The sequence below is a fragment of the Pinus tabuliformis genome, chromosome 3_2, assembly GCF_031772625.1.
Source record: "Pinus tabuliformis cultivar Carrire ecotype Pingquan chromosome 3_2, CPIR1, whole genome shotgun sequence".
Lineage (NCBI taxonomy): Eukaryota > Viridiplantae > Streptophyta > Pinopsida > Pinales > Pinaceae > Pinus > Pinus tabuliformis.
Window position 1 is genome coordinate 984,159,869 of NC_142302.1, and position 72,089 is coordinate 984,231,957.

The 72,089-nt window shown below is 37.0% G+C and overlaps 1 protein-coding gene and 1 pseudogene across 1 annotated transcript; both read right to left on the reverse strand.

Annotated features, from left to right (window-relative positions):
• Positions 1-512: 512 nt before the first annotated feature.
• LOC149183909 (DNA-directed RNA polymerase II subunit 4-like) lies at positions 513-28,089 on the reverse strand. The gene is made up of 5 exons (XM_089415140.1): positions 28,081-28,089; positions 27,839-27,964; positions 1,238-1,315; positions 1,066-1,134; positions 513-793 (listed from the first exon to the last, which is right to left on the reverse strand). Exons 1-5 carry the CDS (start codon positions 28,087-28,089, stop codon positions 716-718), a joined length of 360 nt encoding a protein of 119 aa, XP_089271266.1. The 3' UTR covers positions 513-715.
• A 4,230-nt stretch (positions 28,090-32,319) lies between these two features.
• Positions 32,320-60,682, reverse strand: LOC149183910 (uncharacterized; annotated as a pseudogene).
• Positions 60,683-72,089: the final 11,407 nt, after the last annotated feature.

Here is a 72,089-nt window from a genome sequence, read left to right on the forward strand (position 1 = left end):
ACTTCTAAACAACTATCAGGTCATTCTGAATCTCAGCTTCTTTGAGTAGAATGACCATAGCCAAGTCGGATCCTTCCATGTTTTTTTTGTAAGGTTTGTATTCAAGAAAGGGGTAGTTTTCAAGACAGAAAATTTATAATATAAAAAGAAACAATTCACTATCTATAGACATAGTTAGCTATAGAAGTAGAAAGCAAAGTCGCACACTAAAAGTAGCTCTCATTTGAGAGAAATTGTGGGTTTTAAAATGCAAAATCCTTACATATAGAGATACACGATGCATAAAAACTTTGACGATACAATGAAAAGACTCTTTGATCACAAATAATCACATTTTGTCCGGAAGCTAAAGATTTTATTAACAAGAAAAGCTTCCACCAAATTTGTGTTGTAACTAAACTACTTAAAGCCATAACACTAGTCACAAACGCTTTATAAAACTGTCAAAGATATACAGACAAAGAAACATAGGCCATGAGCTATGCATCTCAGTAATGGGAAGCTTTAGTGTGTGAACTAGATCTTGATATGTACCATATTTATATATCTAATTGCAACAGGTATCACAGAATGTTGTTTCACCTTAGAGAGGACAAACACAAAAATTAAAAATTTCTGAACAATGCCTCATTCAAGCATTTTTCACCAAGAGCACATTCAATATTTCCACGAGCCGTATATGCACCATGTAGTAGAGCAGATCAATTAGAATATCCTATTCAAATTTCCTGATCATTGCAAGATCATTAAGCATTTTCTCAGTTCTTTCATCATCACATGCACGTCCCTTTGTCTGTAACATATAAAAAAAATTCATTTCAGAACAATGACCAGTGGCATTAGAACTGTTAAGGCACTACGTATTGGTATAACATACATTCTATGCCTTTAAAGATATAAAAGCCAAAATAAATGAAGTGACTATGCAAATCACAAAACATAGTTACACCAATAAAAATGCAATAGCGTAGTTATGTTAATCAAATTTCATGAGTTAATAGGATTCACAATTCAGAAATAATAAACATCCTTTCGATCATAAAGAACAGGTAACTTTAGGCTTACCTTAAGGGATGGAACCATAGCTTTGGCCTCTTCTACAGTTTCAGGGCAAAGATTTCCAATCACACAGAGCTGTAATGGCAACAGTATTTAGATTCAGTAAGATAGAACCCTTCTAAAAGTATGAATTTGAACCACAATTAGATGGCAATTGCCCAAGTAAAGGATTTCATACCTCGAACTCACCCAATCCATTTCTGCTAAGTACACTGCAAAGCCTTAGTAAAGGATTACATAAATCTTTTCCAAAATTCTATACTACACTACAGATGGGTGAAATTTCATTTACCCCACCCATGAATGGTTGCGGTTGTGTTTGCTTGCGAATGAAGGATATCCATAGTCCTTTTTTGATGACGTTTGACTTGCATTAGAGTACTTTGCTAATTGAGTACGAGCTTCCACAGGTGTGGTTGCTCATTGTCTAGGCCTCATTGACCAACTTTATAAAATTTTACTTAGAAAACACTCAATTATTATTAGTACATTATCTGTTATTTTTAGTTAAGTTTGCTCTATTATAGTGTTATGTACCTTCAGAAGTATATGGGAATGGAGTGTCGAATCTGTTATTTTATTGTAAGAATGAGATGTTGGAACTATCTTTCTAATGGCTTGTTATGTGTTACATTTAATAAGGTTGTTTCCATGTAACAACAGTTGCGAATTATGCTTGCTGAGTCATGAATCAACTCTAACTCAGATCAACATCAAAGCAATTTTATTTTTTTGAAGGAATGTTGCAGATATAGTTGGTCATTGTCAAGGCCTCATTGACCACCTTTATAAGATTTTACTTGGAAAATGGTCATACATGTTATTGGTACATTATTCGTTATTTTGAGTAAAGTTTGCTCTTTTCTAGTGATGTATATCTTTAGAAGTATATGGGAATGGTGTTTTGAATTTGTTATTTTATTGTTATGGCCTGTTATGTGTTGCATTTCATAAGGTTGTGTCCATGACTCCATCTAACAGGAATTGTGAGTGAATCATGAATCAACTCTGATTCAGATCAACATCAAAGCAATTTTCTTTTTTGGAGTGAATGTTGCATATGCAACGCTGTCAAAATTGACCAACAACTTATTTTCCAGTGCTCTATTCCTGCTCTGATTCAAACCTCAATTATTAACATGGAAATTCCATGTCTCAACACTTTAAGCCTTAGAATGAATATCCTAAGGACTGCATCCACCCAGGATTAAGAATAATTTTGAAAGGGGAGGCAATTGACTGACTTGGACATTATTTAGACTGGCAGCCATAGTTTCTTGTTCTTATTTGTTGATGCTTGTCTGGCCTGTTGAAACTGCAAGTTAAGCCTTGTATGTATGTTATGCTGATAGACATGATTATTTTTTCAAAATTTATGATTCATTAGAAGCTGGAAATTACTGCTTAGTTCTGTGAGAAAGAAGCTTATGATGGATATTGTCTCATAGTTGTCTTAAATGGGACGAGATGGGAAAATTAAAGCAGAAATACCAATATTTATTTTATGTTTTCAATACTCATTCTTGTACCGTAAGCACAGATGTTCATGGAAAGGGATCTTGAGGACGATGATAAATTATTTTGGCTTGGCACCATTCAGTTCTTTCACAAATGGGTGAAATTTCATTTGCCCCACCCATGAATGGTTGCAGTTGTGTTTGCTTGCGAATGAAGGATATCCATAGTCCTTTTCTGATGACGTTTGACTTGCATTAGAGTACTTTGGTAATTGAGTACGAGCTTCCACAGGTGTGGTTGCTCATTGTCAAGGCCTCATTGACCAACTTTATAAAATTTTACTTAGAAAACACTCAATTGTTATTAGTACATTATTTGTTATTTTTAGTTAAGTTTGCTCTATTCTAGTGCTATGTACCTTCAGAAGTATATGGGAATGGAGTGTCGAATCTGTTATTTTATTGTAAGAATGAGATGTTGGAACTATCTTTCTAGTGGCTTGTTATGTGTTACATTTAATAAGTTTGTGTCCATGTAACAATAGTTGCGAGTTATGCTTGCTGAGTCATGAATCAACTCTAACTCAAATCAACATCAAAGCAATTTTCTTTTTTTGAAGGAATGCTGCAGATATAGTTGGTCATTGTCAAGGCCTCATTGACAACCTTTATAAGATTTTACTTGGAAAACGGTCATAAATGTTATTGGTACATTATTCGTTATTTTGAGTAAAGTTTGCTCTTTTCTAGTGTTGTATATTGTTAGAAGTATATGGGAATCATGTATTGAATCTGTTACTTTATTGTTATGGCCTGTTATGTGTTGCATTTCATAAGGTTGTGTCCATGACTCCATCTAACAGGAATTGTGAGTGAATCATGAATCAACTCTGATTCAGATCAACATCAAAGCAATTTTCTTTTTTGGAGTGAATGCTGCATATGCAACGCTGTCAAAATTGACCAACAACTTATTTTCCAGTGCTCTATTCCTGCTCTGATTCAAATTAATATTTTACAGAAAGACATATTCCATTGAAAATTTCTTTTCAACACACAGTTAGGTTGCCACAAGAAATCACTACTAGGTTGTAAGCCAAAATGTTTCTGTGACAAGAAAAAGATACAATCTAGTGTTGTAAGCCAAAATGTTTTTGTGACAAGAAAAAGCTACAATCTAGTGTTGTAAGCCAAAATGTTTTTGTGACAAGAAAAAGATACAATCTAGTGTTGTAAGCCAAAATGTTTCTGTGCCAAGAAAAAGATACAATCCATCCAAAATCCACTTCATAATGTGGTTATAACCAAAAACATATGACACCCCTATTCTTTATGGCCCTGAGAATCTTGAGTGCCAAAACTCCCCGAGTTACCTTCTTGAGCCAGGTAAGGTTGGCCTACCAGTCAAGGGCTGACTAGGAAATGGTTGATTGCTACCATACGATTGATTCCAATTTGCAGCTTCCAACCATGGAGGTACTGAGTACCCATACCTCACATTTGCACTATTGATCCCTGCATTATGTGGAGGTGTGTAATGAGCATACAGAGAATTAACACCAACTCTGGTAGGAACAAGTCATTTAGGTAAACCCTCAATTTGATAGTGGGGCACTTGAATGTTTATGAGATCTTGGAATAATGGTGTATTATCTGCAATGGAGTCCAATGAGTTTGAAATAATCTTGGTTTCATCAGCTATTCTTGTATCATTGATCATCCCTTGTTCCTTTTCAAGCATTTGTTGTGCCTTTCATTTTTCCTTTTCTTGTCTTGCCATTTGCTTTTGTTGGTCCTTAACTTGCCTTGCTTTATCTCTTTCAATCCTTTCATCTGCTCGATGTTGTGCTGCAACAATCCTTGCTGCCTTCTTTTCCTTGACTAGATCCTTCTTTTTTTGTTTTAATTCTTGCATTTCAATTTTTTTTTTTTTTTTTTTTTTTTTTTCAGACTCAACTAACAGGTTTATATAGTCCTATGAGGTGAGTAACTGTGAGCTTTGGCCCAGACGAAGACTACCCGGTGCACCTTGCTTTTTTTTCATTGATACTCTCTCTACTGGTAGCTTTAGGAACCATCCAAGTGTCTTCTCCACCCCTCCCACCTGCATGTCATTGCTTGGTACTTCCCTTTCAGTATCTGTTGGAACTTATTGAACTATATCATTATCTTCATTTGATGCCTCATTATGTCCTTCATCTTCTTCCATTGATCTATTGTCCACAAAAAATGAACAATTTCATTGTTCAATTCTGTTGGTTGTGAGGGCATGTTCATGCTTTCTTCATTGGTTGCTGAGACACTATGTGCATTCATATTGATCATTGCTTCTGCTAGCCATGAAGGTGGGGTTACTTGGCTTGGCAATGTCAATTGGTCATTTTCAACTACATGTTCTGTTAGCGCTTGAAATTTCACCTCAGGCTGAGAAAGGTAAACCTCAAGGCAACATCAAACCATTTAGCCTCGTAGCTAGCCCTACGGGGCAGGAGAAGGCTCTCTCCGGTCTATCTCGTAAAATCTTCAATGGATGAGATGACCAATAAGGTAACACTGATATTAGGCTAGTAAACTGATCAAAGAGTTTGATTTGGGGTTTTTTGGGTTTTTTGGTGGCAAATTGAGGAGAGGGCAATTTTGGGTGCGGGGATTGGACACAGTTTCTGCAGGGGGTTCCTTGGGGCGAGGTAGGAGACAGCGTTGATGCCTTTAACTGAGGTGAATGGTCAGGAATGAAAGATGTAGAGCTAAAGAGAGCAAACAATGACTTTGAATTCTCTTTAGACAGAAGAAAACATTGAAATTAAACAAACTTAAAAGCAGAGCATGGCAAGCATGAATTCTTACTTTAACACTTCATTTGATTAATGTGCAGAAGTAAAAGAAAGGAAATGAGTCACATAACAAGCTTACAAGTACATTGAGAAACACACCATCAACACATGAGTCCACAAGAATCCCAAAGAGGACTGCAAAACCCTGGTCTTCCTTAGCCAAAAATTGCAGAGATACAGTGAATAATACAATGATAGCTTCTCCCTCAAGAGTCCAACCATCCAACCTCTGAAAATGATTGAGAAAATACATAATATAGGCAAGCCAACCTCTTCCCTTGCCTCTAGGGGTCAAGCTCATCCTTCTAGGAGCTGTTTCAACCACTTCTAAACTAAGCACTACAAACTAGGCAGTCAAAACAACTTGCCTCTATAAGCTAGGAAACCAATTCATTCATTTAATTTTCACCTTTGTCATGAATGAATCTTCTAGAAGAGGTACATAAGAGTAAAAGTGTCATAAAAGTACATTAATTACATCAAAGAGCCTAATAATCCACCCCAAAAATTCAAACAGGGTCAAACTGCGTTTTTCTGAGCTGTACACTGAAATCTGGAGAAGTTTGCATGACGGGTCGCGCGCCTCTGCCTGATGGGTCGCGCGCCTTTGGGACCACTTTTGGGGCACTTCTCGGTGTCCAAATTGAGCAAGAGTAGGCTTGTTGGAAAGGTCTGTGAGTCTACTTTCCAACCCAACTAGAATTTCGGAATTTGGTGGTCATTTGCCCCTCCAAAATTGCAATCTCCCAAGACTGCTTTCTGCAACTAAAAAATGTGGCAGAAAGTCAATTTTTGCTTGTTTTTTGACTTTCTAGAGGCCCAAAACTTCATAAAATCTCAAGTCCATTGATGAGCATATGTAACTTCTCATGACAAGTCTGGAAATGCTGAGTTTTTGCAAAATGGAGTTGCCGGGATGAAGGGTCGCGCGGGGGGTGAGACCCGTTAATGGAGAAAACCTGTGTTTGGCATAAAAAATTCACAAATGACAAAATTTTCTTCAAATTTCTTGAAATTTGGGCTGGGAGTCCCCAATAAAGTACCATGCTCAGTCAAAGAGGCTTTGGCCAAAATTTGGAGTGGATCGGGCGTTTTCCTTCGTTTTTGTGCTTTGGCCAACCGTCCTTGGAGCACCTTCATTCTCGCCGGTATTTTTGACATTTCTTTAAAACCATGACACCTATGCAAAAAGTGAAGGAGGTTTTTCTTCCTTGGCATGTTGTGGACAAAAACTCTCTCAGTTTTCCAAAATTCATCTTTTATTGCTCTGGAACATCATTTGAGTGCGACTTGTCCCGATGTGTGAAACAAGGAATTTTGTCGAAATGGAGCGAAATGAAGTGAATAGGGGGCTTATAAATTCTTGGGGAAATTTTTGGAAGTAGGGAGGGATGTTAGGAAGCAGGGGAAAGTGGAATCTCAGAGATTGAGTGAGGGGAAGGGGTCCAAAAGGGCAAAACACAGGCCCAACCTAGGAAATTGCCAGGTTGTAGCTAGAAACTAGGGTTTGTGCAAAAATGAGGAATTTGGCGGATCTAAGGGATGGGAAGTGTTTGATAAGGTATTTTAAGGATAGGGGAAGGTGTATGAACATCAGGAAACAAGTTTTGCCGGTGATTTGACCATCCAAAAGAAATTGCCTTCAAAACCCTAGGAGAGGGAAATGACCTTGCTTAGGCACAACTGAAGCATGAATAAGGTGTACAATGACTCATTAGACACTGACAACCCTATGAATGATGATAGACTCAGCTGAATAATGACATGGACCGACATTTTGACAATTTTAGAAGGAGTTAAAGCAAACCCTAGACCTAATGCCTAGTGACCAAATTTTGATTAAAAACTCTTTGAAATGACAAAATTTGACCTTGACACTTCAAAATCACTTTGTAAGAGCATATTTGATCACTGGAGGAAGGCTGGAAAGATTGACACTAACATGTTCAACAATATCAGCAACAGGAATTTCATGTTCTTGAGTTGGTGGAACGATCTCCATGTTACTGCGAATTTGTTCATTGTTATATTGTGTTTCACATACAGTTTCATCATCTTCAGCATATAAGTGTCCTTGAGACAGGGAAATCATATTACCGGCTGCAACAACATCATCTTGGTCATCTACTTCTTGCACTTCAACACCTGGGCATTCCCTTCTTCCTGACCATCCACATGAAACGCTTGGCTACAACCAGTATCATGCATAAGAGCATCATAGTTCAGTGGCCAGATTCCTGTCCTCCTAAAGCCAGCCTTGATATTTGATGGTGTCAAAGCCCTTTTAAAAGCTTTACTTGTAAGCTCTACTAGCTCAAACCTTTTCACCTCAATCCCTGGATTCTTTTCCATCCATGTAGCGCGCTCCGACCTGAAATAGTTCTTGAAAGGGCCAAACACACTAACATCAAGGGGTTGCAGTCTGTGAGTGGTATGAGATGCCAATGTCAACAGGTCGACGCCTAAATTGTTTGCTTCCTCAATTGTTTGTACAACCATGTGGCTCCCATGGCCATATAATATCAAAAGGTGTCTGTTATTAGGCGAGACGCCACCTGGTACCGATGCAGCAAAGTGAAAAAGCCAACTTAGAAACAGTTATTTAGTCATCCATGAATGGGGATGTGCAACCATGCATGCACCTGGTTCACAATTCTGTATATAGTTTTTCAGTTGATTTTTATTTTTGAATAGATAAAATCCTAGGATTGAGGTACCAATTGCATTGACACAACATAAAATAGTTATCCACTCCCTGCTCTTGGGAAAAATCTTTGGCACATTTCAGCTCCCTCTCTTGGCAATTACCCACATGCCACAATTCCTCCCTGCTTGTAAACCTGTTTCATCACAGTTCCATATATGGTCTGCTCCATAAGAATGTTTATCGTAAGCACTAGAAAGTGTGTCATAGAACTTTTGCACAACTGCAGGGTGCAAATTTAATGCTCTGTCTCTGTCAAGGCCCTCAGCAGTACGCAATACAAGTTCTGGATGCCTTTTTTAAAACCCAAACCACCATGATTTACCAGGAAACCCATCTTTGAATGGGTTTGGCCTCCCTTGACAGATTTGAGCAATTGTTGATTTGAGTTGTATCAACTCTAGCCCATGTCCCAGTTGGGCCATCTCTTTACACCACTCAACCACCTTGGCCTCCTCCTCCTCAGTCATAACTGTAAGAGGCCCTCTACGTTTTGTTTGAGTCAGTCCATTTATCCAATAATGTATTGATGAGGGAGGAATACCATGTTTTTTTGTAGATGCCCGAACTGAGTATCCATTAAACTCTATGTCGTCAATTGCAACTAACATTTGTTCTTTTGTCCATCCTATTATAGCACTGATCTTTTTAGTTGAGCTTGCCCCTTGGACTGTTGTTGATGGTGGTTCTGTGGCTAATGGTGTGTTAACATCAGCTGTTGCCACATGCTCATCCTCAACAATGTTCCCTGGTGCATTGTTGGCATTGACTTCAGCTGGCCTGTCATCATTAGACGATGTGCATCACAGCTGTTCACCCATTGTCACTCTCCTGCCACTTCTCCTTGTACGAGCAAAGTAACTTCCTTTTGCCATAGATGCAACAACCTATCAAATTATTGCATGCATTTAGACATTAGAATATTTGTAAATTATGCTTTATTACTTCTGCAAAAATACTTTTCCTTTATTACAGGAAATTATCAACATGTATGTTACAGGAAATCGAATTGCATTACCTCGTAGTCTCTCAATTGCCTGCCTGCCTGTTCTATGATAGTTGTTTCAAATATCAATTTCCATTTTTTTTGCTGTTTGGCATTGCCAAAAATGTCTCAGTACTGCAACTTCTCGTGGATTTTCAAAATTTTGCTTCGTTTTCCTGAAATAAGCAGTCAAAATTCACCTCCTAGGGCCACCTGCAAAAATTAGTTTTCACATTGATGGATTTACATTTTAATATTTTCTCTAGGTTTTGGATAGCACTCACAACCTCAAATGTCTAATATTCCTTATCTCACCAAGATGGGAGAATATTCCCACAAAAAATGAAGGATGTGAGAATGGAATACCATATCAAGGTGTCCATGAAATACATGAATAACCAGGACCCATGATCACACCACAAAAATTTTGTTACTTTTGTGTTCATGGAATATTTTTAATCTTCAATTTTGCGTTCATTGGAGAGACCATAGGTTTGATTTGGAAATAGTAGTTGAAGAGGAAATTTGCAAGCAACAATCTCAAGGAAGAATAAAAAGAAGCAATGCCAAAATCTCAGAAGTGATGAAAACCAGGATAACTGTCAAGTAGTTTATCAATGTTTTGTTTTCCTCCTTTGACCATCTCAAAGCATGATTCCTTTGAGCCCATATCTCACTATAAAACACAACAAAGATAATGGTCCATGCCAATACCACAATGATTTTTGATACCATACTCATTCAAATTAGTGAAGTCTCTTTTGACGCTAAACTGTATTGGGATAATTTCTGATTACTGGAATTGAACTTTGACTCAGAAGCAATTGTTAGAGTCATCTTGGTTTTTGTAAATTTCCATATGCATTGCTGTTCGATTGTTCTGGTTTCTGTAAATTTCCATATGCGTTGTTGTTCGATTGTTCTGATCTTGATCTCAATGCAGCCAATTTAAATTAAAATTCTTTCAGCCGCCAAAATAATTCATGATGAGATCCAAAGGTGACTCTTGGATCAGAGAGAATTTGAACGTTAAAGCCGAACATAGTTTTTCTGTGCACTATCCAGCATCAAGCAGTGACTACCAAAAACATAGGCTTACCTATGTAATGAAGGCACTAAAGAGCCCTGTTGATGTGTCTCTAGTTTATGATAAATTATAATCAAGATTGTTTGCTCTTGTTCTCATCATTGTTGCTGCATGGTTATTAAATAAAATTTTGAATTTATTTTTGCTACAGTAGCATGGAACTATTTTGAACCGCGTCCCTATTATCTTCAATAAAACCAAGAAAAACCTTCCTCGGAATATTTAGTTACTCTGAATATTTAGTATGACCAGACAGATCATGTAAGAACTCTGATAAATGAAAACAATGAAAACAAAACTGTAAAAACAATGACTTTCAATGGCTGTTTGTGGGTTATGGCCAGACAGATCATGTAAGAAATCTGATAAATGAAAACAGAACTGTAAGAAGAATGAGTTGTAATTCATATAACTAACCTGGATATATTGGCAACTGTTTTGTGATGTTGTCTTCAAGTTTGTTGAATGGTTTGAAAGCATAAGATGCAACTTCAACAGTGGGTGGACTTCTTTTATAGTTTTGGGCACTTGAATTTAATTGGTGGACATGGATGCACATGGATTGCAATGGCTTCATTTTGAATGTGTGGTCTGGATTTAATTTGATGTGATCTAATGGTTGGGAATTGGTTATTTGTTGATCCATGTGCTTTGATCTGTTTTAATGAGAAATAGAGTGAGTTGGGTGTCATTTATTGCAGTTATTGGGTCTGGGTGTCATTTATTGCACAAAGTGGGTTTAAATGTTATTGGGTTGGGTGTCATTTATTGAACATAGGGTGTTTAGTTGTTGAACAACACAGCAGTTATGGCTGACATACATTCCCTTTTGTTATGTGCAGGTAGGCATATTCCTTTGGGATGCAAAGCTACAGTTCTTATGAGTGGGGGTTGAAGTGATTTCTGCTTTGTACTTCTGGAATAGGCCATTTTGGAAGCCTATATGGTTTTAGTTGTTTTCTAGTTGGGTCAATATGGTTTGCAGTTTTAACTAGTAAAATACCACTTATGGACAGTTGTGGGCCCAATCAATGTATGGGGAAATTTTGGACATAAATTAATACCTATTTATACTTAATGTTATTTATTTTTGTTTAAATATTGGTTTCAAAAGTCTCAATTTATGGTAGTTTGGTGGGACCAATACTATATCAATCACTGGTCCCTGCATAACATTAGGAATCCCAAGAAAGAAAGAAAAAGAAAGAAGAAGAAAGAAAAGAAAAAAGAAAAAAAGAAAGAAAAAGAAAGAAGAAGAAAGAAAAGAAAAAAGAAAAAAAGAAAGAAAGAGGTCACATCAACTTCAGTGAAAAATTCATGAAATAGTTATCATTTTTGTTCGAGAGATTTTTTTGCTATACTCGTGCTAGCACTGAAATTAATGTTGTGTGTATGGACCCCATACCATGTGACCGATTATGCGTTCTGACTTGGGAAATGTTTATGCGGTCATTATATTAACGACCAAATAATTATTTTTTATGATTTCAAAAAATAATTTCAATTTGTTTTGAAATAATTTAGTAGTATTAAAATTTTATATTAGGTTTGTATTACAATTTTTTTGGAGAGGTGATAATATTATTGAAATTTTATGTTAATTTTTATTACAAAATAATTTAACAATATTAAATTATGATTTTTTATTTATGAGAAAGCTATAAAATCATTGTAATTGTATATTTTTCCTATTACAATTTGTTTTGGGAAGGTGATAAAATTATTGCTAATGAGTATAATCATTGTATATTTCTATTTATAAAAACAGTTAATGATTAATATAATCTAATTTAAAATTATTATTTAAAATCACATATGTATTTTAAAAACAATTTATTAATGGTATGTGAGAGATAAATTTTTATTTTTATATTATATTTTTAAGGGGTAGAGTGGCATCACTTAGGCTTTTATGCAAACTTAACCACATATGGTAGATCTTAGACTATTAATGAATGAATGATGCTCAAAATAATAAGATGTTTGTAATAAGAATAAATACAAAATTTCTCATATTCACAAACCAAGGTATAATATAAATTTATGGTAGGACCTCTGTACCGAGGTCTAATAATAAGATTTTCATAAAACCATATTTACAAACTATAAAAAACCAAAAGTAAACTATTAATAATTATTTCTATATTGCAATACAAATAATGTTAATTTACAAAATTTAATAATACATTTAATTATAATTTAAAATTAATCTAATTATAACATTTTAAAAAATTGAAATCACCTGTAAATTCCGTCCCCTGAAACTCCAAAAAATCTCACTAAAGACAACTCCATAAAATTTGAGTCACAATTTAAATCTAAATTTTAAAAATATTTGTGAAAAATTCAAATTAATTAATTTTATAATATTTTAAAATACAATTCAATCTAACTTTTTACATTTTTAAACTACAAATTGCTTTTATCATCAAAATTTCAATTATAATAAAATTAATTTCATATCTCATTTAATATAAATTAATTTTGTCTGGGTAGTTCAATTGGTAATGGTCACGGAAATGAAGTCTTACTGAACTAGAAGTCTTGGGGTTCAAATCTTGTGCTATCCCCAAATGAACACAATGAAGAAATAATCCTACCAAGCTTATAAAAAAATATAAATTAATTTTATATTTATAAATCTCAACAAATGCTTAAAAATAACTCAAATCCAAAATTTACAATGTCAAATAATAGAATAAAATCCAAAACATGCATTGTTTTTTGTTATTTTGTTTTTTTTTTAAATAAAATGTCAAACAAATTGAAAAAATCTCTCACATATATATATCCAAAACATTTTTAAAATACAAGTCCATCAAGTGAAAAAAAATTAATATTTTATTAATAATATATATAAATTTTATTAAAACAGAAACACTATAAATCTTTTTGAAAAGCAACCCTTTCTTGAAAAAGTTATTTTCCTTACTTTTAATAAAACTTATATAAATCATTAATAAAATATTTATATAAATTTTATTTTAAAAATAAATTATTACAAATAAAAAATCTAAGCTAGGAGGAGTCTCGACATTCTTTTTTCGTGTAGCTAATAAAATTATATTACATTGTATTGCCATTTATTATTTTGACTACAATAATTATCACTTTAGATTTTTGGAACATCTTTATTATATCGGTTTTTCCAAAATGTTAAAGGTTTATGTAAATTGAATTTGTTGGAAGAAATTGATCATCATTGGCCTTTGAAAAATCTAGATCACAATTAACACGTGGAAGGAATTACTTGTCTCATTTTATCAATTGGTTGGCAGTTTGACATGGTGCATTAAAATCATTAAGCAGTTACATTTATGACTCACATTTCTCTCTCACACATAAGTGGGAAGTAGTTTGAGGAGGCTCAAGTTTCTAATTACTGGAAAAAATTTAGACAGTCAACGTTTGACTAGTTGAAATTGTGTTTGTTTAATTAGGACTAGAAAATTAACAGTTTTGATGTTCTTGATTAAATGAAAAAATTACAATTTTGTTAAGTCCAATAAAATTTGAATAGGATATGAAATTCTACTCTCTCTAAATTAAATTGTATTTGAATATGAAATAATTAGTAAAAATGTTAAAATTTTAAGCAAAATACATAAAAGAAAAGACAAAACAAAATGTAACTTTTATATTAAGAAGTTAATATTATAGGTGATATACAAGGTGACAAACTCTTTAGAGCTCAATCATTTTCAATGTTTTTCAAAATAAGGGTTAAAAAACCAAAAATTAGATTGAAAATTGTTATTGCAATTAGGAGAGTGATATTTTCCTTTTGATTCATGGTATTTATCTAAAATATTATGGTATGTTGGAAGTAGAGTTATATTTTACACCAATAATATCAACATGGGAAAATTGCATGAAATTTTACAGTGTTGGCAATATGTCAATGATACATGGAATATTGGAACTTAATTGGTATGCTAATACGCATGACGAGTTCTATTGTTTATAACCAATGTGACATATCTAAATACTAATATCTTGGATTATCACGATAATGTACCATCCAAGCATTCATTATTTGGTGCATACTGGCGATTCATACCATCCAATCCAACATACTAGTTATTATAGAGGCGTCTAGTTTATGGAAGCATTCATATCATCCCAGCCAACATACTAGTTATTATAAAGGTGTCTAGTTTATGAAAACATTCATAATATTAATGAAGAAAGTTGTAATTACAACTTACAAGTAGATTCTTTATCCATTTCTTTTTAGTTTTTAAATGTTTTTAGAGAATTATAATGTTATCTATCAAGTTGTGGTTTATTAGTTATAGGATGGGGTGTTGTCATGCAAATAGAGGAGGTTTGGGTATGGAGCCATTTTATATCTATATGAAGGAAGGTATTGAACCTATATGATCAAATGGTTTTGGATTCATTTCTAACATTCAAATTAGTTAACTCATTACATATTCATTTTCACAATTACCAAACTCGCATGGTAATAATTTATGTTACATGTCCAGTATAGGAGTGATGTGTAGGGGTAAGGTAAGAAATTTTGTAAACATTTTTACATGTTGGCTTAATATGTTGAATTCATATTAATATGTCCAAAATACCTAAACGAATGGCAAACATTTACATGTCGGCTTAATAAGTTGAATTTATATTAATATGTCCAAAATACTTAAATGAATGGTAAACATTTACATGTCAATTAAAATTAATATAGTATAGGGGAGATGTTGTAGTGTCTATAAAAAGTAAAAAGTAATAAAATAAATAAAATTCAATTTGTTACATTGTAATTTTGTTGTTATTAATAAAATTACAAATAATTTTTTAGATAAAAGAAAATCATAATATACATATTACATTAAAATATATAAACAATAAGTTAAGATCTATTTTACTTTATAAAATAAAATAATGATTATGTAACCATATTTAAATTTAATTAACAATATAGCAATAGGTTTAGCAATGGATATTCACATCCACTTTGCCTTAGATATTATTAACTTGTAAATAGGATTTGTTACAATACCATGGCTCATTAATACAAAATGCCCAAAAATTGGATATTCACATCTACTTTGCCTTAGATATTATTAACTTGTGAATAGGATTTGTTACAATACCATGGCTCATTAATACAACATGCCCAAATCGCTCATTTCACATTAATATTTTATTTGACTTTAATTTTATAACATTTTTTTTTGTTAAATCTAAAAAAATAATTATAATTACTTTTGAGATATATCTACACATCTATCACCTTAAAATATATAAGATATAAACAATAGATATAAATTAAGATCTATTTTACCATATAAATTAAAATAATATTTTTGTAGACATTTAAATTTCATTAATAAGCACATAAAAACTTAAGACTTATAATATACCAATATTTTTAACCATGGATATTCACTCCAATTTTACCATCCATATTATTAACCGTACCATACCATGTGCCAATATCATGGCTCATTAATACCACATGCCCAAAAACCATCTCTTGTTTCACAATCAAAATAATACTTACAATATAACAAGATTTTTAACTATGGATACTCACTCCACTTTACTATGGATACTATTAACCATACCATACCATGGGCCAAAATGATGGCTCATCAATACCACATGCCGAAAAAACACCTCTCATTTCACAATCAAAATATTTTATAAAAATATTTTTAAATTTAATTTTATTACCTCTCATTTCATAATCAAAATATTTTTAAATTTAATTTTATTACAGTTTTATGGAAGAGATGTTGTCAAATTACGTAAATATAAAATTATTGATTAAAACATTTTGACTTAGTGAAACTACATTAAAAAAAAATGAAAAAAAAATTAATAATTAAACTAGTCTAGATCCATCTCAACTCCAAATCTATCAAGCTTAGAGAGGAATCAAATCTCTGAGGTGCAAACATTTCTTCAAGTCTTGCACTTAGGAAAGAGGTTTACACCTCAAGAGATTTGATCCCTCTCGACGCTTGATAGGTTCGGAGTTAATAACGTTTCTTCAAGTCTTGCACTTAGGAAAGATGTTTACACCTCGAGAGATTTGATCCCTCTCGGCGCTTGATAGATTCAGAGTTAATATGGATGATTATTAGAATGTTATAGTTTTGTTTTGCCACTCCCTATACACAATATTTGTGACTCAAATGCATTTAACTAAGTTTTATGTTTAAATAAATTCTGAAATAAAGGAAGTTTGTAGGACCTAAGGATGCAACTCTATCACTCATGATGCCTAAAGGAAGCAATAAGACTCTATGAAACAATATGATAGATAAATCTCTTATAGGTTTTCATCTAGTAAAGTTGGAGGTGCTTGAGGTTATTTAAGTTTTTGAAGTAGTTGTAGTAGACAAACACTATAGTTGTTTGTACTAAAAATGTAAAATACACAAATGTATTGTAAATAATATATATGGATAGAATGAAAGGTTGATCTGATACAATTAGGGGCCCAATTATAAATACTAGGTGTGGTGCTCTTTCATATGAAGAGATGTGTCTCTTTGATAAGATACATCTTTACACCTTTTAATTAATTATTAATTATTATTATGTTTGTTACATTACCACCCTCTTAAGGGATGCTTTGTCCTCAAAGCATAATGAAAATAATTCCTTCTAGTTGTGCATATTTCTTCAACATATATAATTCGTCATTTAGTAATTATCTTAGAATTGGGGTTTTCCCATTTCCTTTTTTTTGAAATATGTAACTAGGTTCAGTCTTCATAATGACATGTGTAATCATGATTTTATGTAATTGATGTCAAGAAGAAAAATAAAATTAATTTTTTTATGCTTTAGACATGGGTTTCATGCTCAAGGAATTTTTGTTTTTGTAGATAAAGCTCCCATTGAGAGCTTCTAAGGCTTGTCATGTGGTCTACAAGTTAAAAGAGTCTTTATCATGTATGAGAGTCCCTTTTTGGGCATATTACATATTTATTTAAGTCATTGTAAGAGTCAAAAGACCCTTCAAGACCTTGTCACAAGTGCAAAATCAAGTCAGCCCTCAAAGAAAAAAAATTAATCTATCAAAAGGACAAGTCGGCCTAAAGAAGAAGACAAACCGGTTTATTTGCATGGAGAGTGATGAGCACCAATATTGCAGCAAGAATGTTGCAACTCCTGGGGCTACCAACTTTACTTTATCAACCTGGGGTTCGTACAAACTTGGAGGTGACAGTGTTGTATACACAAGTAAATGTGATAGGTCCGCTTTTTGTCACTGCTAAGCTGGCGATAGACCATTTATAGTTTTTCAAACCAGACTTCTATTGATTCAGAAGAAGCTTGATTACCAATGAGAAAAAAATGGGAATTTGCACTAAAGGAAATCTTGTCTATTGTAGCAAGGAAAATACTGAAATCAAATGCTAAACACACCATTCATCTAACTAAATTCTAAGAGGCTTTGCTTCAAAAGAATGCTAAGTTAACATATGTGCAATCCTACTGTCCCAGGCATGCAATTTGAAACATCCAAGCATTCTACTGTTGTGCATGTAAATGAACAAAATAACTCTTTTCTCCTTTTTGTATTTTTTTGTGTGAAAATGTGAATGCTAACTTCTCTTGGTGGTGTGGCAGGTGAATTAGGAATGATGGTGAATGGTCATATGGCTTGGGAGGCAAGTAGGGGTCTTCTCCTATCTTCCTAAGGGATTTTTCCACAATTCAGCCTCAAAACAAGCCACTACAGGTCAACCTATAGGATGTCCTAATGCGTCCTATAGGATGTCCTAATGCTCCTACAGGATCCCCTGTATTCCTATAGGATACAGCCAAGAGCAAGAGGAGGGATTTGAAAGGTGATGTAAGGCTTAGAGAAGGTGAATGGTGGGTGAAATGAGGCAAGGGAGTGCCTAGGACTCCTTCAGAGCTCAAAACAGAGTTGTGAGATGGTTGGATTTTCTCAACAAGCTTGAAGAAGTATTCTTATGGAATGATGAATTTGGTGAGGGATTTAGTGAAAGAAAGTGATAACCATGGATGGATGAGGTTAGGATGGGGTTGCTGGTCATGAAATCTCTCTGCACTACTGAAACTCCTACACTGCATCAATCACTGACATTTTATCCATGAATCATGTTAAATAAGAAAGATTTTCAATTAACTAAGGAAAAAAAGAATTTTATTATCTAGTTACCTATGCATGGGAAAACTTGTAGAATAATGTGAAACCTTTATGAGATCTAATGCAAGGCTGAAGACATCAGAAATGGCAATTAAATCCTATTCTTGAAAACTAGTAAAATGTTGGCCTAAGTAACAGAAAACCCTAAATTCCATGAGAAATCAGAATTCTGTCTTTTTGGGGCTGCATAGGAGTTCTTTCCTCAAACTATGGTCCCTGAAGGGAGGAGTGAGGCCAGATCCACCCATTAACATCTTTTGGATATTCCTTTACCTTCTTAAGTTATTGCTACAACAATGCACAAATGGAAGCAAACTAATCAAATCCACAACTCTTGCAATGAAATAATGCTAAAGATGATTCAATCATTAATCTATGAAATTAACTAAGCATACAAATACAAGAAGAGGAGCCTTTGCTGCTAGGGTTGGGCCCTAAACCAAGAGCTTCATCCCTCTGAGTCAACTCAGTGTTGGATCAAGGAAATGCTCATTCTCATTATCAAATTAGAAAATTACATAACAATGTTTTGCACAAGTCTTGAACTCGAAAAATGCTTAGTGCTTTTTACATCAAAAATTCGAATCCTAATGAGGCTCTAGGCCTCCTTATTTATACAACTGAAGTCCAACGACTTCCTTAAATCTGGGGAGGCTCGGTTCCCAAACTCAAGATGAACTGGCTCATTAACTGTCATTGGCTCAACTACCTTTGATCTTCATGACTTGGCTGCTTGTAACTCCGAGCTAGTGTGATTTGATGGACGAATATTCGAATGAGTGAGGAGTAAATGAGGAGGATTCATCTCCTACAATCTCTTCTCCTTGTCTCATTCGAGTTTCTACCCTTAATTAGCCAAAATTTCCATGATTTGCTCTCAAAAACCTACAATGAATGCACATTAGTCCACTAGGCATAACATCTCACTTTTACTCATCTCATTAAGCAAAATATAATCAAAATATGTAAAGAATTATGAGAAGAGTTGATTTAAATAAGCTAGGAGGTGTATTAAGGTCCATATAGTTACCTAATGATGGGGCTCATCAGAGAGATCACTATATAAAGGAACACTAAACCTCATTCAAAAAAAATTCACTCACTCATAAGAAGTTCGATCAAGGCAAGGAAAACAAGACTAACAACCAACGAAGGGAGGAGAAGGAAGAGCGAAGTTTTTCTAATTTGTTTTGGGCCACATTATGTTCACACGTGTGAGGATACTAGGGTTTATCTCTCTGCTGCAAGTCCAAATTACAGTCATCATAAGAGGGATGAAACAAGGAAAGGAAGGAACCTATATTGAAGTTTGAAGTCACAAAGAAGCCAACCCTAGACAAGCGAAGGAGATTGAGGGTTGAAGTTTCCCTTTTTTGGTCACACATGGGAAAATTGCAGTCACCTACAGGATGTCAAAAGTTGCAAAAAGAAGGGTCGAGAATTTCATACTTGAGTTGCAGGGCCGAGGGTTAGGGAAGAAGGAAAAATTGCAGTATCTTCAAGAAGAAATTGTCTTTGACTTAAAGAAAGGATTGACTTGGTCTTGGAGGGGTTGTTGTTCAAGGGTCTAGGTCTTGGAATTCATCAATTGAAGATTTTATAAGAAGAAGAATTCTTGTGGGTTTTCCTCTCATTTTGGAGAGGTTTTGGCCCTGGATGATCGCCTACATCTTGTGTCTTTTGTCTCATTATTATTTATATTTGGTAGTTGTTTGATGAGAGAGAATATTGATATAATCAAGAAAAAGAATAAGTTAATCAAGTTAAGTAAAATTACATCACAAGAAGTTATCATGGAATGATAAATCACCTACTCTAATTGCCCTAGGTTTCTCAACATGGGATCAAAGCTAAGGTGAAAATTCAAGGAAGGGTGGCTCAATAAAGGACACTAGAGCACTCAAGGATAAAATTTATAGAAGGGCATCAAGGGCATCAAAGCATCAATAATATCATTTCATCTCCAAGGCATTTAGAAGGAAGTATCAATACCCTAGCTTGCTCAAGGAAAGAAGCTACACTTGAAACATTTTTAGAACCTCGCTAAAATCTTCATCTCAAGAAAGAGGACCTCAATAGATCCTACCTCTAAAAAAATTCAACAAGACCTACAAATGAATAATCTTGAAGTCTACTCATCCAAGGGAAGCTAGAATAAAGGAGCTGTTATCATCATCGAAGGTTCAAGGTGATCTCCCTCTCTTTGGTTCAAGGATCATTTTGAAGGAATACATCTTATTAACGAAGAAATATTCTATAACCACATCATCAAAGACTAAGAAAGCAACAAATTTAAGATATTATAATCATGGAGTATCTTCTCAAGTAAATAATTTTATGTCTACATCTGAATCAGTCAAAATGTCTTTTTGCAAGGAGAGCAACAAGTTGGTTGGGACAATTAACTTTCTAGCATGGAAGAAGAGGATCGATTTGATCCTCATAGAAAATGAAGCTGTGGAACATGTTAAGGGCTCAATAATTAAACATTTAAAGGAATAAGCTAAAGCACTTGCAAAGTACATGAAAGGGTAAGTAACGGCTCAAAGTATCTCATTAAGTCCATCAAGGATCCCCTCATACCCTATGTATCAAAGTTTGAAATGGCTAAAGAGATATATGACAAGTTGGTGGAACTATTCTCCATGAAAATGCTAGAGAAGTAATATCACTAAGACAAGAACTCTACAAAATGAAGATATCCAAGGAAGAAGGAATAACCTCATATTTTATGAGGGTGTCAAAAATAAGAGACCAACTCCAAGAGTTGGGAGAAATAATGTCTGACATGGAAATGACTACCATAGTGTTCAATGCATTTCCATAGGAATGGGGCAACTTCAAATAAAGCATCTATGGAAAGAAGTAAGATACTTCGTTCAAGGAAATATGGTCATTATGAAAAATTGAGGAAACAAGGCTGAAGGAAAAACTTGATGTAGGATCAAGTGAACAAGCAAAAGCATTTTCTATCATGAATAAAATAAAAGGGGAGTCTAGGAAGGTTGGTCCTAAAAAAAAATATGGCCAAGGTTCAATGTTATGGTTGTCATGAGTATGGGCACTATAAAAGAGATTGTCCAAAATTCAAGAAGGACAACAAAAGAGGAAGGGAAGAAGCCCATATCACTGAAGAAGTGGAAGAAGCTGAAAAGAAGAAGTCCAAAAGGAAGAAGTAAGATATCTCTACTATGATTGAGATGATCTTCTTCACCTAGTTCTTTTCAAGTCTTTGTTCTTCAATTCTTGTATAGCTATCATGGTAGGAATCATTAGAGGCACCATAGGATGCATCATGTTAGGAGATGGAATCATAAGAAGCATACAATATGAAGCAAGAGCTTGGGACATCATAAGAATATTGCAAAAGAGTTGAAGTAGAAGTCTATGGTAGTCACCTATACTGAAAAGGAGCTCTTTGTAACCTCATTAAAAGAATAAGTAGTACTTATGGATAGAAGAAAGTCATCTAGTATAGATCTCATCATACATCATTCAAGAGGAGCATTTGCAGGATGAGGATGATCAATATCCTCCATTGAATCTTCAAAGGAAGATTCACCTATTGAAAGAAGAAAGTGTCTCGTCGGGAATTCCACCTTGTGAGGGATTCATGGGATGATGATATGATGACTAAGAAATGAAGTAGGTTAAAATGATTGAAGAACCTTCAATCAACAATTATGCCAAAGGAAGATGACCAAAAGGAATAAATGAGGTATGTATGCATGCAATTAATAAAATTGAGTCATATCATATAGTTGCAGTTAGCATGGATAGATGCTCTACCTCATGAGCATGATCAAGGAAAAGAATCTCCTCCTTTGAAAGGATGCATAAAGGCATGGATCACATAATAAAATCAACATAATAAGTCCTCATATGGAATATGAGGTGGTTAATAAAATAAAGGAACTATGGATGGAAGTTCCTGGGGAGTAATATGTGAAGGAAGAAAAGAGAGGTCATGAAAAGTGCAACTATGGTCACATAGAAAAGGAAATAAGAATATGTTGACTAGAAGGATTGGTCGTGACATCTTCATAGTAAAGGTATGTAGACTCTGATGCAGTATGGAAAAGAAAGAGACCCTTGACATTTAATATATTTTTGGAGATGTGTCAATATGTATGCAGGATGTTGATGATACAAACGATCAGATGTGAAGATGAAATGCCATCACAAAGGTAATGCCAATTTCATGTTAATTTTTTATTTTAGAACAATATTTGGATAGGATAATGCATGTCTACCTAAGTAAGAGTTGTGAATGTCACCCACAACTGGTATTCATGTGGTAGGATTGAAGATCCTGAAAGAAACATGATGAAAAGAAGGTAGTAAGGTATGAAGAAAGGTCATATATGGACTAGTGGATCACTTTCCGATGAATGAAAGGATGACATGATTGACATGATTCATAGTGATCGATGGTCTATTCCTTACGAAGAGGTCCCAAGGATGAATCCTTTATAACAAATAAGATGAAATTCATGACATCAAAAGAGGGAGCTCGATAGACAGTTGATTGTTCCATGATCTCCACTGAAAGAGCTACTGGAAGTAATTCCCTGGTTAAGAGGGAGCTTGGTCAATTCCCTGGTTAAGAGGGAAGCTTGGGTACATTCCTTCATAGGAATGGGTATATCCTCCCTAGTTGAGAGGGAGAGATAAACATGTCATTCTTGTCTTCACTTTGGAAGAAAAAATTGAGGATTGGGTAAGCATCTGGCATTCGATACTCTTTGAGGATGTGGTAGGGCATCCAAGATAAGAGTAGTCATGGAGGAGCGATATTCTTTGAGGACTGGGAATCCAAGATAAGAGTAGTCATGGTAGAACATACTCTGAGAGAACTCAGGTGGAGTATGTTCTGAGAGAGACGGTGATGGTGTCTATAAATCATTGGTCTTGCCAGCGTTGAGCTCTAGTCTTGTGGAGAGATAGAGTAGTTAGTCAAGGCCTTTCTATGTGACAATTGTGGATGATATGATGTTATACATATGGCTTACTAATCAGACTATTCTTATGAGAATTCTTCGTATTGAGAATGTCCAAGTACCTTGTATGGATTATGAATACCTCCCTAGTTAAGAGAGAGGGTTGAAATATGTAACTAGGTTCGGTCTTCATAATGACATGTGTAATCATGATTTTATGCAATTGATGTAAAGAAGAAAAATAAAATTATTTTTTTTTATGCTTGAGACATGGGTTTCATGCTCAGGGAATTTTATTTTTGTAGATAAATCTCCTATTGAGACCTTCTAGATCTTGTCATGTGGTCTACAAGTCAAAATAGTCTTTGTCATGTATGAGAGAACCTTCTTGGGCATGTTACATATTTATTTGAGTCATTGTAAGAGTCAAAAGACTCTACAAAACCTTGTTGCAAGTGCACAATCAAGTCGGTCCTCAAAGAAAGAAAATTAATCTATCAAAAGGACAAGTCGGCCTAAGGAAGAAGACAAGTCAGCTTATTTGCATGGAGAGATTACTATATAAAGGAGCACTTGGCCTCATTCAAAAAAATATTCACTCACTCACAAGAAGTTTGATCAAGGCAAGGAAAAGAAGACTAACAATCAACGAAGTGAGGAGAAGGAAGAGCGAAGTTTTTCTAATATATTTTGGGCCACTTTATGTTCACATGCGAGGAGACAAGGGTTTATCTCTCTGCTGCAATTCAAAATTAAGTCATGACAAGAGGGTTGAATCAAGGTAAGGAAGGAACTTGTATTGAAGGTCGTAGTCACAAAGAATCTACCCCTAGCCAAGTGAAGGAGAAGGAGGTTTGAAGGTTCCCTATTTCAGTCACACATGGGAAAATTGCAGTGACCTACAGGAGGTCGAAAGTTGCAGAAAGAAAGGTCGAAAATTTCAAACTTGAGTTGCAGGGCCAAGGGTTAGGGAAGAAGGAATAATTGCAACATCTTCAAGAATAAATTGAATTTGACTTACAGCAAGCATTGACTTGGTATTGTAGGGGTTGTTGGTCAAGGGTCTAGGTCCTGGATTTCATCAATTGAAGATTCTATAAGAAAAAGAATTCTTGTGGGTTTTCCTCTCATTTTGGAGAGGTTTTAGCCGCAACTAATTGCCTACATATTGTGTCCTTTGTCTCATTGTTATTTATGATTTGGTAGTTGTTTGATGATAGAGAACATTAATATAATCAGGAAAAAGAAAAAGCTAATCAAGTTAAGTGAAATTACATCACGAGCAGTTATCATTGAATGAGAAATCACCTACTCTAGTTGCCTTATATTTCTCAACACTTTTCAGACTCTTTATATATATATATATATATATATCTATATATATATATATATATATATATATATATATATATATATATATATATATATATATATATATATATAATTATTTTGAGAAACTTATTTTAAAAGTCACTTTAAACATTTTTATAAAACACTTTATAATTTATTAAAAAAAATTAAATAATATTTATGAGTGATAGCCACAGAATCGTATAGTCATGTATGTATAGCTCTTCAATAGGGCTTGCTCTCATTTTTCAAATTCCCCTTTAAATCTATATTCTTCCACACGTCCTTTGATAATCATTGCAAACAGATGATGCAGATAGCCATGATAGTGATCAATAATGTGCATGCCTCTAAAAACGATGGCTTTCTCAACCACGTGACAACACACGTAAATAACCTTAGTCATCATTGTCACTTTTTCCATCATCTTCCCTGTGTGTTCTTGTGCTCATTCCGAATGGCAACACAATGTATCAAGAATCTTTAGATCCAATTGGAACACCATTAACTAACTGCCCTCTTCATCACTTACTAATGATAATTTAGTTGTTTCCTTTTAGTGATTATTAGTAAGGTACCATGCCAAAGAAATTCTATAGTTTAAGAAATAATGGTGTTCCAATAATCCGTGTATTAAACATGCCTTAGCGACTTTCCTAGTTCTTCGACAGGCGTCCTAAGGTGTTGTTGATGGTGTTGAATGTTGACAACCGGGGGTCCCCGATATGAAGTCCAAAATATACCTCACACTATTTGGAGTAGTATCCCCATTCGGATAATAGGCTCGACCACCATTAGCCTTCGAGATTTTCCTTGGCTGCAATTATCAGCATAAAATATTATGCACACAACCTTTGAAACAAGCAAGTTGACACTGTGAGACATATAGTTGTAATATATATAAGGTACTTTCACAGAAGGGAAAGAAAGAGTGAGCCTTTAGAAGAAAAGTAGTACTACTATCGTAAAAGAGACACACAATAGCACAAAAAGAATCATTGATTAAAGTGCAAAGTAGTTCACAAGATAAAAACGATCATAAAAGCAAGTAACAACGCACATTCAACAAGATGCATACGAAATCCAACAAAATATTTCATTTTCTATAGGGTGTATGAACATAAACATTACCTCAAACATTAAAAGAGAGTCTTACAACATCCACGATACATGCATGAAAGTGCATTGACTCTGAGAGCTTCATATATTAAGTGAAAGTTCCAAGATACGCATTTACAATTTTGTAGCACTAGCCCTAATAATGGTACCTTAAGTCACCACTTGGTCCTCCAAAGAATGGTATTCTCCCCTATGCCAAGTTAGAGAAGCCAAAGTGAAAAGTCTAAAGTCCCTATGCTTGAGCTATGAGGGTTTATTTATAAAAATGAGGTGATTCTTCACCTCCCTTCTGACTCTTTACCTTCCCTCATGACTCTTAAGCTCTCATGTGATTTTTCAAATTCCTATGTAACCTTTGAGCTTCTACATGACTTTAGAACTATCTAGTGACTTTTCATATTCCATGTAGGACCCTTGGGCTTCCACGCATTTTAAATTTTCTCATTTTTTGGAAATTACATTATTACATTCCACAAATAATGTGGAAAAACCACTTTGACAACATATGACTATTGTGGTGACATTTTGAGAAGCCATGACTTGACTATGGTAACATAAGTCTTCATAGTAATGTATCAATGCCAAGTTCTTCTCTTTGTTGCCATGTCTTTGATTCTTCATGATTGATCTGCAAGGTGCTTCATCCTCACCCTCCAAAGGGTCTGAAGAAATGTTGGAACCGTCTAAGTGAGAATGAGTTGTCATCTCTTTATAGTGGTTCAAGATTCCCTTATTCTTGCATGATAGTATATTTGTGACTTGTCTCCATAGGTGTCCTTCTTGTAACCTTTTCTTGGTAATCTCCTTTATTGTCGTCATGCCATGAAAGGATAATGTCACTTGCAAATGAAATTCACTCATGACAAGACAACATCAGTGCCATAATCACCTATTCTACCTTTGCTCATGTGAGGCTTCCTATGATGGGATAGTGCACAAGAACTGAGAGAGAAGCTCGCGGATTACGCAGGGCATAGAGCTAGGAGATCGAGGGTGAGGATTTTGGCATTGTAACTACATAATGTGCTATGACTAAGGAGAATGGAAGTCGGGGACTATTCAGTGGGAAAGTTTAGTTAGTAATAGTGGTAAGACTATGAACTGTAATTGCGCAATGTGTAGTGGATGAGAGATAGACTCAAGGATTGCGCAGATGAGCATTGCAGTGACCCAAAGATGGCCCCACTATCCACTAGAACTGTGCAATGTACTTTTGCGGCAAGGTTGGCCAAGAAATTATGCAGTTGAGGGATTTAAGCAGACAAGGGAGGCGGGTTAGAGAACTGTAACTATGTAGTGCACAGTGATTGAAGAGGAGGCTTGGAGAATTGTGCAGCTGGGCATTGCAGGAGTCCTGAGATGACCCCATTGTCCACTGCAACTGTGTAATGTGTAATACATGGTATGATGGATCATAAACTACGCAGTGGGTGTTATAGATATAATTTATATAAAAATAATAAAAATGTAAACAATAATAAACATAAATAATGATTAATGAACTAGACTTGGTTAATAATGAAGAGGCAAGTCTCTAAGGACATGATCGTATGTGAAAAGGTACATGCCTAGGGAATATAAGTAGGCCCTCACTCTCATTTGTATTATCATGTTACTTGTTTTCAAATATTCTTATATATAATTATTTATCCTACAATGGATGTCTTTGTCTTCAAAGTGTTTTGAATATTATCGTAGAGTACGAACTTTGTCGATACATTGGTATAAGAGCCATCTCTGATCTCGACCTTTGGCCATTAAGTCCAAAAAAATACAAAACAAAGGTCCAAATAAAGAAAAAATGAATAAAATTTGCATTTAAAAAAAAACACCAGAGTTTAAATATATCTATATATATATATATGAAAAAAAAAATAAAAAAGTTCAAAAAAATAATAAAATTTATATATAAAAAAATATCCAAAGAAAGGGAGAAAAATATTATAAAAGAAGAAGAAGAAGACGACGACGACCGTAGTACCTCCATAGTTTCAGTTGCAGCCTCAAAAAACCACTACAGCTTTGGCAACCAAGTTGGAATTTCAAAACAAACCTACCGGTAGAATTTGATGATTTTCACACTTCCCAACCAATTTTCACAATTTCAACGTAGAAACTTAATCACTCCCATCAAATTCCATCCCTGTTGGCAACCTTTGCTTCACCATTGCCGTAACGCACAGCCACCGTCTGACGACTGTACAGTGAACGTCCTGATTTTCCTTGCAGCTGATTTTGCCAGCCTGCGCTGTCGCTTGCAAGTTGGCCAAACCACTTAGCCTACATCCATTTCGCGTCACATAAATTATATTCTGCCCTACGTCTGACCCTCATTCCGCCTGACCATTCTGCTGCAATTTTCCTCTGTCGCTACGAGCTAGTTTCACAAACCGTACCATCACCATTGTAGCAAATTAATACAACCTGTAGATTACCACGACACTAAAAATCTTCCATTTCAGTCATGGTGATTCAAAATCACGTGGATATCAAATTCAAAGAAGCAGCAACCAAAATTTAGAATAATGCTACCCAACTATCGCCTGCGTTCAGCCATCCCTCTGTTGACATCATCGCAACAATTGTTTAAGCTGATAATTCTACCATTGTACAAAGAATATTAACAAGGTATCAAAACAGTGAATGGAAGTAGAGACTCTCCAACCCTATCCAACTAAATTAATTCAATTAATTAAAGGTTAAAGGCCAAGTTTTAATATGTTCGAGAGATTATATTAATCGTATAAAGAGAATACATAAGATAAAATATAAAAAGGAATATTGTGAAGTCACTAACAAAGTGAAAGCATATTTAGTAAAGTTATTTTGAAAAATCTTTAGGGCATTTATAAATTAAAAAAAAATAATAATAAAGTTATATATTCCTAAAACTTAAGAAAAAATATATCTATATATTAAAAGAAGTTAGGGAGAGGGAAAAAAAGTTACAAAAATTTATATGGAATATTAAAAGGGAATATATAAAAAATAATACCTAAAATTTATAATACCAAGTTTAAAGAGAAATATTATGGTAATTTTGTTGGAAAATAAAATGGAATTTATTTATGACAAAAAAGAACGGATTTTAATTTGGAAATAAAAGAAGGAATATTATCTTATAAAGGTATTCCAATTATAGATTATTTACATTAAATGGATATATCCAAGGGAAAGAGATTAGTATCGTTACTAGTACAAACACAGAGAATAATTACATCAATATTAATTCGACAAATCAACTATTAATTCTAGAGCCAAATATATGTGAAATAAGAGGTATTTTTGGTGAAAAATAGTATGAAATTAATTATTTACAAGTGATAGATTATCATTATGAGTATATATCTCAATTTTGTGTCGTAACTATGCTTGACAAATAGGTTGACATAATTCTTGATCAACCTCGGTTCAAGGAATTAAGTAAGTTCATGTTAAATAAAGAAATTTTTTTATTGATGTTCCCTTACAAGAAGAAGATGGTCACATTCCAAGACATGACAACAAAATCAGAATTGATAATGCCTTCTTCAAAAGACCTTAAGGATATTTCGAAACTAATGTTTCAAGAGAATCCAGAAATTGTATCAAAGAAGCAAAAAGAGCTTGAAGAAGTCATATCCAACAAAAACAAGGAAAATTCATGTTTGAAGGAACATAATCAGAAACTACTTGCACACATTAGAAAATGTAAAGCTAAGAAGTGCTAGTTAAAACAAGAAAATGAAATTTCTAAAAAGAAACTCAACGAAAGTCTATTAGAAAAAGAAGAGGAAAATTTATGCTTAAAGAACCTTAACCAAAGCTTATTAGAACAAATCAAGTGTTTAAAAGATGAGAAGCTTGAATACCAAAATAAAGTTGACTCAAAAAATGAGGAACTCTTACGTCTCATAAACCATAATCAAAGTCTACTCACTCAAATTAAGAAACTTAAGGATGATAAGAAATCATTGAAAAACAAATTAGAATAATTTATCACGAAAGAAGTGTCGAAGTCTTTAGTCCAAGTTGAAGAAAGAGGAACGAATACCGATCCATTCAACATCACAACTCAAGAAGTTAACCAATCAGTTGAAGTAAAAACATATTCAAATGTTGCAGTTCAGACAATGAAAATTCCAAGTGAAGATTCTATAACCAACTCAACTACATCAGTACCTAAAGTAAGTCAAGAAATTACCACACACATGTTAAAGGAAGGTCAAACAAGAAGAACTCCTTATCTACATCTGAATCACAAGAATAGACACTTCAATAAATCTATGAATCTATATCACTTAGAATGTAAAAAACAAAATTGTGTTCCAAAGAACTCTAAAGTTTGCACAATTCATTCTGGCGATAACAATTCATCACAAGTTTCCAGTAATTACAAGATTCCACAGAATATTGATTTAGGATAGTCAGATCCCTTCTTAGTTCGACAATTTTACTTATCGCTCAAAGGATATTATCATCATGTATCAACAAAGATGACAACTAGAAGAACTATGAAGGATACAAATATATTACAAGCAAACGAAGCAAATGACATGCCTTTTCATCCATAACCTTTGAGGACAAAGCTTTTGAAGAGGAAGGCAGTGTTATGGATATAATTTATATGAAAATAATAAAAATGTAAACAATAATAAACATTAATGATTAATGAACTAGTAGTTAATAATGAAGAGGTGTGTCTCTATGGACATGACCATATGTGAAAAGGTACCTGCCTAGGGTATATAAGCAGACCCTCACTCTAATTTGTATTATCATCTTACTTGTATTAAAATATTATTATATATAATAATTTATCCTACAATGGATGTCTTTGTCTTTGAAGTATTCTGAAGATTATTTCTGAGTACGAACTTTGTTCGTTACAGTGGGTAAGGCTAAGAAACAAGATTGATGGTTTGTACTCCAAGGTTGCTCAATGCATAGTTGGAGGAATCTATCCTCAAGATGGGAAAAATTCACAAGTCCAAGAGGTAAGGATTTCATCACTAATACTTCGGAGTGTGTAGAGTACTCATCACTTGCCTAGAAGGTTGAGTGTGCTTATGGGTTGCACAATATGTGAGGATAGGTGTGAACTCCAAAATTGGCTAGGTATGAGATTAATGAGACAAGAGAGTAAGATAATGTAACAAGTCTTAAACATGATCACACACATATTCAACCAAGCACATGACAAGAAGCCACATAGTACCCAAAACTAACAAGCGTACAATGAAACAACACTTGTCTCCAAGTGTGACACTTACTATGTGCCTTTACAACACAAGTGTCGCAACGCAACCAAAAGGTGCACTATGCCTTAAGAATGTGTCCAACACATGTTCTAAAGATATATAACATCAGCTAGTGTAAGAGGGTGCATCGGAGATACCTTTAGGAAGTTTTCTAAGGTGATCATAAGATGCATGAAAACAAGTGAAAGTGACACACAAATAAATCATAAGCAATGCATGCAAGAATGAAAGAGGCAAAAGCAACACTTTTGAGAGTAAGAATAAGTGAAAATGGCACTTGAAAAAGCTAAAGAAACCGAAAGCAACATGTTAGCGCTTGAAATTTCACCTCAGGCTGAGAAAGGTAAACCTCAAGGCAACATCAAACCACTTAGCCTCGTAGCTAGCCCTACGGGGCAGGAGAGGGCTCTCTCCGGTCTATCTCGGTCAAAATATTCAATGGGCGAGATAACCAATAGGGTAACACTGATTTTAGGCTAGTAAACTGATAAAAAAGGATTTTTAATAAATGATGGGGTTTTTCTGGGCTGCATGGGGTAAAGAAACAGCTTGAACAGAGAAATGTAATCAAAACACAAATTATCTCCTGAGGCAAGGTAGGCAAGAAATTTAACACCAAATTTAGATTAAATGAGATGGCAAGACTGCTGAGGAGCTGACAAGGGCATAGAAGATGAATCCTTGTCAAACATAAGAAAACATTAAATATTGAACAAACTTAAAGGCAAAGCATACAAATGATGAATTCTACCTTAACACTTCATTTGTTCAATTAGAAATGATCAGGAAGTGAAATGAAAACATAACAGGTTACATATGAAACAGAAGGAAAACTTATGCTAAATTGTCATACCACATGAATCTCAGGGGTCAGAGCTGCATTTTTTATTAAAATCTCTGTCAAACAGCTGAACAATGGAACTCTCTGTTCTCCTCCACCAGCACTCAGAATTCTCTCTCCCACTCTCTCCCTTTTTTTCTTACACTCAGAATTTACAATAAAAAAAATACTATCTGTAGGAAACATATCGACCCAAAACAGGGGCGCTGTTTCAACTGAAGTTACATAAATAGAACATGTAACAATTTTCTCCTCAAAAATCTCTAACCAAAAAGCCTAACAATTGGAGCGCAGACCCCATCGTATGACTAACTGAGGTCATAGATAAGAACGAATCCTATTCATCTGGTAACAGGTGTCTTTGTTTATTTTTAGCTGAAGTGAAGGCCAGGTGTCAAGGACGTGCGCCAAATTTTTCTAGTTGACAAATCCTTTTTGGATATTTTCCCAAACCTTTCGCTCTCCTCGAGATTTCTCTTCATCATCTGTGGATGTTCCTTTAAAAATCACAGCTTTCCCACGTTGCTCTAGCAACTTAAGAGCCAAAATTAAAACTATGCGATCAATGCCAGCAAGCTCTGTTTGACACATAAGGGCCTTATTCTGTCTAGACGCACAATAATCGCAGAAAAGATTGGCCTGACACATGGGTTTCTATCCCAACATTCCTCAATCAACTCTTTCAGATCACTTGGATAATGCTTTGGCTTGAGTTTGAATGCTGGTCTCTTATCCTCCAAAGCCATCAGTCTGGAGACTTCTTCTGGTGATTTCGGGTGGAAAGGTGGGATACCTTCAATCATCTCATAAAGAATAAGACCAAATGAGAAAACTTCCACACTTCTATCAAATGCTTCATTTTTGTAAACCTCTGGCGCCATATATAACCTTAAGGTATCATCCAAGGGACGTCGATGCCATTCTCGAACATTATCTGATGATAACTTCAACAATTGACCCAATCCAAAATCTGTCACTTTCCAATGCCCCCCACTATCACGCAAAATATTTCTGGCACCTTGGCTTCAAATTACAATGGATGATTGCCTCCGGTTTGGATTCGTGAAGATAATTCATTCCTTTTGCAATCTCAAGAGCAATTCTCACTGCCTTTGCAGGTTGTAAACGTTCTTTCTTTTGGAGGTAACTGCTCAAATCTCCATTTGGAAGATACTTTGCAATGATCATCATAGGAACATTTTGTGTGACAGCACCCACAAACTGAACCACATGAGGATGCCGAACCTTTTGTAGCAGTGTCAATTCATTCTTGAAACGTTTTATGCTTTCTGGGTCAGAATAATAGTCCTTGTTAAGAATCTTTACAGCAACTCTCGTCCCGTTCCACTTAGCTAATTGATAGCTACCCTTTGATGTCTCTGCACCTTGTGGAAATGACAGCTCTGCTGGATTTACTTCATATTCTGGAATCTGGAGAGGATTTGATACACTCATTGGTGTTTTAGGCATTTTTGCTCCTTTTGTTTTTAAGATATTGCATATTTTGGTGTTAAACTGGGAATAAGGTTTTGTCCTTCACGCCAATAAGCATCAAAACCAAATGAAAATATCTTAATTGCAATAACTGCGGTCTCCTGCGTCCCCAAGACCTGGAATAATAAAACCGTTTTCATCCAGACCAAGATCAATAGTTCCAGTATAGACATGAAGCCCAGGAAATTTATCACTTAATTTTTGAAGTGCAAGGGAAGCAGCCACAACCGAAACCACACGTATATCTTTGGGATCAATTCCCCTGTCCTTCAGTAGATTAATTGTGGCAACAATTGTCCCACCGGTCGCAAGCATTGGTCAGCTACAATCACACAAGAACCCTCTGAAATCTTTCTGGCAGTTTGTTCAAATATAAGGTTGGTTGAAATGTATTCTCATCTCTATAATAGCCAACATGATATGTTTTTGTTGCAAGCAAAATAGATGCAGCATGCTCCACCAATACAAGACCAGCTCTCAAAACTGGCACTATCATCACGGGCTCTCTTGGATCAATGAACCCAACACCAAAGTTCCATTCAGCTCTTTTGGAATTGTAGATAGAGGTAAGACAGAACGTATACTTGTCCAAGGCCCTTCCGGGCTAAGCCCAACCATCAAACCAATTTCATCATTGCTATATCTATTCAGAGAGTCCACTGTCAGACTCTTATCTCCTTGAGCAGTGAAGTAGGAAGTAGTAAGGGATATAAATCCACAATTTGAACATTCATTCCCGGCATCATTTGCACACTTTTTCTTTAATGGTTGTAAGCCAAATGTATCAACACTTTTTGCATGATTCTTGGAAGTGATGCTTGTGACGGCCAATAATTTGTATCATTTTTCATAGGAATAGAAACCATTCCCGTCCTAACCCGGATTCCTTTTGAGAAATTTCAAATACAAACTGTTCAATTGATTGGATACCGAATCAATGATATCTTGGCAGTAAATAGGACTCATGTAATATAGAACATCATGAACAGTGGCACTCAACATAGTACGTAATGCTCTTACACACCTGAATTGAATTGTTAGAACCCACATAATACTGGTCAACTGTCTTGAGCCATCCCAGATCATCATGGGTGTGGGAAACGAGATGAACATTGAGCTTTCCCTGCACTGGCCCTTCTGTGTTGTTGTAATCAATTGGCAGAGATTTGCATAGAGGGAGATTGAGCTCAAAGCATATAGTGCCAATGGCAAGCCAATTCCATTGCAAAACTGTGCATGGAGCCACGAATGTTGGTGTAAAATCAGATTCGATTGCCTTGAGGAATCCACCTCCTTATATACATTGCTGAAGGCTAGGCAACAAACCCGCAGGCATATGCTTGTCAAGAGATTAAAGTATGCCTTTCATTCCAGCGATTCCTTGGCTAAGTAACCAGATCTGAGCAACCAAATGTATGGAGAGTTGTATAACCAAATGACAAATGTAATAAGACAACTTCTAGACCAGATCAAACAAATGGACATGATTGCTGATGATGTTTTGTTTTCTTTTGTTTGTGCTTTTGCAGAGATAGGAGCTGAGGAAGCTGCTGCCTTTTGAAGAGCTGGAGAATAAATTACATATTCTAAAAAAAATACATTTAATGATTTCTTCTTCAAAACAGGGTTTTGAAGAAGAATCAATCTCACACTGACATAAGACGGAGTCTAACACAACACATGCAAAATAAAAAGTGACACTTGTAAAAGTGAAAGCAAGCAAAACGACAGTCACAAAGGTTAAAGCAACACTTACGAAAGCAAAAGTACGCAAAAGTGACAATTGAGAAACTCACATGAATGATAATATAGTTACAACTAAGAGTGAGAGAATGCTCCGTATGCCGCAAAGTGCATAGAGCTGGAAAGAAAAAGATGATTGTGAAAAGAGCTCTGAGTTAAACTCTTTATACAAGGAAAGCAGACAAGAGTGAGGTTGTTGCCACTAAGAGGTGTGATAGCACTAACTTGAAACATTGCACTCGCACTGTCAACTAGAATCACACACTAAATTTGCATAAGGATTATGCAGTCATTGTCTCTATCAACTGCACAAGGATTTTCACCAAGGACTACATAATCATTGTTACCAAGGATTGTGCAGGCACTATTTCTAAATAATGTACAAGCATTGTTCTCAAGGACTGCACAATCCTTATGTTCAAGGGTAGACATTGAATGTTAGACTTGCTAGAAATGGGTGCACTTATGAATGCATCAAAGGCTAAGCATGTGTAAAAAAGTCATTTCAACACTTGGAGTCTTTAGAAAAACATCAATCAACTTGAAACAACAGATCATAAGGTCACAAGGAGGCTTCAAAATTCAAGTGTAAGCAAAATTTTGGAGCGTGTTTGTCGCAACGACAACACTTGGCGACACATTATAATAACTCCAACTTCTTTGTTCAGGAATAAATTTAAGCAAAAATTATTAGTATTTTAGGAAGTATTGATTCGTCATTTATATAACTCCAGTTTTTCCACATATCCTGGTTAAATATATAGTCTCTCTTATCCTTTTCTCAGATTTAAACACTTTTATATGACTACTTATACCTCAATTATTTCAATTATGGAAAAGGATAATGAGTATACATGAGATTTTGATGTTCAGAATTAAGCACTTTCCCCGACGTTTCTCACTGCTAGTGAGTCTGTTTAGTACCCTGGCAGAGTCACCATTACAAATCATAAGCATTACCTTGTTTCCAGCAGGCCTATTTGTACCATGGCGAAGTTTCTTGCTTCACCTCTCTGCGCAGAAAGCCTTTCTCTTCTTCATACTTTATTTATTTTCAATATGCTTTGGAATTTATTAGATGTTTATTGCAATAGGGTGGAAGCACGATCCCGACTTATTTAACGAGCAAGAGAAGTTATTTATCATTTGAGGGAATAACAGATATCTGAAATTAATATGATCGTTTTAGGTTTTCTAGCTTCCCTTCTCTACTTTATTGATTTGACAGGTCAAAACACATTCAATTGCAGGGATGATTCAAGAGTGAAGATCCTAAAACAGATACAGGCTTTGTAGTTCCACCAAAGGTTTTTCATCTCGAATGAATCGTATTTTCCATCCAAACGTCATTGACTTTAAAGATATGTAAACCCAAACAAAAAAGGGAATCATAGATTATCCAAGTATCATTTGTCATCACAATTTCCCTTTCAAACCTTTGCCACAATGCCTTTGAGCCAAACTTCAGTAGTTTTCATGCACAGTCTTATTAAACAAACATGAAAAGAAATACATGACACAACAAGAAAAGCAAAAGCAGAAAAATAGAACAAATGTAAGACTGAAATGAAAAAAACATGCAAGACAGAAAGCAAGAAAACAAAGAAAATGCAAAGACTAGATGAGGAACAAAATGCAGGGTCGACATAATGAAAAAGAGAAGCTAAAAGGCAACTAGACTTCTAATCTAACCAGCTAGAAGGTTAGGGTTAAGTGAAGAGAAATTTCCAATGTAACCATTCAAGTTGCTCCTAAAAAATAAATCGAAAGATATGAACGATTAATGACTATGAAGCGAACAAAGTTCCTTCTACAGATTAATTACTCCAAAAGACTTGGAATGTCAAGATATCCATTTAGGATATAAATATTATATTAAATAAAAATGAATAAGAATGAATGATTTACAAATGAGAACGAGAGGCTTGCTTATATACCAAGCAAGTGTCTCTTCATGAAGAGTCATGTCTCATTTAGACATGCCTCTTCAACCTAATTACTAATTAACTAATAATTATTTATGATTATTATCATTTATATTATTTTACATTATTTATATATATTTTATTTGTTACAGACTATATAAAATAATGTACAAAAATAAAGATATTTACCTGAGATACATGTACATAAGAATGAATGCCAAGGTTGTAAGCATAAAGGTGTGATTTAAAAGCTTGCTCTATCCAATCTGCAGGCTTACCACAATAGCAAGGATGATGAAAATGAATGCTTTGAAAACACCTTTCAAACATACATCCATAAGTGTTAAGTCCAAGATAGTGTGGGAACTTACTACTAACAATTGAACTCATCAAATATGATTCCTCCAACCAATCGGCAGTCAGATCATAAAAAGGATCAGATTGAAAATTTTGCAAAGATAAATCCTTAATTATCAGATTTGTCTTATGAGAAAGATTAGACGAAGAAAACATAATTTGATCTCACTCAGACACTTCATCAAGAATGTGAAGACCTGACATAACCATCAACAAATGTTGAAGTGCCCCAACCCCTTAACATGTATCTAATCAATAAAGAGATGAATCAAATATAAACCAACAATAGTTGTCATCATACTCGATGATGGGAAAATAATTAAGGAGATGATAGTTTCTAAGGTTGGTGCATTTATCAAATCTGATGGCTAACACATGAGGTGTTCCATTAATATTATTTTTTTTCCCATGGAAAAAAGTCGTAATTTCTATTGATATAAAGAAATTACATTTTGTAGATGCCGAGTGCATATGCATATGGAGGCAAAGATGCCTAACGAGTTCATAAACTATAAATCGTAAGGAAAAGGTGTTCCATTATTTAAAGATAAGGATGCATCAATTTGAGAGATTTTAGAAGGGCTTCGAATTAGTGAATCTTATTCCTTACATGATAATGCTCAGAAATAATTGGTTCCTCTTTTCCAATATAGAAAATCATTACTTTGTATCCGATTAGATACTAGACTAACGACATAAAATTCATAAGAATTAACAATAATTTTTGGTATAACAAAGTCTGAAAACAAAGAACAATAAGACCAGGTTGACAAAATTTCAGAAGCATGTATCAAATCAGATCCAACATTAATATCAGCTTGAGTAATTGCATCCACCAAATGACTCAAACATTGAATGAGGCTCAAAGGGATTGATTGTGCCAAAATAATGATTAACTTCATAACATACACAAGAAATATAAGAAAATGATAATTCACAAAAGGATTCAATAGGGAAAAGTCTTTCAAATGGTAATGATTTTTGTCTAATAATCATAATGGCATGTTTTAAGATGTGTAATCTTGCGAAAGACATGTTCCCCAACCCTGGGTCTGGTGCAAGAGATTCACATGAAGGAAAATTAACCAAGCGATATTTTATCTGATCAGAAACTCTAACTTGAGGATTAAGAGAATTAACTTGAAAATGCTAAAAATCCTTCAAGAGTGAGCTCACATCCAATTAAACAATGTTGAGGAAAGAATCAAGTAAGAAAATCTGGGTCCAACCTAATTCAAGGATCTCATTAGGATAGCAAGAACCTGACATAACCATCAGCAAGAGCTGAAGTGTCTTAGCTTCCTGACAAGTCATTGAACTTTCAAATGATGGATCATCAAATTTGGGTGGCTTAGAAAGATCTACATGTAGATATGCACCACTATCATCAGATGTATTTTTGAAAATATTGTTAATTCCACTGACTTGATCATATTTAAGATTAAACATATGGAACTCTTCATGGGTAAAGAATCCAAATGAATCAGTCAGAGGGCTTCCTTGAACATATATAACATATTCCTCCTGACCTATGAAATATTTACAAATGAAAAAATCATGAACAACAGATTCAACCTTTTCGTCTTCTAATTGTGAAACCACATCATCCTGTACCTGATTGTGGTCAAAACCAAAAAGGTAAAAATATAAAGAATTGAAATAAACTGTTGGTGTAGTAGGCTCATCAAACACATCCGAGTACAATGAATAGTGTGCTAAAGGTGAAAAAATATGAAAAGTCTCAGGAGGAGGGACCTCAGTCACAATTGCATCTGATTCAAAATCCACAACTTGGGTGCTCATATCAGCTTGCAAAGACAACAAATCAGTATGCATTTTATGCTCCATGAGAGCATTTAAACATCCGCTATCACCTAGGACACTGCCTTGGTAATGGCGGAAAAGTAAATGCAAGAGCATATCATGAGAAGGCTAAAGATTAATTGAATCATCATAACTTTCATCAGCATAATGGTCAAATAATGGCATACCAATGTGCTTTTTGGATTGGCATTGCTCTTCTTTCGCGGGGTATATTAAATATTCAAAAATATGGCAATCGGATTCCTTTGGTTTAGTATCTGACGATGTATGTATCATAGGAATATCAAGAGAATCATGAATTGAAAGATTATCCCACTCCAAAATGGGAGTTTGTGAACTACGAAATGGTTTCTAAGTAATTTGATCAAAGCCTTGCAAATATCATTCTTCTTTAGGAAATAACGATCATCCAATGGACTTGGACACTTACTACTTCTTATGTTAGTAAAAACATGAATGTCAAGGCGAAGGTTGTATAAGGTTTCAACTTAAGGTTTTTTAGATCACTTGACTGGTTATCAAGATCACAAGATGATTGATCATCATTTTGACACTGAGGAATATGAAAGAGGGAAGAAATGTGAAAATCTTCCTCACCCTTTTTCTCCTCTACCTATGAGATATAGCCTCCTTGTACATGATCACCATATGAGCTAGCGAATTGAAAATAAACAGTATCTAGAAAAATTACTAGTGGAGCAGATTGGTCAAGTGAATTAAGGTACAAAGGGTCATGAGTTGTAAATGATAAAGGATGGCATGTATCCCTTGAATAAACACTACTTTCAATTTAATCGGACTCAAGATTAAGTTTGTGCCTGTTAGTGTTATCTTGAAGAATCAAGGGATCAACCTCCACATTAACTTTGATGGAATCATGAGAACCATGAATGCTTCTTTGAATGAAAACAAACTCATGAGAAGAAGATGAATGTGGGAGGAACGGTTCAGCAATTTGGTTTTCAAATTTCACAACTCCAACCTCGACACAGAGAACATACTTTTTTGGTAATGAGAAAGGAGGAGGGAAAGGAATAAAAGGAGTAATAGATTCCTCCTCCAGGGATGGAGGTGTCTCATGCTCAAGCAAAGTTGGAAGAGAAAAATAATCGAGAGAATCTAATCTAAATTGTTTCAAGGAGACTAGAACCAAATGCTAAAACTTCTTACTAAAGAAATCCCAATCCATATCTTCTTTAGGAAACTTATAGCAAAGGTGAAGATACTGATCAAGAAAATCCTCTATTGATTCACCGAGTTTCATTCTAAGTTGATTGATCCTCTTATAAACATCTTTATAATTGTACTTGTCAAAAGCTTCACAAAACTCCTTAACAAGTTTATCAAATGAGTGAATAGAAGCAACCGATAATGTGTGACACCAACGCTTAACACAACCTTCAATCGTGAGGGTGAATAGTTTGGCCATGGAATCCTTGCAATGTATTCTATTAGAAATATAGAAGTGAAAAAATTGAAACCTATGACCAAGCACAATTAGTTCACCCTCTCCATCATATTTAAACTGAGACAACTCATGAATAAGCTTCATGGGGATTGTAAGATCAATTTCTTTGGAAAAATATCTCAGGATTATGATCTGGAAATGACCCATTTCAAGATGAAGATTCAAAATGGACTCAATAGGCTCAATTTGTCATTTGGCCCTCCTTCTAGCGCAAATCTTGTTGACGATGCTAGATGTCGACAACAAGGAGGGGGTCTCCTTAGTATGAAGTCCCAGCTAGACCTCACACCATTTGTAGTAGGAGTCCCATCCGGATAATAGTCCTGAACACCATTAGTCTTCAATATTTTCCTTGACTACAATTATGAACATAAGATATTATGCACACAACCTTTGAAACAAGCAAGTAAGTTGGCATTGTGAGGTATACAATTGTAATGTATATAAGATACTTTCACGAAAGGGAAAGAAAGATTGAGCCTCTAGAAGAAAATTAGTAGTACTATCCTAAAAGAGATACACAAAAGCATAGGAAGAATTGTTGATTAGCCTACAAAGCAGTTCACAAGATAAAAATGATCTTAAAAGAAAGTAGCAACGCACATTCAACAAGATACATACCAAAGCCAATGAAATAGTTCATTTTTTTTAGTATCTATGAATGTAAACATATACCGCAAACATTAAAAGAATAGTCTTACAACATCCATGATGCATGCATGAAAGTGCACCGCCATTGAGAGGTTCATATATTAAGTGAAAGTTCCAAGATACACAATTACAATGTTGCAGCACTAGCCCTAATAGTAGAATATTAAATCAGCACTTGCTCCTAGTCCAAAGAATGATCTTCTCTACTATGCCATGCTAGAGAATCCAAGGTGAAAAGTCTGAAGTTTTTGTCCTTGAGCTATGAGGGTTTATCTATTTCAAATGAGGTGACCCTTCACCTCCCTTGTGACTTTTGACCTTCCCTCATGGATCTTGTGCTCTCATGTGAATTTTCAAATTCCTATGTGACTTTGAGCTTCTACATGACTTTATCACTATCTAGTGACTTTTCATATTCCATGTGGGACCCTTGGGCTTCCACTCATTTTACATTTTCTCATTCTTTTGGAAATTACACAATTACATTCCACAAATAATGTGGCAAAAACACTTTGACAACATATGGCTATTCTGGTGACATTTTGAGAAGCCATGACTTGGTTATGGTAACATAAGTCTTCATAGTAATGTATCAATAGAAAGTTATTTTCTTTGTTGTCATGTCTTTGATTATTCATGATTTATCTACAAGGAGCTTCATCCTCACCCTCCAAAGGGTTTGAAGATTCAATGTTGGAAACTTTTAAGTGAGCATGAGTTGCCATCTATCTGTAGTGGTTCAAGATTCCTCTATTCTTGCATGCTAGTATATTTGTGACTTGTCTCCACAAGTGTCCTTCTAACCTCTTCTTGTTAACCTCCTTGATCGTCATCATTCCATGATAGGGTAATTTCACTTGCAAATGAAATTCACTCATGATAAGATAACATCAGTCCCATAATCACTTATTCTACATTTGCTCACGTGACGCTTCTTATGATGGGACAATGCACAAGAACTGAGAGAGAAGCCTGGGGATTGCGTAGTGCACAAAGCTAGGAGGTTGAGGGTGAGGATCTGGGAATTGTAACTACACAATGCGTAGTGGCTAAGGAGAATGGAAGTCAAGGATTGCGTAGTGGGCAAGTTCATTTATCAAGAGTGGTAAGACTAGGATTGTAACTCTGCAATGCGCAATGGATGAAGGAGAGACTCAAGGATGACATAGTTGAGCACTACGGTGACCTAGAGATGGCGCCACTGTCCACTAGAACTATACAATGTGCATTTGAGTTAAGGTTGGACAACAAATTGCATAGTTGATGAATTTAGGGAGACAAGGGAGTTAGGTTAGGGCATTGTAACTATGTAGTGTGTATTGATTGAAGAGGAGGCTTAGAGAACTTCGTAGTTGGGCATCGAAGGAGTCTTGAGATGAATTCAATGCCTGGTGCAACTATGCAATGTGAAATACATGGTAGGATGGATCATAGACTGCGCAGTGGGCAAGGCTAAGTAGCAAGATTGATTGTTTTTACTCCAAGGTTTCTCAATGCACAATTGGAGGAAGTTGTCCTCAATGTGGGAACAGTGCATAGGTACAAGAGGTAAGAATTCCATCACTAATACTTAGGAGTGTGCAGATTACTTATCACTTCCCTAAAAGGTTGAGTGTGCTCGTGAGTTGTGCAAGATGTGAGGATAGGGGTGAACTCCAAAATTGGCTAGGTGTGAGATCAATTAGACAAGAGCGTAAGAGCATGTAATAGGTATTATACATGACCACAAACACATATTCAACTGATCACGTGACAAGAAGACACATATTACCCAAAACAAACAAGCATAAAGTAAAATGAGAGTAAAATGACACTTGTCTTCAAGTGTGACACTTAATATGTACCTTTATGAAACAAGTGTCGCAACACAACCAAAAGGTGTGTTATTCCATAAGAATGTGTCCAACATATGTTCTAAGGTTAGATAACATGAATTAGTGCAAGAGGGTGCGTTAGAGCTACCTCTAGGAAGTGTGCCAAGGTGCTCTTAAGGTTCATGGAAACAAGTGAAAGCGACACATGCAAGAGTGGAAGCGACACACAAAAAAATCACAAGCGACACATACAAGAATGAAAGCAAGAAAAAGTGACACTTGTGCAAGTAAGAATAAGTGAAAATGACACTTGCAAAATCTAAGTAACGCGAAAGAAACACATGTGAAAGTAAAATAAAGCAAAAGAGACACTTGCGAAAGTGAAAGCAAGCAAAAAAGACATTCACAAAGGTTAAAGCAACACTTACGAAAGAAAAAGTTCGTGAAAGCAAAAGTTGAGAAACTCACCCGAATGATATTACAGTTGCAACTAAGAGTGAGAGAATTATATTTATGATCAAAAGTGTATAGAGCTCGAAAGTGAAAGATGGTTCTGAAAAGAGCTCTGATTTAGTCTCCTTATATAAGGATAACAGACAAGAGTGAGGTCGCTACCACTAAGGGGTGTGATAACACTGACTGGAAGCATTACACTCTCACCGTCAACTAGAATTGTGCACTGACTGTGCATAAGGATTGCACAATCACTATCCCTATCAACTACGCAATCATTGTCATCAGGGACTATGCATTGTCTAGGAGTTGCGCATGCCTATCGCCAAGGACTGCACAATCGTTGTTACCAAGGACTGCACAGACACTACTTCCAAATATTGTGAAAGCACTATTCTCAAGGACTTCGCAATGCCTATCTTCAATGGTAGACATTGCTTGTTAGACATGCTAGAAATGGGTGTTCTTATGAATGCATCAAAGACTAAGCATGTGTAAACAAATGGTTTCAACACTTAGAGTATCTAGAAAAACATCAATCAAATTGAAACGACAAATCATAAGATCACAAGGAGGCTCCGAAATTAAAGTGTAGAAAACATTTTGGAGGGTGTTTGTCACAGCGACAATAGGTGCTCAGTAGATTTTTATAGCACTATTTACAGTGTTCGCTACCGACATTATTTGAACTGGAAATATATGTTATTGTATTTATCCATAATAATTTTTGGGAAACTTGCAGGTTTGTCATTGTGTGGTGAGATTATGGTAGAAGTGAAGGAATTAATTATTGTATGACACCTAAGAATTTGCTTCTTGTTAATGTTCGTCCATATGGAACATATTAGGCTTTCCAACCCCAATCGACAGGCTAGGTGGTCTATAAATTGATGGCATACCTTCTCAATTAGGGTTACCATTTTGGTTTGGATTTCATCGAATTCAATCTGGTGGATGTAATGGACATCGCTTAAAATGCCCATAGAGAGTTTCACCCATTCATCGAGAATTGTAATGCACGTGGGAAATGAGCATCTTGCTATGAGCCTGCATAAGGTAAGAATATTGTCCTTCGAGAGGAATCTTCCCTTTTCACTAACTTCAAATCAGAATATTCTTGCAAATATTTGACAAATTATTCTCTAGTCAAGGGCTTATGATATAGCTTTAACCTATGCCCATTGACAAGGAAGGTAACCTTTTCTTCATCAATAGTCTTGATTCTAACTGCTCCATTATCAAAAACAATATTTATTTCATAGGGACCAAGCTAATGTGTCAGAATCAAACCTAGAATAAAAACGAAGAGCCCAATCACCTATCTTAAACTTCTTGACTTTGATGAATTTGTCATGCCATCTAGTTCTTTGCTGTTGAATTCTATTTGTTCTTTGTATAGAATCTTGTCGGATCTCATATAGCATGTTTAGTTGTGCCAGACTTTTTTTTGATCCTCAGATAAATCTAGCCCCAACTTTGTTGTTGTTCTAAAAGTTTCCTCTTGGAATTCAATTGGAAGCAAGACTTGATTCCCATATAAAAGCTCATAGGGAGTATGTCCAGAAATTTTCGTCCATGTGATGTGGTATGCCCAAAGTGCCTCTCAAAGCCATTTCTGCCCAATCTCTTTGGTGCAAGTGTACAGTCTTGGTCAGGATTACTTCAAGTAATTTATTGGTGGATTGCACTTGCCCATTGGCTTGTGGGCGATATGGAGTATATTTTCAATGTTTGATCTTGTATAGCTCCATAATTTTCTGCACCAACTTGGATGTGAATTGAGCACCTTGATCTATCACAATTTTCCTTGGGACACCAAAACAAGTGAAAATATCCGCAAAAAGAAGTGTAACTACAACATTTTCAACAACGAAAAGAAGTGGCTTAGAGTCTAACCATTTTGTAACATAATTTGTACAAACAATAATATAGCTATTTTCTTTAGATGGAAGGTTAATTGGACCAACGAAGTCTAGAGCCCATTATTCAAAAGGCTCTACCAGTACCTGAGGTTGTAGAGGCATTTCATCTGACTATATGGGCCTTCAAGTTATTTCGCAATTGTCACATCTTTTGACGTATTCCTTGGCATCTCTAAAAAGAGAAGGGCAGTAATATCCAGAAAGATGGGATTTGTATGCAGTTCTTCTATCAGCATAGTGTCCTCCACATGGTTCATCATCTCTGGATGATCAAGTCAGTTCCATTTCAGTATAATTCTCGCTCTATCCATGAGTAACGTGCATTGGCCTTGATAACTTTCTATCTTTCTTTGGCTAATTATTGTGGGAGAAACTTTCTTGTAGCAAAAAAGTTAGCAATATCTGAAAACCAAGGAGTTTTATTAGATGCTGGAAAAATATATTCATCGGGAAAATTATCCTTTACAAGGGTATCAATATTATCATTTTGCATCCTAGAAAAGGAAATCAACAACTGTGTTTTCCTTTTTCGGCCTATCCAAAATGGTAATATTGAATTCCTATAATAATAACAATCATATAGTAATCCTACCATTAGTAATTGGTATATTCATTAAATATATAATAGCACAATGATCTGTATGAATGAAAGCTTCATAACCAATAATATAATGTCAAAATTTATTGATGACATGAACAACGGCTAAAAACTCATTTTCTGTTACTGTATAATTTAACTCTGCAAGAGCCAAATTTTTACTTGTGTAATAAATAACATAAGGATTCAAATCTTTCTATCCCAACACAACTCCTAAGGTTGTATCTGAAGCATCAATTGAAATGTGAAAAGGAAGGGACTAGTTAAGCCCTCTTAAGATTGATGCTTCAGTAATTATCTATTTTAATAATTCAAATTCCTTCTCGTAATCAAAATTCCAAACAAAATCACAATCTTTTGTAAGAAATTTAAAGAGTTGAGAAGTTATTTTTGTGAAGTTTTTGTATGAATCTTCTATAATATCCTGTAAAACCAAGAAAACTTCTAACATATATTTGACAAGTAGGAATTGAAATTTTAGAAATTACCTCTACCTTAGATGCATCCACCTTGATTTCATCACCTAAAATATGGTGACCCAAAACAATTCCCTCATTAAACATCATAAAACATTTTTCATGACTCAATGAAAGATTTGTTTCTTTCCATCTAATGAGAATTTTTTCTAATTTTTCAAGAGCTTCTTCAAAATTGTTTCCATAGATAGTGAAATCATCCATGTAAACTTCTACACAATCATGAATCAAGTCAGAAAAGATACCTAAAACTACTCTTTGAAATGTTGTAGGTGCATTACATAACCCAAAAGGAAGTACTATGTAAGCATGCGTACCCCGTGGACATGTAAAAGTTGTTTTATCTTGATCTTCTTGTGCTATTTGAATTTGGTTATATCTACTGAAACCATCAAGAAATGAAAAATATTTCTTCCTTGCTAAGGTATCTAATACTTGATCAATGAAAGGCAGTGGAAAATGATATTTTAAAGTAGCCTTATTTAGTTCTCTATAATCAATGCACACTCTCCACTTTCCAATCTTCTTAGGAACAATCACTAAAGGTGAAACCCATTGACTATCTAATATTGGATAAATCAAATTCACATTGAGCAATTTTTGTAGTTCCTCCTTAACAATTTCTCTCGGATTAGGATTCATCCTTCTCTGTGGTTTCCTTACTATTTTGGCATTTTCCTCAATGTAAATATGATGCATACATGTACTAGGGTCAATTCCATTCATATCAATGTATTCCCATGCATATGCAAAAGAATGTTTTTGTAGCATCTTTATCAGTTATTTCTTTTGAAATTATTTCAAGTTATTATTAATGTTTAATGTTTTGCCTAGAAAAAATTCTTCTAAAGAATTTCCAAACTTTTCTATAGAATGTAATCTATTTTAGATTGTTGAGATGATAAATATTCAATATTACAATGTCCTTGAAAACTTTGAGCTTGTTCACAACATGAAGAAGAATCATTATTGTTCATTTGCTTGATTAATTCATCCTCCTCATCGATTTGTGAAAGAGTAAATACAGGTTGAATATCCTCAAAGTCTTCATTATCATCATCAATCCAAACTTCACTTTATATTTCAGTTATAGGTTTTACAGGGGGATATAATGTGAATATCTTATTAGAACTGCCATAAAAAATGTACATCTCACCAGATATACAACTTATAAATGCATCAGTTGTAGCTAGCCAAAGTCTACCAAGGATCACTCGATGGCCTCCTAAATTATTCTTGGGAGTTAAAATCATAAAATCAACATGATACTCCCATGAATCTAAAGATACAAACACATCTTCTAATATACCATCAGGTTTAATAACAAATCTATCTACTAATTACAGTAAAGTTGGGGTATATTGAAGATTAGGAAGCTTTAATTGATCTTGTTAGACAATTGGAATTGTTTGAATGGTTGTTGGCACTTTGTTTGTTGGCATTGATGTCAATAGTACTAGCATTAAGGATAGATGCAACAGTTCTTAGCTTTGAGGAGAATGCAGTTTAGGGGGAGTCCCATAGTTGTTGGAGTATTTTGTAGAGAATCATCATAGTAGCAAGCTTAGTGGAGAAGCCATAAAATGATGACTATGTTGGTTGGTGAGTCCGAGAATTTGGAGAGGATTATGTCTCAAGAGATCATCTTTGTTATTCCTGAAAGTCGCATAGTTGGTGAGTGCCTAGAAAGATCTCTCCAATGGTATGTGGAACCCTACAAAATGCCTCAGAAGAGCAAGTTCTAGGCACAAGAAGAAGGGTCAAGGTGCAAAGAATAACAGAGAGTTTGAAGCCATTTTTCAGGTAGAAAATGGGCTCAAAGACTACATCAAACCTACTCAATTGGAAAGTGCTCTGAAATAAATTTCCAATGGTATAAAGAAGTTTGCAAATGGCCTCCTGGATCAAAAGTTTGAGGTAGTCAAAGTAAGGACCTTGAAGTCCTTAGGAGCAGTCCCTAGAAGGTCGGAAACCTGGAACCATGGAAATCCATTTAAAAGAGGCACTGGATGGCATGGAGCCGGGAACATGGGAAAAAATCTCGGAAGGTCATAATCTCGAATCAGCCCTGATATTTCTTTTAAAAGGCTATAGGATTACAATGAAGTAGGGGAGCAGGAAGGACCGGAAACCCAGAACTCTGGAAGGCTGAACCTCGTAACCTCTTATTAAATCAATTCCTTAAAAGCGTCAAGGTTACAGGGAGAAGGGATTTACAAAGGAAATCGCTTGCAAAACCAAGGATCGAGGGACCCTTTCTCTCTACTTCGACAGGACACATGGCAGCATTTGGTTGGCTCTCAAGAGGTGATGGTAGCATATGATGTCAATATGACATGGTTGTATGAGGGATACTGATCAGGTGCTCAAAATTATGCTCAAAAATCAAAGTTGTCATAATGGTGTGGAACCTGAACAACAGTGTAGTGCTCGTCTTCCTAAATCTAGCACAACTCATTTCGCATGAAACAGACACCGTATGCTCCCAGAAACGCGATCTGTTCGTTTTCACAAATAGGAAAATTTGGTGCAGGAGCTGACAGGGATGTTGAATGGGCATCCATATAGCCCAATCAGCAAAAATAATATTCCTTGGAATATTATGTCGAATATCCTCATAATATGCCTTATAGGTGGTGAATCAGAAGGTGACAAATGTCGGGTTTTGCTTGGTCCATGTCTATGGGTACGGGCCAATCAAGAGGAGACACGTGGCTAAGTCGGAGGCCGCCACGTGTCCTCCTAATGGTCAATCAAAATTTGTTGGAAAAGACATGTCAGAGACCAGGGTTGAACACGTGACCTCCCACACAATAGCGCTAAGGTTTATCGTTGTGCTCGCATGATGATACTTAACTATCAATGGTCGTGGGTTGTATTTAAGTTTTGTTGGTTGTCAGGTTGGGGGGAGACCACTAGCGTAACCATCAGCAACCCTCCCATGCCACTACCTCGTCCGTAGCCCGCAAACAGTTACGTTACCACCAGCACTAACCACGAGTCCAAGCATCCATGTGAACCCGCTCCGCTAATCGTGACATTTGTTGTGACCACGCGGGGGTTATAGGACTTTTTAACGATCCTACAATTTTACCCATCGCGCGATGAAATTTTTTCCCAGTTAGCGATTTTTGGGGCGAAATTGTAGGATCATGCCGGATATGGTGCAATTTGTGGAGTGAATAGTGGAGAAACTAGGAGAGGTCATAACTTTCTCATTTTTCGACCAAATTGCATGCAAAAAGAGGTTAGGTAGCCATTTTTGGACATTTTGGACTCATTGGAGTAGGTTTCAGAAGCATTTGAGCATTGTAAACACATATTTTTACATTTTTTAGCATAATAGAGAGGCCCAAGCCATTGGAAGTTGGACCAAGGAGACGTAGCCCAGGAGGGGTGAACTCCTTTATCATGTTCATGTTGTAATTTATTTTTGATGATGTTCTGTACATGTTTATGTTGTTGTTCAGTCTTTTATTTATGTTAAATTTCTCATAAAATTAACATAAAATCTCATTTTTCACTTGCAAAAAATCATGAATCCTTAAGCACAATGAAAGCATTTTGTTTCTAATCTGAGGAGGATCCTAGCACAACAATCTGATATTCTAAATCAGACCATTTTGGTATCAGAGCACTAGGTTTACTTTGTGAAAGAAGGATTTAACTGTTTGCAACTTTATGTCATGCTTACAAGGTTAAAACTCAAAAGAGGATAAGGGGAGCTAGTTGGAAGCCCTGAAGTTGGGTCAAGGGGAAGGAGAGCAAGGTTTCCACAATCTCCAACACCAATTCAACCTCAAGTTGCAGTTGAGACTCCAAAGATCATGTCTCAGGAAGGAAAACCTACAAACATGACAGAAGATGAGAAGACCTTTAGAAAGGCTTTCTTTGATATGACAGGGATGGTGAAGGTCCTCTATGAAGAGAGGAATACCAGATTGCAAGGTGAAAGATCCAAACCTCCCAAAGGAGAAGGTTCTTTAGGAGGAGGTAATGGAAATGGAGACAAACCTCCACCCTCTCCACCATATTCTTCATCTTCTTCTTCACAAGCATCTTCACCCTCTTCCACTAACACAACCCTTACTCATACTCATCATCATACTTCAAAAGGAACTAGTAAATCACCTTTTTTAAAACTTGATGTTAAATTTGAGCTACCCATGTATAATGGTGAAATGAATGTAGAGAAGATTGATAATTGGATTCGTCAGTTGGAGGTCTATTGCAGGATTCAAAACCTTCAAGAGGATGACATAAAGATTCAGTTAGCTTCCTTGAGAATGGAGGGTGCAACACTAGTATGGTGGGAATCAAAGACACAAGAGGAGATTAAAAAACACAGTAAGATCCCAATTTATTGGATTGATTTCATTGTGCAATCAAAAGACAATTCTACCCTCTAGATTATATGCAAAAATCCTTCATGAATTGGCAAAACTTTAGACAGCTTAAAGGTCAAAATGTGCAAGATTACACCCAATAATTCAGAAAAGGTCTTTAATGTTAGGTGTAGATTTTCAATCACATGACACATTGTTGAAGTACATAGGGGGTTTACATAGTTACCTTAGGCATACTATCTTAATGTTTAATCCAAATAATCTAGATGATGTGTGTGTGCAAGCCACTCATCTTGAGGCAAGAAGGAAAAACAGCCCAAAAGAAGGTAGTAAAAATCCATTTAAGAGTAAAGGAAAGGAAAAGGGTTTCAAAGGGAAGGGAAAGAAAAATGCATCTACAAAAAAGGAGATAAATTTACATGCAAACATTGTTCCAAAGAGGGTCACGATGAAGCTCATTGTTGGAAGCTTCATCCCGAAATGAGACCAAAAAGAAACAACAACAAGGGGAAAAAAAGACAACTGCAACCACTCAACAGGATTTGGGATCTGATTCAGGTGATGAAACTAAAATCATAGCCATGGGGTTAAAAGGAAAAGAATCCGTTGCTAGCATTAGTTCTTCAAACTCACAAAATGAAACTCCAAATGAAAAGAAGAGAATAAAACTTTTTTCACATAAGGGTGATCTCAAAACATAACAAGATTGATACACTTTTCGATAGTGGCTCTCAAGCCAATCTTATCTATGAAAACATTGTCAAAAGTTTAAACTTGGAAACCATTCCACATCATAAACCATATCCACTTGGATGGGTGTGTGACAATGCACAATTGCAGGTTACTAGAAAGTGTAAACTGAAATTCGCCATTACTGCAAATTTCATAGATGAAGTGGAGCTTGATGTTGTGCCATTAGATATATGTGGCATAGTTTTGGGAAGCCCATACCTTTATGACAGAAAATATATCTTCCATAGACATGAAAACAAATATCATTTATTCAAAGATGGAGTAGAATATATTGTGAGAGCTCATAGCAAGAAATTAAATCTTTCACTTGTTAATGCGAGGTAGATGAAAAGACTAGTGAATTCAAGCAATAATTTTGTGCTTCTAATGATCAAACCCAAGAATGATGTTGATAATGAATATTTTAAAGGTTTTGATTCAAATTTGAAATATGAATTGGTTGATGTAGTTAACCAATAGGATGAGATGTTTCAATAACCAAAGCGATTACCTCCCAAAAGAGGAATCCAACATGAGATGCAGTTGGAGCAAGATTGTCATCTTCCTAACATTGGCATGTACAGGATGTCAGTGATGGAAAGTGCAGAAATTAAGAAGCAAATTCAAGAGTTGTTGAATAAAGGGATCATCAGACCATCTTCCTTGCCATGTGGTTCACCTATTGTCTTGGTGTCAAAGAAGGATGGAACATGGCACATGTGTGTGGACTTTCGTGCATTGAACAAAATTATGGTAAATAATCATTACACACTGCCTAGAATAGACGATTTACTTGATCAATTGAAAGATGCAAAGTATTTTACTAAGTTGGACTTAATGAGTGGCTATCATCAAATTAGAATAGCTGAAGGAGACATTTGGAAGACAGCATTCAAAACAAAACAAGGTTTGTTTAAATGGCTAGTTATGACTTTTAGTTTATGTAATGCTCCTGCTACATTCATGTGTGTGATGAATGATGTGTTGAGGCCATTTCTTGATGAGTTTGTTATAGTATACTTAGATGACATCTTAATTTTCAATAAATCTCGTGATGAACATGTCATGCATGTAAGAAAATTACTTGATGTCTTAAAAAGGAGCAGTTGTATCTTAAGATGTCAGAGTGTGAGTTTGGAAAAACTTCTTTAGTTTACTTGGGTCATATTGTTGGATGAGGTGAGTTGAAAATAGATCCCTCCAAGATTGACGTCATTGTGAATTGGCCAAGGCCCAAGACAATTACTGAGGTAAGAATTTTTTTGGGAGCACCCAATATTGGAGGAAATTCATTACTAATTTTTCTCTTATAGCAGCTCCTTTGCATGCATTGACAAGTGTGAAAAAGGTTTTTCAGTGGGGAGGAAAACAACAAAAGGCCTTTGATGCATTGAAGGAAAAGATCAATACAACTCCAGTACTTTCACTTCCAGACTTGAGACAGTCATTTGAGATTCAGACTGATGCTAGTGACTACGTCATGGGTGCAGTCCTCATGCAACATGGTAAGCCTATTTGTTTTCATTCAGAAACTTTTAATGGTGCAGTGATTAACTATCCTACTGTTGTGGCCAGCAACAACCCCCCCTTCTTATTTAGTGTTATTCCTAATACTAAATAAGTGGGGACCCTTAGTTAGAAATTTAAAAAAATCAAAGTAGTGCTTAAATTTCCTTTTTTGAATAAGCTTACCATCATAAGCTTAGGAAACCCCCTTGCAAAATCTAAAAAAATCTAAGTTTTATGATAAAGTGAAACAAAATCTTTCCTTAGGAAATATCGCATCGTAAAAAAGATGATAGAAGACCACCTTACAAACCGAATTCCAATATTGTGAGATCGCGATACGCGATAATATCGCATCGCATCCAGCAAATACAATTTACATTGAAAAACTTTAATTTGCCGATATGCGATGACGCCGATCGCAAATCGCATTTCGCAGAAAACAGGTTAACAAAGATTGTCATACATAACGTTCTTGCGATCTGCGATATTGCGATATTGCGATCTCGCGATACAGTGACAATGCGATAATGCGATATCACGAGCGACCAACTTTGCGATGTTACGATTTTGCGATGTTATCATTTCGCGATGTTGCGATCTGCGATATTGCGAAGCAAATCGCAAAATCGCTTCATCGCAGATCTTTCGGGCTCGTTATTCAAGAAAAGTATTTTCCATAAGCTGACACCTGGTTATGCGCTTTAATGCTAATAAATGAGTTAGTTGCCAGTTATTAATGGAATATGGTTTCGTGCTTATCGAAAAATCATCTCACGTAAGGTGGTATATTTGATGTGTCTTTAGCATTTAAAACTTTCCCATCACCCTTCCTTGTCATTATTTTCACTTCACTTGTGAATTGCAGGAACGGAGAACAGAGAATGATACAAAGCAATACGCAGGTTAAAATGGGAAAGAAAAGCAAAGTTTCGAGCTCTAAAGAAAAAGAAATGGCACCCTTATATACAGACACGGCCTGTAATAGAAACACAGGAATTGCTACGTGGGAAGGCATGCATAATCTGCTTGAAGAGGAAAATCCCAGAGTAATGGAAGTTGCTGCTACCGCGGGTTCAAATAGTTCTTCTGAGGCATCTATCACAGAGCTAGCCTGCTCATTATTACACCGGATAGCAGCAAGACACAAAATTCTCCCATACACAGACATGGTTAAGTGGATATTGGACAACGTTGATATTAGAAACAGACAGTTTAAAACTCAGGGTCAAGAGCTTATGGAAATATTATTTTCACAAATTTTGAACTTTATATCTGCTGGAAGGAAAAAGTGCAAAAGGTGAAAAATGCATCAAGGAAACCCGGACCAAGAAACGGAGGCAATTTCCGCCTAGCGCTAATCGCGCATTGCTGAGGAAAATTTCTCGAAAAGGAATGCTGCTAATTTCCCATTCACATGTAAGCCCCGAAAATTGCAAGAAAGTAACAATACAGACAGAATGGAAGCAGAAGAAAAAAGAAAAGGCACAACCAATCCAAGGGTTAACCAAGTTGAACTGGGATTATTACTGGGCATACTTGGTAAAGCCACATAGCCAATGGATGACTCTTGAGTGTATCATCAATTCGGCTGAAAAGATGGCGCCAACTCTTGTCGATTATGTTTTCTCAGCTCAGCTAAAATCGGAAGTCGGCCACCCGACTCTTCTCAAACAGATGCTGCATGCGTGCGATTTCAAGGACCAAATACAGAAGTAGTTTTAATTTTAGATTCAATTTTAGTTTTATTTTCCTTAAATGAGGACGGTCATTTAAACCGCATCCTACATTTTTGTAATAATTTATTTTTAGATTTAGTTAGTAGTATTTAAACCCTTCTCATGCATTTAGAGAAGGGTCCTGAAATTTATCAAAAACTTATCCCCAGAACATGCATTTTTGTACCCTCTGAGGAGGTTTTGATGAATGAATGGAACAGGATTTATTGATGTTTACATTTGATATCTGCTACTGATGTTGCACTTTTGTACTCTTAGTGGATGTTAGATCAAGAAGAGATAAATCATTATCGCTTGAAGCTCATGAGTAGGACTAGTTATAAATGGTATTTCTATCTCTTAACTATTTCTGCCTTGTGTTAGAGTGATTTTCATGTTCAGTTATTTATATATTAATGTATGAATGCCTGAGTTATCATTTGGCACTTTTGTACAGTGATAGCTATTTATTTATGCTTAGTGTATGAGTAGCTTACTATGCGATATGTTTTTCACAACTGTTTCGTCTAACTTTTTATATGAAGTGGTTCATCTTTATTGAATTCTTTTCTCATAGCAGTTGAATGATCTTTATTACCAGTTGTTATTTGAAATCATTTTAGATCGCATAAAGGAAAGATTACACCCCGGGTTAGTGTAGATTTATATATTTCTGTTTATTAGAATACAATTTCCATATTATTAGATTAGAATTAGAGTAGAAGTATTCCATTTAGAAACTGTTAGAAACAGAAATATCAGTCCAACACACACACACACACACACACCTATATTGGGAAACTGGTCCCATATACCCAGTCAGACCCACTATACCAAACGGAAAAGGAGTTGAGGTCCGGACCGGGTGGGTAACCCCCTTGTTATAGACCCGATTTTCGGGGCTTCAAAACCTACATATGACAAGGAATTGTATGCATTGGTGTAAAGTGTGAAAAAATGGAAACACTACTTGATGGGTAAGGAAACAATCATTCACACTGATCATCAACCATTGCAATACTTGCAATCTCAATCAAAGTTGCAACAATCAAGGCACTTTCGATGGATGGGTTTTCTTCAACAATTCCACTTGGTAATCAGGTATAAGAAAGGTATCTACAATAAAGTTGTTGATATGCTTTCTAGGCCTATTGTTAGTGCAACTACTTTACTCAAGCATAATTCTATTTTACATGAAAGTTATATTGAGCAATATGCATTAGATAATGACTTTTAAGATGTTTATGCAAGCTTGAGTCAAGGTAACCAAGTAGAGGAATTGGATTATCATTTGCATGTTAACTTGTTGTACCATCTTTGCAAGCTTTGTATTCCACAGTGATAAAAAGTTAACATCATAAGAGTGGCACATACTTCTCTTATTTCTGGTCATTTCGGTGTAAGCAAGACAGTAGCACATCTACGGAGGTATTGTTATTGGCCTCGTATGCTTGAAACTGTATCTCGTTTTATTAAGTGATGTTCATTATGTGTAATTAGTAAGCCTATCAATGGGAAGTTAGGATTGTACACACCACTTTTGGTTCCTTCACGACCATGGGAGAGTGTTTCTATGGATTTTTTAGGAGGTCTTTCATTGTCAAAAATAGGTCATGATTATTTGTATGTAGTTGTGGATAGCTTCAGAAAAATGTGTATTTTGATGCCATGTGTTGGTGCACTAAGATGTCTTTTTACAGGCAATACTAATCCCTACATTAATTGTCAACCCAAGGTAAGTCTTTTTATCTCAAGAGTGTCAGCACAATATATGCAATGAATTCAAAGGTTATCTAATGGTAAATCGTTGCAATCACTAATAACTATCTCTTCAACTCAATCCACACAATTCTGAAAGAAATAACTTTGAAAGAACTCTTAACACACTCTGCAATTATGTTTAACTTATTCTGAAATCAAATGAATTTGAATGCGAATGCAAAGAATCATGCTTGGCAACCTTCAAATAGAATTAAGACTAACTCACTCAATCAAGAAAGAGAACTATAACAACTGAACAACAATGATAATCTATAGCAAATTCGAATTGAACAACAAATCCAATTGAACGGCAAATCCTAATTGAACGGAAATCTCAATTGAACGGCAAATGATAATTAAACGACAATCTCAATTGAATGGCAATATCATAATTAAATGGAAATCTGAATTGAACGGCAATATGATAATTAAACAACAAGCAAGCATATAACGATAAATGATCTCTAAGCAGCAATTGATCTATGTAAGCAAATCATGGAAATCGATTAATGTTATCTCTAAGATCTATGGTAACATCACTCAGAATGAACAACAATCTACTACTAAAACTAACATAACCAATCCAATCAAAGCGTTACTCAGATATATCACACGGCTAAATCTAAATCTAAATGAACAACAGTATGAATCGGAATCGTCAATCTTCACAATAAGCGAAATGATATCAATTGAACATTAACAATCAATAAAGACTAAGTAAAAATATTATAACACAAGAAAGAAGTAGAACTTCTCTTGACCGGGCCCAGAGTCGCCAGAAGTCTCCGCTAAGAAATACTCAAAATATAAGTATGGATCAAACGCAGTCTTTCTTCATTAATATAAGTAACAAGATTACATCATCACTAAGATAACAATATTATATGTCTCAAAAAGAATAATTACAAATTATGAAAGTTTGAACTCTGAACTCTTTTGCCTTTTGGCCTTATATATAACATTAAAAGAGTAAACTAGATAAAAGTGAATCCTCATGATCAGGGGATCTTGAGGATTTCGCTATACATAATCTAATCTTGTCATGAAATAGCATCAGTCTGCCTGGTCTCTCACTGTCTTGCCTGCCTCAGACACTGTCTTTTCCTTTTATGGCCTGGTGCTGCTCTGTCGATTGAACGACTATTGACCAATCCGCGTCTTCTACACACAAGGATAGTAAAAAGTTAGTTTCTCGTGCTAGATTTATCTAATTTGTTACCAAGTACTTTTATCCAACTTTAGTTGTTATTTCCTTTATTTTGATCCATAAACAGAGATAACCATGTAAGGATAAATGTTGAAATAAGCTATTTACAAAGAGAAAACATACCTTTTTCCTGACCCAACATACTCCCCAGCTTACCTTGTTGCATGTCCTCATGCAATTAAATAATTGATGTGTAGCTGAGTTAGGGAGTAGGCCAGATATACCTCCTCCTTATAATTTCTGAAGCCATTTTTCTTCTTTAGTATAGCGAAAGCCTAGGTAATGTCTTGATCCTTCAAGGTGTAGTCACAACGATACTTATCTGGAGGATACCATATGATTGGAGTCCTATACCGACATCCTATCCATTTAGGCCCCATGGTTAAAACCATGTTACTGTACTTGTAGAAACGAGAGGAGGCAACTTTAAAGTTCCGGTATCCAAATGGTTCTCGATTTCTAACAGTAATGCTAGAGACCTCCCACCTTTGTCTGGCTGCAGACAAGGCTTCCTCCTTAATCTCTTGGAAGTACTCCTTTCCGGCTTGTATAATATTTGTGTGAAATGGGCCCATTTGGCCCACAACACTGACTCACTTCATGAACTGCTTATGTCTGACAGAGAGATGCAAGGGTTTGGTTGGTTCCCCTCTCACCCATAGGTCAATCCCTTCTTCATGCCTCCTAAAAATACTGTGAGCCTTGGCCCACTTGAGTTGATTAGTAGCAAAATAGAGAAATTCTTGGAGTTGTACATCCCCTATAAAGAGCCCAAGGTTGTTGTCCCTGATGCCTTCTAGAAAGATTGTGCATATAAATTTCACAGAGGAGGCATTGTACATGTTCTCTAAAGCATTTGACAAAATCCGGGGTAGTCTTGATTTCCACAGGCTTTCCAGCCTTAGCAGCTTTGATTTTCAGCAGGAGGAACCTTTCCATGAGGAATAGGGCATAATTTGTAGCAGGGTCTCTGCATGACAGAGTGTCTGAATAAAGAGAGAAAATAGTGTCCAACTACTCTTTAGCCTTCTGTAATTTGTCCCGTGATTTCTCAACCTTTTTATGTTTAGCCTTGTACTGAGAAAAGGTCTCATCTTCAGTTACGGTTAGTGCCTCAAATTTCTTCCTCAACTCTTGATGTTCATGCAGGGGCACTACCTTTTATTTGTACTGGGCTAATTCCTACTGAACCTTCAGTAGTTCATTCTGAAGTCTGCTAATAAACGCCTCCCTTACTAGGGGAATATAAGCAGGTGTCTCCTCTGTTTGGGTTTCTCCATCCTGGGTCTCCATGGGATCGGTCTGAACAGTAGCTTCAGCTGCCTCTTGAATCATGCAATGATCAATTTGAATGTCCTCTTCAGCATCTGTTTGAACAACAGTATCCATGGTGGGGTAGTCCAGAAAACACAGGGGTCTTCAATGTGCATTTCAGTGTCTTTTACAAGACATGGCTCTCTATGAGTTCCCTTTGGGCAAGCCAAAAGATCCTCGGTTTGGGTTTCAACATCCTTTCCAAAACAATCTTCTGTCTGCATGCCTGTGGTCTCTTTTTCTACTTTCAAATTCCTGGCTCTAATGGCTTCTTTTAACCACTGCCTTAGCTGCCCAATTATTCTCTTTTGTTTTCTATACTTCTTAAGCATTTTTCTGAGCCTATCCTTGTAGGACTTCTTTATTACAGGACTTCCAACTGGTGGTGGGTTGCATTGTCCTCTGGTTCCTGTACAAGTGGTATTGTGTCAGCATCAGGGAGGGTTCCAACTAGAACTGTATCTCCCGATGGAGCTTCACCTTCTAGCTCCTCTTTGTCATGGATTTATTTTTCAAGAGATCCCAATACAATGGTATCTCCTGAACAATTTTCGTTCTCCTGGTTTTCTTCTAGGTAGGCCTCGTCCTCAGGGGACTTAGAAATAATAGTGTTACCTGGTTGATTTACATCTCCCAGGGTTTCATCTGCAGGATCTTTTTCAGCTGGGGGGTCCACTGGACCGATGTCTACTATCTGATTTTCTTCTCTAATGAATTCCTCTTCATGTACCTCCGCTTCAAGGGGTTTTTCCACAGAAGGGATTGGTTCCCTCTGTTCTTCCACAGAATCAATGAATGGCAAGGTTTTCTCATGACCAGGGCTGTCAGCAGGGGTAGACTGGTTGGGGGTACAATTTATTCTTCAACATTCCCGAATTTTTCTCTACCCTCGCCAAATATTCCCATGTTTTCCAATACCCTGGCCACTTCCTCCTCATAGTCTTGCAAAGGGGAATTTTGCAGACTTGGAGGTGGTGTGCGGGATGGTCCAGCCTCATCTGCTTGACTTAGGATACGTTGTTGGGCTCTCACTCGCACAGAGCGCCTATGTTTTGCTGGGTTCAGGGGCACAGAGGAATTCTTTCTTTTCAGTGTCCTTCTCGGACCTAGGGTTCTTGGCCCTTGTTGCTCTGTTACTGTGTTTTCTGGGGGTGGAGCCAAAGTAGGATTTACAACATTGTCCCAGGTTAACTACTATTGGGCCAGTCCATTCATGATAATCAATTTAATCAATCCATGATGACTGATTACTTTGTGTGGGTCCTTAGTTGTCCTAACTCGACGGGCGACATCATGTAATAGGGAATTCAAATAAAATAGCATATTAACTGAAATTTTCTATTTTAAAATAGCTAGAAGTTTCAGTTGGCGGGGCTTTACCACATCGTGTCAACCATCGCAGGTAATGTACCTTTGCACGATGACAGCCAATTCTTGCCACGACTGCCTTAACGTCGAAGGATGAATCCCTTTTCCTATCCGCACCAGTTGCTCACCTGGATCCTGGAATACTTCAACCGCATTGTGTAGAAGGACATGCTTTTCTGTCCATTTGGTTCCCTCAGCCGGAAGTCCAGTGACTTTGGCTATGACCGCTTCCGAGACCATTATACTTCTTCCTCTTACCATTGTGCTGTCGTTCTACAAATTCTGCAGAAATTCCAACGTCAGCTCCTCATGAAATCCCTGCAATCTATTCAGATATTGCAGCCATCCTGCGCGCTTGAGAATTGCACGGGCTTGATCCAATACCATAAGCACTGGAGGTTCATTCCAGATATCTCTTCCTCCCATGGCTGTTGTACCTGTGACTGGTTCACTTGTATGCAATTGTTTTACACTTCTACAATTTAGAACAACAGCAGAGAACGTTACAACAATTAACAGAGAAATGATGATGTTTTGAGAATTAATATCATATTTAGTTAAGTCATTTGTCCCATCAACCACACTTAATGCAGGATCATGAGTCTGCATGCCAACCATAATGGTTGTCATCCTTTCCCCAATAAAAAATACTTTCTAATTATTACGCATTCATAATCATCATGTAGTCCTTACCCGGAAGTTAATTCAAATGATTATCACACAATTATCCATAATTGTCACACATGTTGTGCATACACAGGCCATCCCCCCTTTGACGAGAAAAGGGCGTCCACGTCCTTTAACCACGTGAAAAGCAATGACAATCCATAAATGCCGACACCCAATCCAAAAAACAGTGTGCTAAACGGTAAGGCAATTAAAGCAATACACGTCATCGGATGTGAAATGGCTGAAAAAAAAATTAAAACAGAGATTTTAATTCATTATGGCAAAATATTTTCACCATAAGCGGTATTAATAACAAAGGCATAATCGGCGGTATGTATTAATGACGGCGGTAAATTGATTGGACTATTAGAATATAATGAGTATATGGAAGAAAATTAAGCAACTCAAATTTGATAATCATATAGTATATGAAAAAAGAAAATGGCTCTGAAGTCGCCGGGTCAGGTTAGCGCACGCGAAGGGTTTGGTTAGGGTTTCAACTGAGCTTGAAGCTGCAGTAACCGCGCTTGGGTCTCCGTTTCGCTCCCGCCGCTACTGCAGACTCCGCGCTCCCTCCTCCGTTACAATGCCGCTGTAGACTTCGAAGCTCCGCGCTGAGGACTCCTTCGCCGTGACCTCCGTGACTTCCGTTTTCTTACCTGTGACGGTTCACTCTTTTAACCTGGCACGGTCCGTTAGCTGTAACTGCAACCTGTCTTTTTCCCCGGGATTCTCTACTCCATAAGGTGTCCGCCGTCCCGAGGTGCAGCTGGCCATGGAGGACTTGGAGGCCGTAGATTATTCCGCCGACCCATTGGAAGGGGTCTCCATCTGGCGCACTCCATATGCCACATCAGAAGGTATGTTTAATCCTGATTTTTCCGGAAATTTCTCACAGTTTTCCCTCGGTGAATCGTCTAGGGCTCAGCCTGTGGTCCTCCCGGATGAACCCCCTACATGGCCTGCCCTCTCCACGCCGCCTCACTCTCCGGAAACCCTCGGTTTTGTCTCCGGTTGCTTAAACCCTAACCCTGGGTTGGTTCCCCCGGAATCTAGCTCTTTTTCTCGACCGCCGTTTAACCCTCCTCTGCCCTCATCCTCCGCCGGACTCGCAGTTTCCCTTGGTCACCACTCTGGCAGTTTCAATGCCGTACCCCCGCTTTCGGGCCCCCCTTTTGCACCCGGTTCTGGCATTCCTATCACTCACCAGTTCGCGGCCCCTCTGAATGTTACCGCCCCGCCTTCGGGACAGCCACTGAACCCTCCACCTGCTCGCGGCCCTAAGCGGAAGTATAAGTGTTTCAAGTCCAAGGAAGACGATATTTTTCTCAGACTCGAAGAGGACATTCGGTGGGGAGAATCGATGGACTTTGCAGATCGAGTCTTGGTCGGCCGCATCAGGGGACGCAGCTACATGGCGGCACAATTGAAAACCTGGGCAACTGATGTATGGGGGCAACATTTGGTGAACATCCCTCATGTGCAGACATTCGTGCGGGGATGGTTCGCACTGAGGTTTGCGCATGCCGACCACACAAACTGGGTCTTGTCCTCCTACTGGCATTTTGAACACGCCCTTGTGCTCCTCAAGAGATGGACACCCTTATTCGACCCTGAGACGGAGCAGATAGGCATTGGACCAGTTTGGATTCGGCTTCCAGGGTTACCTCTTCAATACTGGTCCGAGGATATATTCAAACGTATTGGAAATGCACTTGGCACATTCATGGGCTATGATAAATCTTATCACCAGACTGGCATGATGGCTTATGCTAGAATCTTAGTCAACATGGATACCAGAGGCGGGCTATATGAGCACATTACTATTCAGTGGAGAGACTCTGCTCGCAGACAGATCATCGATTATGAGGGCATTCCCTACCGATGCCGCAGGTGCCACAAAGTAGGGCATCTCTATAAGGACTGCCCTCTCCTCCGAAAAGGGGCTAGGAAAGGCAATGAAGCTGGAGTCGACTCTCCCCTGGACACCTCCCCTATTCAGCAACCCATTCAGCATTCGGGGCCTCAACTGCAAGCACAAGAAGGAGCTGTCCCACAGAACTCTCCTGCGGCCGCTGATACTGTCTCTGCCCCTGAGGCACCTCCATCTTCATCAGCACCTGTTCATACAGCACAGCCGGAGGAAGTTGCGAACTCGGGTATGTCTTCATCTCCCCCTTCTTTGATATCTCATGCATCCTCTTACTTGCGACTCTCTCATTATCTCATCCCGATTCGCGACTCTCTCCCTCTCACTCTCCCCTTACTTGCTCCCTCCCGCTCCCTCTGCCTTTGGCCCCCCCTCTATTGATCACATCGACTCTTGCTTCCCTCTCTATCCGATCAACTCAGTCATCTCCTCGGTACGCTCTGCGATCTTGGATGAGGGACAAGGGCCCTGATGCGGTTGGTCTTGACTCTATGAGCATCCCCTCCTCACTAAAGACCTCCCGAGGTCGACCCTCCCGTATCACAAAAGCTAGGCATACTGCCGACGAAGAGGTTGCCCTTGGGCGACAACAGACTATTTTTGGGGCGCTTAGAGCAAAGGATGGCCCTCTCTCCCTTCCCCCATGAAAGTTTTATCTTTTAATTGCCGAGGTTTTGCTAGTTCACCAAAAAAACTAGCGCTCAAGAGGCTGCTTACATCGACTCAACTTGACATTATTTTCCTGCAAGAGACCCTATGCTTGGCTGAACCCCTCACACTCACCCTCTCCTCTTGGCTCCCTAACTGGACCTTCCACGCCCTGGATGCAGCTGGGCGATCTGGAGGATTGGCTATTGGGGTCTCAAACAGGGTTGTGGATATTCGGAACCTCTGGGGAGGGAGGGGATTCATAGGTCTTGACATATTTGTCCACTCTATTGAAAGAGACATTCACATCTTCAACATCTACGGCCCTTGCACTGATCGTGTCAACTATTGGAGATCATTAATGGCATCTGAACTTCTACAAGCTGATAACATCATATTGGGAGGGGATTTGAATTTTTCCTTGGGTTTCTGTGAATCATGGGGGCATATGGCTCAGGTCGACTCCCTCTCTGAAACCCTCTCCACCTTATTAGAGGATCATAAATGGGTGGACATCCCTTCTGCTCGTTTACAATTCACCTGGTCAAATAATAGGAGTGGGGAGCAGAGTTTAGCCAGGAGACTCGATCGTTTTCTTATCAAGGAAACTCTGTACAACAGCCTCCCCAGAATACGACAATGGGTCGGATCAGGTGGCATGTCCGATCACAGACCTATCTTCCTGGAGGCTGAGGACCTTAATCACAAAATCAAAAGCCCCTTCAAATTTAACGCCTCTTGGCTCCAGGACCCTTCGTATCTTCAGCTGGTCCATAATTTCTGGCAGAACAATCCCATCAGGGAAGAGGAGGAACTAGCAGCAGGTTTTGTCAGAAAGCTCAGGGAACTCAAACAAATCACCAAAACCTGGGCCCACCAGAAGCGAATCCAAGATAACTTCACTCTGAAAGAGGCAGAACAGGTTATTGCGGATTTTGAAAATGCATCCTCTGGGACTTTCCCCTCACAGGAGAGGAAAGAACAGTACGCTTCACTCATTGCTAAGCGCACTCAAATTCTGAAAGAAAGGGAAGAAAGTTGGAGGCTGAGGAGCAGGGCTATCTGGCTCACTGAGGGAGACAATAACTCAAAATTCTATCACAAATTTGCCAATGGACGCAAAGCCATCAATACGATTTGGGAGCTTAAGGATAACCATGGCCATACTGTTACATCTCAACCGAACCTGGCAAGATTGGCCACTGAACACTTTCGAGGTATATACTCTGCTCCTGGGGATATAAATATTTTGGAAATCATGAGAGTTGCGGAACTCTTTCCCAGATATGTTGAACAAGATGAGATGGACGAGCTACAGAAGGAAGTAACCATGGAGGAATTGGAAGCCACACTCAAATGGTTTAAGAAAGATAAGAGCCCGGGCCCAGATGGCTGGACCATTGAATTCTACATTGCTTTTTTAGACATCTTGGGGAATGACCTTCTGAAGATTGTGGAGGATAGTAGGCGACGAGGCAGGATATCCGCAGCCATCAAGACCACCTTCATCGCCCTTATCCCTAAATCCAATGATCCGTCCTCCTTCGATGATTTCCGGCCCATCTCACTCTGTAACTGCCTCTATAAAATCATTGCCAAGATTATCGCTAACCGCCTCAAGCCCATCCTCTCGCAACACATTTCCCCTGAACAATTCGCTTTCTTACATCACAGAAAAATCCATGAAGCCATCGCCACTGCTGAAGAGCTCATGCACACCCTGCAGATCAAAAAACAAAAAGGAATGATCCTTAAAGTGGATCTCTCAAAGGCATTTGACAGAGTAAACTGGCTGTATTTGAGGCTGCTATTAACTCATCTTGGCTTCCCCTATGACTTCATCAAATGGACAATGAGCTGCATCACCGATGTATACTACAGTGTTTTACTCAACGGGCAAGCCACCCCTTTCTTCACTTCTGAGAGAGGACTTAGACAAGGATGTCCCCTCTCGCCTTTACTATTCCTGCTAATCATGGAAGGTTTAAGCAGAATTATCACATCAGCCAGGGATAGACATCAATTAACAGGCATCAAAATGGTGGATAATTTCTTCCTCACACACCTGTTATTCGTTGATGATATCTTGATCTTCCTAAACTGCAGCATTGGCGATTCCACAACGCTTCATAACTCTTTCCTTCTATTTCAGCAAGCTACGGGAATGAAGATTAATGAAAACAAATCCACGATCACCATGGTGGGCTGCTCCATTAAGGAATCTACCTATATCACTCAGCGTTTTCCCTTTGTTCTTTTGAATCTGAAGGATGGGATAAAGTACCTTGGATTCAGACTAAAGCCATCCGGCTACAAGATTGCAGATTGGTTATGGCTAATTGCTAAAGTGGAAAAGAGGCTACAAGTATGGTACCACCGATACCTCTCACGAGCAGGCAGATTAGTACTCATCAAAGCTGTTATTGAAGCCACGCCAGTCTACTGGATGGCCCTAGCCTGGATTCCTAAAGGCATTCTGAATAGGCTTCAAAGCATATGCTGCAGATTCCTTTGGAAAGGAAATCAACAGGGGAGACTATTTGCTTGGGTCAAATGGGATACCATTGCCAAGCCTAAGCGTTGGGGCGGATGGGGCATCAAGAGATTGGATTCCTTCTCCAAAGCTCTAGCTGCAAAGCTTGGCTGGAGGCTACTTACCTCAGATGGCCTCTGGTCACAGGTTGCATACGCTAAATATATCAAGCCCCAGTCCGTATTGGATTGGATCTGTACTCATCACGGCACCAATCATCAAATCTCAAATATCTGGAAAGTTGTCATGGGTACCTTACCTCTTCTGCGTGATGGCATCACCTGGCGCATAAAGGAAGGCAACGCGGTGCGCATTGGGCTGGACCCATGGGTGGGATGTGGAAATGCCCACAGATTACCTGCTGATTTAATTCGACACCTTCAGGGCAGAGGTATTACACACATCAAGCATATTAGAGACAATGCAAATTCTACGTTCCTTCAACAAGCTTGGTTGACCGCTCAAGCTCTGGAAGTACCTGCACAATGGACAAACGAATGGACGGAGTACACATGCGCACTATCTCAAGCACATATTAGGCTCACTGATGGTCCGGATGAGATCATATGGGCTTTTGCCAAGCATGGTGTTTATACACCTAAGCATGGATATCTAAAGCTCATGGAACCTTATAGGCCCCCGGAAATTCAACCCACCTGGAAGGCTCTCTGGAAACTAAAATCAGCCCCCCGGACGAGACTGCTGATGTGGAACATCCTTAACGATAAAATTCCCACTGGCTCCAATCTCATGAAGCGGTCCTTTTATGGACCCTTCCGATGTCACCTCTGTCATAACGCAGAGGAAAGCACCGAGCACTTATTCCTTTCTTGCAGCTCTTCACAGCATTTCTGGAAATCACTCACTTCGCAGATCCCGCTATTAAAAGACTGGAATGGCAACAACCTCATGGAAGCCTGGAATGCATGGTGTCAAAATCACTCTGGGAAGGCTATTAACGTGCCACTTCTGGCATGTTGGGCCATTTGGATCGCTCGGAATCAGTCTATCTTTAAGCTTAAAGCCCCTCTTTGGCCTGCTATCATTCTCCACATGGTAGCAGACTACAATATGCTACCTGAAGAGGATCCCCCAACCCCGCCCCGCATTCTCAGACCTGTACCCATTGATACATCCAAACCTTGGGTGTTCTTTGATGGCTCGGCTCAAGATGCGGGCTATGGGGGAGGAGCTATCCTCCACCTAAATGAGAGGCATTGTTTTAAGCTTCAAATCAACCTTGGAAGAGGCACTAATAATTTTGCTGAGCTATGCACCGCCAAACACATCATCCATTTTGCCCTTCATAAGCAATGCAGACACCTACAGCTATTTGGAGACTCTAAAATTGTTTGTAATTGGCTGAATGATGCATCCCATTGTTATGCATTTTCTTTGAGGCATATACTTGATGAAGCAAAGAGATTAACTGCTGGTTTTGAATCCTTTGTCTGCCAACATGTTTACAGGGAGCATAACACCGTCGCCGACCAGCTCTCCAAAGAGGCCACGCATAGAGATGGAGAAGACTGGTTGATTCAGGAGGAGATCGATGGCACATACTACCAGCATTACCACAGACCTTTTGACGACCACTTCGACGCTGGGCTATGAAGTCCACATTATACCAGAACAGTTTTTGTTTATAGTATGTACATAGATACTGTCTAGATATGTTTACAGCACACTTTAATTTTGCTTATACACAGTATATATATTGCTCTCTGCGAAGAGCACAGTCAAATTTTGATCTCTGATAAACTTAACAGTTTTTATTATTTTGGAAATGCTCCCTGCGTGGAGACATCATGGACTGCTCTACAGTTATTTTTTGAATCTCTGATAGGCAATGCTGCCTTCATATGAATATGCTACGGCATCTGCAAAATGTAATTTCTTAACTCATAATAGAAATTACGACTTTTTCCCAGGGGAAAAAAATAATAATGAGTATATAACATAAGTTACCATGAAGGTCGGCTTGTAAGAGTGTTGTTCAAATGGAAAATTCCCTTTAGAAACAACACATAGATGGTAAGAGCTAGAGAGCATTTGGCAGTGTAAGATGATACTCCAATACCACAAGCAGAGCCGTTGCTTCCAGCAAGCGTTCATAGCCTCGATAGGGTTGCTTTTTAACCCCACAAATGAGCCAGAGTCCTCCTTTTAGTATGTATATGGTTCTTCTTTTCTTGTCATAAAGAGACCACTATGTTGGCATGGTGACTAGATGACCATAGTGCCATTCACCAGGATAGAACAAAGTGATCAGGTTGGCTCATGATGAGACCCCCTGTCCTTCTGACAATTTTAAGCATCAAGAAGGTCATTACCTTGGTTTGGTGGCCAAATTGGAATGTCACCTGTTACATCCTTATGATCATGGTAGGCTAGCTCGAGATGAGACCCCCTATCCTCTTTAAGACAATGTTGGATGCATTTTCATATCTCATTATTTCCATTTTTATTTTTATTGTAAAAAGAGGGAGGCTCATTTTCTCCTTAAGAGTCAGGGATGGTGTAAGAAGTACAAAGATGCCAATGAAATTTTATACTCTTATCCCCATATCATCATGTCAATGAGATTTATCCATTTGAAAGTGTAAACATAAGCCAGCATGGTTTGAAAATAATGAATCATTTTATGATGTGCCCAAAGAAGAGATGTTCAGCCAGTCATTATAAAGATACACCGTATCAGCTTTTGAATAAAGATAACCATCAAAAGGAGAAGAATTTTCTCTCGGAGTGACGGGAGCGGGAGAAGCGTAGCGGATAGGGTTCCACAACGAGCAGAGGACGATTCAAATGGAGAGCGGCAGGGGAGGGAGCTCGGCTCCCTCCTACAAAGATGCAGTGGCTAGCGGAAGTAAATCTCCAACTGGAAATAGTAAAAGTGATATGAACTACAGAAACAGGGACAAGAAAAAGGAAACGGACAGGTCCAAAACAAAAGAAACTAGCAGCACAACAGACAAAGAGGAAGAAGACAAAAGTCTCGGTTCAAGAGACAAAAAACAAAAAGGACCCTGCAAACCAAAAGCAGAAATCACTCCTCGAGTAATATTAAATGATCCTGCTCTACAGGAGCATAGGGAACATATGGGGACCTATGCCATTATCTGTAAATTCATGGGACTATGGCCCACTGAAAAGGCTTTACAAACGTGGATCAATTATCATTGGAAGCCTAAAGGAATAATTGACCTTCATCTTGGGTCAAGAGGATTCTTCACAGTAGTGTTCTCCAACATCGAAGATAAAGACAGAATATTCAAAGGAGGACCCTATTTTTTTGCTGCAGCAGGCCTCTATATGAGACCTTGGAAAATGAAATTTGTCCCAGAGAGGGAGACTTTCTCTTCGGTTCCTATGTGGGTAAGGCTCTACTCTCTACCTCTTGATTATTGGAAAACTGAATCATTGGCTGCTATTGGAAATAAACTAGGATGCTATGTCAAAGCTTCTGAAGCCACAAGAAGGAAAAAATATACCTCCTTTGCTAGAATCTGTGTGGAAATGGATCTATCAGGAGCTCTTCCGGATGAAGTTATCCTAGAAGTTTTGGATGAGGAGTGGGTGCAGGCGGTAGACTACGAGCATATACCCTTCAGATGCCGAAGATGCCACGAACATGGGCATTTGTTAAGAGACTGCCCTCTCAGCAAAGAAGATAACAAAGAAAAACTTAATACAATGAAGGACACCGAAAGCTTTCAGAAAGTGGCGAGTAGAGGAAGGGGGGGAAAGGGATCAAAACAACAACATACTGAAGGGAAAAAGGGAAGTCAGAATAAGTTTAAAGTGCTAGAAGAGCCTGAAGAAATCACAAGAGAAAATCAAGATCAGGAGGAAGATGCTAAAGAAAAAGAAAAGAAAGAGAACATAAATCACTCTCCAGACTTTGACTCTCAAAAATAAGCCACGAGAAGTGAAACCGACATGGAAATGGACCAGGAAATGATTCAAAGTGAAACAGATCTGGAAGAACACGAACTACAAGAAATCCTCGACAAGGAAAATTTGGATCTGGAAGGATTCCTAATGCAAGGAACCAAAGGAGGAATAGATTCTCTGCCTCAAGACGAATGCAACAGAATACAACAGTTGTTTTTATGGAAAACTCAGGAACAAGGACTGGAGAACGGTAAAAACATCCACAAATAGGAGCATAGAGGGGTGAAAATAATGAAATTAAATCCAGGATTAGCCACTAGAAATCCAGGAAAGAAGAGAGGCAGAAAAAAGCAAAATGAGCTCCTGATGGAGTGTGGAAAGCTAATGATAGATTCAGGTAAGATGAAAGATCTAACCAGTTACTCCTTTACAAATATTTAATTATGAAGTTCATTTCATGGAATATCAGAGGTCTAGGCAATAAAAGAAAACAAAGAATGCTAAGTAACAGAATGAAACTAGCAATGTCGGACATAATTTTCATTCAAGAAACAAAATGCTCCATTCAGAAAATAAAACAAATCCATAACAAATGGCTCAGTAAATTTGAGTTTCTAGAAGTTAAAGCAGAAAACACAGCGGGGGCATTCTTACTCTTTGGAACCCCCAAAAAGTCATCATTGTAGATGCGGAGGCAACGAGAAATTACTTATCAGCTATCATTCAGCCAATGGGGATGTCGGAGACCTTCCTGGTTACGAATGTCTATGGTCCTCAGAGAATAGATGAGAAGCTTAGTTTTCTGAACTCCCTGGTTGATCTCAGAAGTAGACATAAAGAGATCCCTTGGGTCCTTGGAGGAGACTTTAACATGATTAAATCTCTTTCGGAAAAAAAAGGAGGCACCAGAATCCTCAGTAAAGATTCAGTAGGATTCCATTCTTTTACAGAAGACATGAAAATGGTTGACTCTGAAATGCATAATGGTCTTTTCACTTGGAACAACAAAAGAGGAGGTAATGCTTAGGTTGCCTCCAAGTTAGACAGATTTTTGATCTCCGAGAACCTGATGCTCACAAATTCTGAAATATCTACAAGTGTTCTCCCATTTGGAGGCTCTGATCACTGGCCAATTCAATTAGAAATCAAGGGAATTGATGCTCCCAAGAACAAACCCTTCAGATTTGAAAATATCTGGCTCTCCCACCCAGATTTTATCAGCAACATTGAAGAATGGTGGTCCGAAGATCTACAGGTGCAGGGCTCCAAAATGTTTCTCCTCCATAAAAGGCTAAAGCACATAAAAATCAAACTCAAAGAATGGAACAAGAAGGATTTTGGTAACATTTTTGCAAATAAAAAATCTGTCGAGATCAAAATGCAGGAACTAAACCAAGCAATGATCGCAGAAGGTTTTGATAAATCCAAAAATGAGAAAGCTGAAAAACTCAACCTTGATTGGGAGAATTTATACAAACAAGAGGAAACGTTTTGGAGACAAAAGTCCAGAGTCCAATGGCTCAAAGAAGGGGAATGGAACACTAGATTTTTCCACCGTTCCACCATAGCCAATAGAATGGACAATAGAATCTCCTCAATATTGAATGAATATGGGGAGCTTCAAACCACTCACAAGAATATCGAAGCTATGATGGTTCAACATTTCAGAGGCATCACCAATGAAAATAACCTAGACAGAGACAATTACATCAAGGAAATTATAAATAATATTCCCAGGATGGTGTCTAGAGAAGATAAATTTAACCTGAACAAACCAGTAACCGAAGCAAATTTTAGTACGGTGATCAAAGAGATGCAGAATGGCAAAGCTCTTGGTCCAGATGGTTTTAATGTGGACTTTTTCAAAGCCTGCTGGAATATTGTCAAACATGATATTTTGGATGTGGTTGAGGACTCCAGAAGAAGCAGATCCATTCTGAAAGCCCTCAACACCTCCTTCATCTCCCTGA

Bases quoted from the DNA above. Each gene is read 5' to 3' on its own strand.
- LOC149183909 (XM_089415140.1), bottom strand. The intron at 1,135-1,237 runs GTATGAAATCCT...TTGCCATTACAG, and splicing joins ATGGATTGGGTGAGTTCGAG to CTCTGTGTGATTGGAAATCT. The intron at 794-1,065 runs GTAAGCCTAAAG...TATATGTTACAG, and splicing joins CTATGGTTCCATCCCTTAAG to ACAAAGGGACGTGCATGTGA.